This window comes from Dermacentor silvarum, chromosome 1 (assembly GCF_013339745.2).
Source record: "Dermacentor silvarum isolate Dsil-2018 chromosome 1, BIME_Dsil_1.4, whole genome shotgun sequence".
Classification (NCBI taxonomy): Eukaryota; Metazoa; Arthropoda; class Arachnida; order Ixodida; family Ixodidae; genus Dermacentor; species Dermacentor silvarum.
In genome coordinates, this window is record NC_051154.1 from 185,435,426 (window position 1) to 185,507,514 (window position 72,089).

General features: G+C 47.1%; 2 non-coding genes across 2 annotated transcripts; both read left to right on the plus strand.

Moving 5' to 3' along the window:
- The first annotated feature begins 15,920 nt into the window (after positions 1-15,920).
- On the plus strand, positions 15,921-16,082 carry LOC119437899 (U1 spliceosomal RNA). Its single transcript, XR_005189578.1, has one exon. It is a non-coding gene; the product is annotated as a U1 spliceosomal RNA (small nuclear RNA).
- A 14,593-nt stretch (positions 16,083-30,675) lies between these two features.
- Positions 30,676-30,838, plus strand: LOC119437911 (U1 spliceosomal RNA). Its single transcript, XR_005189581.1, has one exon. It is a non-coding gene; the product is annotated as a U1 spliceosomal RNA (small nuclear RNA).
- The last annotated feature ends 41,251 nt before the right edge of the window (positions 30,839-72,089 follow it).

Consider the following 72,089-nt stretch of genomic DNA (forward strand, 5'->3'; position numbering starts at 1 on the left):
ACCGTACTCAGCACAGCGGAGCGTGGCCTCCGCAATTAGCTCTGAAAATGTTTCTGAAGTTGATCGCGGAGGCTGCAATTACGACGCGCTGTACGCGCTGATTTGACTCGGTGACGATTCAGTTACGTGCTTTATCTTGCGCGTTGTATTAGTGTGTCAGTTACGTGCTTCGTCTTTCGCGTTGTGCTAGCGTGTGCAGCGTAGTGCAGCTTCCATATGCACGACGGTTGCTCATGGTCATCGACGTTGGTAGTCGTGATGGAGGAGACGTGCCACCAGGCGTCAGCGTGGGTGCATCAACGCCTAAGGGCGCTTTAGCCACAAAACACCAATAGACATTATATATCAATGTGCAATAAACATTACACTACTTCTGTGAAGACACGTTTCACTTTCGTGTTCTATACCGATTCCTATATAAGAGGGATCAACCACATTTTTTTAGTAGAAAAAGATACGCCAAGGTCTAAGCCATATACGCTGATAACAACCCACACGCTGCATTTCCTTAAATAAAATAAAGTTTAAAGAATGTCAATTTCGTGACTCGTTAAAATCGTTTTTTAAGGGTTTGGCTTACCCTAGTATGTACTATATATGTATATATATATATATATATATATATATATATATATATATATATTGTGAAGACATCTAGTGAATACACAGTTACTGAGTGCCTAGGCAAGCACACCTGGCGCGTGAGAACCTCAATTCTAGGCGCCAGCCACGACAGGCGTAAAAGAAATAACTTCGCCGTGCACGTGCAACGCCTCAAGAAAAGGTTCCGGCGGTTGAACCGAACTGTTCATTCTTTTTTCAGGTCCGCAGCGTAGCCGAGGGTGAAGATAAAGAGGCGCTTTCGGACTTGAGCGCTCCGACAGCGGGCGCGAGAAGAGAAAAAGCAGAAGTAAACCAGGCGTTCGGCGTATACCGCGGCCCTTTGTTTGCTTCTCGCTATTACAATGTAGACGATATGTGCTGCCAATAGATCTTTCAGTTCAGAGTCGGTGCAGTGGGCGTGTGTAATATTTCTGTGGCGTCCTTGCACGTGCTGTTATTATTCGATTATGAATCACCAACTAGACCAAGCCTCGACGTTAGTCGCTGGGCAAGTTAGTGATCGCTGTCTTAGAATATATGAAAAATAAATTCGGCTGAGTTCATCCCACGATGACTGTCGAGAGAAATGCGATTAGCACTCGAGTAATGTAGGGACACGCCGTATTCCTGAATTCACGTTTATTTCAAATGTCTAGGGGTCACTCCGAGACTCGTTTCTTTGGCTGTATATGCGACCTACTCCAGTATACTCCAACTTTGCCTATGCCACTCTCTTGCCAAGGTCGCCCATGAGAATGGCGGCATGACGACGACCGTGTGACGCCAACGCAGTGACCACAATGGAATGATGAAGAAGGGATGATGTCCATGGAACGACAAAGTCTTTATAACGACGATGGCATGACGAGAGTCGGATGCCAAAGTTAAAATGACGACAATGAGAAGGCCAATAAGATCCATAAATCATCATTATCATCACCACAATGGGACGACCATGACGACAGGATCAGGATGGCGGCGTGACAAAATTCACAGGGTCTCTTATGTTATCCCTAAGACGATTTGAATGCGAAAGCCCAAGTGCCGACGCGTTAAAGACGGACACATGACGTACACATGCCCCTTAATTCGCTTAGTCTACTTCAGTTAGTCATCCCTCTTAATTCGTTTGCGCATCCTCTTAATTCGCTTACTCATCCTCTTAATTCGCTTAGTCATCCCCCTTAATGCGTGTACTTCACGTAGCCATCCCTCTTATTTCCAAAGGTCGAGGGACCCGCCGCGGTGGCTCATTCAGCTCAGGCGTTGCGCTGCTGAGCACCAGATCGCGGGATCGAATCCCGGCCGCGGCGGCCGCATTTCGATGAAGGCGAAATGCAAAAAACGCCTGTGTGCTTGCGTCGTAGCGCACGTTAAAGAACCCCAGGTGGTCAAAATTAATCCGGAGTCCCACACTACGGCGTGCCTCATAATCAGATGGTGGTTTAGGCACGTAAAACCACATAATTTAAAATAAATAAATCGAAACCGCGCATCACGATCAGAACCGCGTATATCGAGATTTCGGCGGCGAACACGTCCCGCAACCATCCTTAGCCAAGGCTGTGAAACGCGACACACACACCGCAGCATGTAAACGTTCGGTGCCTTCGGTTGCCACCACGAAAGGTTTATAGTGAACATGGGCTCGCAACCGGAGGGCAGCCACTTTTGTCCCATTGAAATTGTAGAATTTGTGTTCAGCAAATATGGTTGCGAATAAATGACGGTTCAGCTGCATTGACTTCTTCTATCTTTTCTGTTAGCTAGCAGCGCGTGTATTTCCAATTTAGTAACTGTTAACATGTAACGGCACTCACGCGCCAAGCGTCTCAAAGTGCCATAGCTTGCATGAGTGAAGCTGGTAAGGGTGTCTGTCTGTGGATGCATCTGTGGCTTAATGTATTCGCATCAGGCTGAGACACCCGAGTTCGAAACCCACCATCTGATACGTCAACTCTTTTACTGAATGACAGCCGTCGACGATGACGACGCCAAATCGCCAAACCGCGGAAATCATTTTTCCAATTCCCCTCGAGGGTACGAGCCATGTTTTGAGGCCACAACAACAACAACAACATTTGAGATGAGAAGCATCTTATGCTCGGGGCTATGTCACTCCCTCCCTCCCTCCGCCGTGCGGCGTCCACTTCCGGTTTCACTTCCGGTTTCCGGAGAACGCTTCCGGCGTTTTGCCCGAATGATCCCCAGGTGCTTCGCCCACTCATCATCATTCACTTCGTCCTCTCATTCTCCCGCAACGCCGCGATGAGTGCCACGGACAGCGCCAGCGTCAACGCCAGTGTCAGAGCCGTGGACAGCGCCGCGGAGAAGAGGGCTCGAGCCGCTTCCACGAAACGGCAGCGGCGACAGGCCGATCTGAAAACTAATGGGAACTAGAGTCGACCCCATGGCTGCTTCGCACACTACTCAGGGTTCCCCTACGGGAAGATGGTGTAATTTTTTTGTCTCTCTATTGTACCGGAACAATGGAAGGTGGCCAAGGTCATACTCATCCCAAAGCCCGGTAAACCGCCTAGCTTGGACAACCTCCACCCCATCTCACTGACGTCATGTGTGGGGAAGGTGGCCGAACACGCCATCTATAACAGAATTGCCGAGTATATCGAGACCAACGACCTTTTTCCTCACAACATGATAGGTTTCAGGCCAGGCCTCTCCACCCAGGACGCCACGAAGCTTATCAAGGTCCAAATCCTGGAACGCTGCACTCGAGACACGAGAGCCATCCTTGGTTTGGCCTTTGATAACATCCGTCAGGAGTTCGTTCTCAACGCCATCTCCAAACTCGACCGGGGCTCGTCCTTCCATGCCTTCGTCAGGTCTTTCTTGAGCAAACGATGCACCATCCTCAAGGCTGGAGATTTGGAATCAGAGAAAATGGAGCTGATCGGAAAAGGCACCCCCCAGGGGTCAGTCATCTCACCGCTCCTCTTCAACATCGCAATGGTCGACCTCTCGAGATACCTAGGCAAGTTTCAGGGCATCGGTCACACGATCTACGCGGACGACGTCACTGTCTGATGCGCGGGAGGCATTGACGGACAAGTCGAAGCCGCACTCCAGGAAGCTGTCGACACTACAGAGCGCTTTCTAACGGACATGGGACTCCGGTGCTCCCCAAGGAAATCGGAACTCCTTCTCTACAGAACAACTAGAAAGGGCCGCAAGCCACAGAACTGGAAACCCCCCACCGAAATCGACATTAATCTCTACATTAAGTGCGGCGATCCGATTCCCGAAGTTGCGTCCATTACAATCTTGGGAATGACACTCGAAGGGGCGGGCACAAATAGCATCACCATTGACAAACTAGCAAAAAAGACGGATAGCGTCATCGGTTTAATCAAGCGGGTAGCTAACAGAAGGAGAGGCCTGAGTGAAGAGAATCTGATAAGGCTAGTCCACGCTTTCTTGTTATGCCATTTCACGTACGTAGCGGCCATGCACGTCTGGAAGATGGCCGAGCCAGACAAGCTAAATGCCATGATAAGGAGGGGGATCAAGAGCGCGCTAGGACTACCAAACTACACACGCACAGACCGACTTCTGCAGTTGGGTATTCATAATACACTGGAAGAAATTGCAGAAGCACAAGAAAGGGCACAGATTCTCAGACTCTCCGGCACCACGGCGGGCAGACGACTCCTAACAGAGATAGGCATCCCCCCGGCTAAGGTCGAAGACTCCTACCAGGGCCTTCCGAAAGAGCAGAAGGACCACATCATCATATCCCCCGCCCCGCACAATATGCTTCCCCAGTGCAACGTGGAAAGAAGGAAGGCCAGAGCCGTGGCGCTCCTACGCCGGGTGACAGAACTCCCTGGCGGCAGCTGCTTCGTTGACGCGGCCCAATATGGCAACAGCAAAAATTTCACAGTAGTGTCCATCAACCCCAGGGGTTCGACCGTTAACGCAGTTTCGTTACGAAGCACGTCGTCATGTGCGGCCGAGCAAGTGGCCATTGCCTTGGCCCTCCTGGACGAGAAACATGCCAACATCTTCAGCGACTCCAGGGCAGCCATCCGCGCCTTCAGCATTGGCGCCGTGTGTAAGGAAGCCTGTCGCATCCTCGACGGCAAAAGCATCGCCACCCACACTCTCACGTGGTTCCCCGCTCACATGGGATCCATCATGGGAGGCCCCACAAACCTCAACGAGCTGGCCCACTCCAAGGCGCGAGGTCTCGCTTTCCGGGACCATGGAGAACTACCCAGCCGGTCCGCAGTGGTGGAGAACAGAGATCTACCAACAACATATAACGAAATTACGCAGCACTTTTATCTCGGCAGGAGAGACTTTCCCCTTCCTCACAAGAAGTTAAATAGAGCGCAGGCATTGACCCTCAGATTATTGCAAACAGGCTCGTATCCCAGCCCGGCTTTATTACACAAGCTTTATCCCGACACTTATGTCAGTAGTTCTTGCAGACACTGCAATGACTTCGCTAGCCTAGACCATATGCTCTGGCGTTGCCCCTCGTTGCGAGGCACGGAACAAATCAATGAGGACAAGTGGCTCTCCGCTATCAAGAGCCCCGATGCCGGGGCGCAACTATGGGCTGTCAGAGGGCCCACGATGCGGCGGTCGGGCATGGCCTGACTGTCCCAACGGGGGAGCGGCCCGCTGCGCGCTGAGTCGCGTACCTCAGGACTTTCATTAAAGTTTTACATCCATCCATCCATCTAGGACGTTAAGCGCCATCAACAAATCGCCCATTCGTAACCAGCAAGAAGTTCTCATGGATCGTGAACTGTCTCCCTCAGGGTAAATACCGATGCCTAATTATAGGTAGGTAATGCGTGCGCTGTGGGTGGTAAGTAGACATGAGCGTTGGACGACGCAATAAAGACAAATATCCACGATGTTTCAGGTACGGCCGTATTGTCTTTACGAAACGTCTTGCCCGCGATTGCCGAATTAAGTGCGGCTAACTTATGATGGGTTGCTTTTTCAGAAAGAAATATGCCAATTCCAAGTTTTGCAGCATTTGCCCAATATATACTGCCCGCAAGCATCATTGGACCGAATTTACAAAGCCTTTCGTTCGGAATATGGCCGGCCACCTTCGCTAATAACATGTCCATCATCGCGATCGGTTGACATCAGCTGTTAGAATAGTAACTCAAGTGATCTTGTGAATGCAGGCCCATTATTTGTTCGGGCTTCGTTCTTTTGTGTGCTAAAGGCGCACCTGGGACATGAATATTCAACAGCCGCGAGGGAGTAGGCTCTTCGTAAAAAAAATTTTACGACGTTAGCTAGGTGTTCCAACGTGCACCGGAAGTGCAACACATTCGGTTTAAATGCGTTAGCATTCTTAGGCTATTTCCCGCACTTTCCGGGCGCTAACAAATTTATACGTATATGTTTGTCTCTAACCGTTTTACAGCCTACCTGGGTCAGCGGGCAGTCCATGGACTAATGGGTATAGCGCATCGGGTTGATGTGCTGAGGGAACAGGATTCGAAACCAACCCCCAGACAAACATGGTTCAATGAGTATGTGGCAACGTGTACATATGTGCCACTCTTCAAGAACCTCTTTCACGCCGACATGGGTCACTGACTGAGTAGGTACCGCTGTGTAACGAACCTGTTTGATGCGGACTGCATAGAATGCTATATATACGTATATACGAATTAGTCTACATAGCAGTAAAAAGAACACACCATCACAAAGAAACTCTCACAGGAACAATTTGAACACAACGGCGCCACCGCTTAGATATCGAAGCTGGGATTGACAGAAGGAATAAAACACTCATATGAACAGAAGATTTTCCAGAACATGATTATAAAGTCCACTAATGGAATCGTATGATCGCTAACATCCGCGAATAACTCCGACCTCGCACATTCCCAACTGCAAGTGGTCCATGGGTGCGCTCAGAAAAAAAGCAGGGTATATTTATTGTCCCGTATGATTCCGCTGGGAACCAGCATTGAGGGACAGCTCTTGAGGAATACTGCCGCTAGAATTATCTCAGCAATGGCTTCTCCCCGCGGAATAAATTTCCGGCTGCGGCGAAGTTCATTTCAAGGTTCCGTTGAGCCGCCGCAACCGATCGAGAACCTTCGTGTGCCAGTATATATAAGCGGAAATCAGAAGCAGGAGGCCTGCATAATGATGACCCACCGTCCTATGGGAGCATGTGGTCTACCACTTGGGCGATGCGCTTCGTGATCGCCGTCACCCGGATATCGAAGAGATGAAAGTATATTCACGAAAGCCTGCACAGGGACCCAACAGGGAAGAGAAAAGGCGCGAAAAGGAGGCGTATCTCCACTAGTGTGGTGCAAGGGTAATTTGAAGAAAGCGGAGCGAAGCCTCGCACGGCGCTTTTTAAAGGGTCCGGGCGCGATATCGCGTACCGCATGTTATAACGGTCGTTGAGAGGGGAAGGAAATACGTGAGCACCCGACCGCTAATTAATGAGCTGGCGGGCAGCACATGTAATAAGCGTGTGAGCTCGCGTGAGGACGTGTATGTAGATGGCAGGACAGCCCTACATCTCGGGCCGGTTCTGGAAGGGTATGAGAGAAAGAAGGGCCCCTTGCCGATGAAGGAACGTGGCGGGTGCGCTGAGTTCGCACGATTCTTGACCACCACGTAATACCATATGCAGCAGTTGAGCCGGGAAATAAAAGAAACAAAAAGGGAACGTGAGGTTCATGGTGTGATAAGCGGGGTGCGAGGTCACGCGCCGCTCCTGCGGGCCCTTTTGCTAAAAGGGAGTAGGGGTTGCGATGAAGACATCAAGAGGATGCAACTGGCACGCCACGATCACGCACGTATAGAGCGTGCGTGCAGACCCAGACTTGCACGAAGGCGTCTGTTCCTCCTAACTGGGCGCATGAGGTCACGTTCACAGGCAATTCAAAGGATGTCTGATGATGGGCGACAGCGGTTGTGAAAGGGATCACAGTCCCAGAGTCCCGCCATTTCAAGTTTCGTTCAACTTCAGCGCAGCTGTTTTTAGCGCTTGCCACGGAGTTATTGCTCATTGAAGAGTCTGCACTGGTAGTATAGCAGCAGCAGCAACAACAACGAGACATGCTGACTACAGAAGAAAAAGTGACTTCACAGTTGTCTTACAGTATCACCCTATGAACTGTGATATATCGTAATATTTCTGTGTACTGTTCTACAGTGTACTACATTGAACATATGAGATGTGACCACCCCATGACAAGATATCTGGCGCCAAGGCACCCGGCACTACGTGACACGTCCAAGTATCCACTCTATACGAGGTTATATAGTCATGCTCTGAGCGGCATCCATCACTCTGATTGCACCTGTATATTATTCAGAAACTAAGACCAATTGGCTCGTGCATACGAGCTCTATCTACCTAAATTTGCGTGGCTGATTAAGCTGCACACCAATGTTATTTGGTGCTCGCAAAGCGATGAACAATTGTCATTTTGCTCACAGTATTGATGACACAATTTTTTGCTTTATTGTATGGGGACAAATTTTGTTAAAATCAAGAAAAACTCTGTCTTTGAACATAAACACAGGAGATCTTTTGAAATGATATAATTTTTGTTTCTGCCATTAAAATAAATTTTCTGTAGTAAAATAGAAATTTTCCGTCCTTTCATTGTTCTTATTTTTTAATTTCTGTTTTGCAGTGTATTTCACATCTGCATAACCCTGATGTAAACATCTAGCCTCATCCTATTTAAGAAGTTTGGTCAGGTCTGAATAGTGCAAAGGACTGTTAACCTTAGGCATGAGTGCCTCATTCATTTCTTGCATTATGGCAGCGCACACCGGTGAGACATTTTGCTTTGTAAATGTTTCTCAGCACTAAGTGACACAGAGGACGAGACTCGATCTAGTTTTCTCCTTTTAGTGCAGCGAACACCAAGAATTGAAATAAAATATTGCGAAAATGTGATGCGTGTGTCGTGATCAAATTTTTGCACAATGCCACAGAAATAGTCTAACTTTATGCGGTGATAGAACCACGATGTCTTAAGCACTGCTTATTCAATTAGCCGTTAAAAAATAAACATGCCCAAGGCTTTGTATTTTTTTTTCTTCTTTATCACAACGCCTCACACGATCAAAAATTTTATAGCTGGAGCATCGTGAAAGCAAATTTTTCAATAAAGTTAAGGTACGACACCGCGATTACGGATCTGTGACATAACACGTTCAGGACGGCAAATGAGAACTCAGGCCAGTTATAATTAGATTAACACAGTACATTTAAAAGCGAAGCTTTTCTTTGCGAACTTCACTGGGTTTCGTGACCGTGGCTGTGGCCTGGCTGCCGCGAACCAATCACAGCGAAGCATGCGCGCCGCGTGCGCCGCTAGGTTCCTTGTAGCACCACCAGATGTCGCTCGCCTCCGCGCATCCGCGGGAGCGGCGGCACCGGCCATGCGGGGGAACGAAGAACAAAGAACCGGAAAGATCGCCTACGCGCTTCCGCGGCTGCACGCTAATGAGGAAGTAAACGCTTCTTGAGGATAGAATGAATTCGAATTGCGCTACGTACGTATGTGCATGCTGCCTCTAAAACCATGATGCCTTCAAGGCGTTGGTACTCGCTAGTAGTCAGCAACAGCGTTTAACAAACGGCTCGGTATAATTTTTGTGCGCTCGCGCTTGTGTTTGTGTTTGTGTGCGTGCGTGTGTGTGCACGCGTGCGTGTGCGTGCGTGCCTGCGTGCCTGCATGCGTGCGCGGGTGCGTGTACTCGTGTTTCGACTCTTCATGCACTCACACAAAGCTTCGCTGTATATAGATTCTAAGTCGTTGGATCTGCTGCAATTTGTTTACACCCAGTACACATACACCGACCAAACAAGCGCGCGTCCCGGGATCGACTACCCAGGGAGTTCCGAAATCAGCCCCTAGACATAGTCGAATCTGGAGCATTCTGAGAGTCCTAAAGCAACCTTTTCGCTTCTTACACGACAGTCATCGATAGTCGAGAACAAGGGACAAAGTTCCTGGATAAAAGTACAAAAGAAAGTCTCGTAATGTGACCGAAAAGCCGGCTCATTGCAAGCCGTGTGAGCACTACCAATGCGAAGCGGTGTGATGTGATCCAACTTTGCAAAAACGACAGCTGCGCCAGCGCTTCCAGGGGCTGCGCTCGCGCCCCTTATGCGCTAGCGTCTCTGGTACGTGACAGCGGTCGCAATCATGGCTTTCCTCATGCCTGATGTGGCGCGCACAGCGCCTGGTGAATGACCCACCAAGTCATACCCTGCGTACTAACTTGTGTCGCGGCGTCTGAGTTTCGGTGTGACATACGATACCTCATTACGGAGTCGAATTCATTTAGTCGGCTGTGCTGATGGCCTGGCTGACTGAGCCCAGTAAGTGGATGTGACGCTTCGTATCCCATAATGTCGGGCACCTGTAGCGACCACAGCAACGTCATCGTTTATGTCAGTTGCGATTTCACTTATGTTTTACACCCAGTGGCACCTGATGACGAAAATCAGTACGTATGCTTGACCGTAAAATGCAAGAATGTCACACTCACGCTCGTAGATGCCTACATTTCACCTTCGAGCCGATTTAACAACGCAAGACTAAGCAACAACGCAATTTGAAAAGCAACACCTGGACCAGGGATTATTACCGGCGATTACAATGCGCATCATCCGTTACGGGGAAGCTTAAAGATGGATTGCCGAGGACGACGTGTACTAACCTTCGCGTCGAACCATGAACTCTGCTGCCTAAATGATGGCAGTCCCACTTTTCTGTGGGGATTGACATACAGCAGCTGCCTGGACTTAACTTTTGTTTCAAGATCCTTCAGTAACAGTGTAAAATGGTTCCCGGACAACAAAATGCATGGTAGTGACCATGTTCCAACATATGTTAAAGTCGAAGGCATAGGCAAGTCACACTATACCACAGTTCGACGCCTCGACTGGCCAAAATACACGCTCCTCATGGAGCAGATGTGTCAAAAGACTCAGAACTGTCTACCCGGAAACATCGAGGAGCTAATTAATGACGCTGTTCAAAATGCAGCAAGCCTTTTTAGGCCTATTTCGAAATTTTCTGAATTCAAAGCGGAATTGGAGCAGCTGCGAGCAATTCGCCGTCGCGCTGAACGACGGTACCGGCGCACCAAGTCCATCTCCGATTTAAGGGAGGCGAGACGCATGCAGAAGAAGATGCAGCGTCGGATCAACTTACTGCAGTCTTTAAGATGGAAGACTTTCTGTGATTCCCTTGACCCACATAAAGCCGTGTCACATATATGGAGAATGGTGCACGGTCTTCGAACATAGCCGAAACAACGCCGCCCCTTCAAATGCCTGGCTATCTACCAAGGTCGCCGAGAGATCGACGTAGCGGAGGACTTCTGTTCGAAGGTTGCCGGCCAACCGTCCTGGTCCATCGCGCATGATCCCTATGACGTTCCCCTCTCGAGCGATTCTCGTATGGATAATCTATTTTCCATCGAGGAGTTGCAAGCGGCATTGGCAGCGTGCCGACGTTCCTCATCGCCTGGGCCTGACGGGGTCACGTGCACAGTTCTTGCCAACCTCGGCATGCCCGGCATGCTCTTCTGCACGTGTACAACAGTTGGTGGCGTGAAGGAGTGGTTCCTGCTGCATGGAAGTCCAGCCGCCTTGTGCCTTTGCTCAAACCAGGCAAATCACCTCTATAGACAACGCGTCTTATCATCCTATTGCTCTGGCCAGTTGTCTAGGAAAGGTGATGCAGAGGATGGTGCTGACACGTCTAGAGCGGTATCTAGAACATTACGAGATATACCCTGACATTATGGCAGGCTTCCGACGCAGACGTTCTTCTATAGACAACGTCATAGATCTTGTCTCGTCTGTTCAGCACGAAAAAAGCCTAAGGAGACTGTCAGCGGCGATGTTTGTGGATGTTAAAGGCGCTTATGACAACATAACTCATCGATCCATCCTGGACGCTTTGGGCGATGTCGGCCTTGGTGGCCTTGTTTTTCGATGGATATTCAACTACTTGGAGGACAGGTCATTCTTTGCGCATACAGAGGATGGTGTGACATCGCATCACAACACCTACCGTGGCGTACCAAAAGGTGGAGTTTTGAGTCCCACTCTATTTAATTTTGTGCTCATCTACCTGGTTCATTCCCTTCCACATTCCGTCCATGTGTCGATCTATGCGGACGATATATGCACTTGGTCATCAGGAGTTACGCGTCCCCAGGTGCGCGCCAGACTCCAAAAAGCGGCCGCAGTAACATCAGGTTATCTTCGAGCGCGAGGTCTGGAGGTGTCACCAGAGAAGTGCTCTATGGTCGCTTTCACCCGCAAAGCAATGAGACCGTACGCTGTCGAAATTAATGGACAGCCAATCGTGATACGAGAAGACGCACCGCTTTTTAGGAGTGATAATCGATCCAGACCTCTCCTGGAGTCCTCATGTCTCCTACCTAAAAAGGAAGCTGGACATGGTAACCCATATGTCCTCAGATTTCTCGCGGGAAAGTCATGGGGTGCATCTGTGGGGGCGATGCTCGAACTCTATACCGCACTCTTCCTGGGTCTCCTACGATATGGCTTACATGTACTGAGTGGGACCGGTAATATCTACCTCCGTGCCCTCCAGTCTGTGCATGTTCAAGCTCTGCGAATATGTCTTGGCCTTCCCAGGTGTGCATCCAAGGCAGCAACAATAGCCAGCGCACATGCCCATCCTATCAATACGTACATTCAAGTTGACGCTTTAAGGATGCACATCAGACACTTCGCCCGATTCCCATTGCACCATCTCACGTCCTTTCCCGCCACTCGACCTCGTTGAGCGTTTAACAGGAATATTGCCGCCAACCATGTAACTTTACCGTCGAACTTCACGCCTGTATCACGACCATCTCTACCACTGTGGTACCTGCATCCAATCCAAGCCCTCCTTGTAATTCCCGGAATCAATAAGAAAACGGAGATTTCATTAGCCCTTAAACAAACCGTGCTTTCATTCTTGCACGAGGACCGAGAACGCACCCATGTTTGCACGGACGGTTCAGTCTCCTGCAAACATTCAGCAGGAGCAGTGGTAATTCCCGTGAAATCTGTCACCATCCAATTGAAGACGTCTCACATTACATCATCGACGGCTGCAGAACTCGCAGCTATCCATGCTGCTCTGAAACTTATTGGTCCCAAATCATCACAGTCGTGGTCCATCATTTGTGACTCGAAGGCAGCTCTCCTGTGCTTGCTGTCCCCTTTCAACCACGGATCTAACGCACAATTAGTCACAGACATCCGACTACTTTACCATCACGCCACCAACAACGGGCACATCATCATCTACCAGTGGATACCGGGTCACTGCGGAATTTCGGGAAATCACAGTGCGGATGACGCTGCCCGATCGGCCCACGATGATGCCCCTATTATATCGATACTACTGTCGAGAACAGACGCAGCCACAAAGCTTCGCTCCCTCGCACGCGAGCTTACCCAGACTTTGTGGAACACCAGTGAATTCAGCAACGCACGCCTCCACAGATTGGATCCACGACTACAACTCTGTCTTCCACGAGGGTTACCACGAGCGGAAGCAACACTTCTGTGCCGCCTGTGGTTCGGCGTGGCATTCATGAACGCCTATTGGTTCCTCATTGAAATGACCGACAGCCCTGCTTGCGACAACTGTGGCTGCGAGGAGACGATCAAGCACCTCCTCTGTCACTGTCCCCGCTACAATGTGGCAAGAAAAGTGCTCGCGACTGCGCTTGAAAAACTGGACGATCACCCCTTCACGGAGGAAAAAGTTTTAGGACACTGGTCCAGACGGGTTTCGGCACTCAAGAGCTTAAGGGCTTGTGAATTGTACGACCGACTTTGAACGTTGCAGCGCGTAGGGTCGCGTTATTGTAGGAATTTTTCTTCAATTTTTTTCTTCTACCACCTTTCAATCCCTCTACCCATTTCCCCAGCACAGTGTAGCCAGCCGGTTTTTACAATAGCTAACCTCCTTGTCTTTCCTTTTCTCTCTCTCTCTCTCTCTGTCTTTATCCCGTAAGGAAGCAGGTAGTTTGTTTTTGCACCGGAAAACGAGTGCATTGGAACTCGCTTGCCAAGGTCACCCATGAGCATGGAGGCATGACGACGACTGTATGACGCCGACGCTGTGATGATGGAATGACGAAGAAGAAAGGATATCGACGGAACGACAAAGGCTTATAACGACGACTGCATGAAGACAATGAGATGTCGATTGTCAAGTTAGGACGATGGTATAATGACGACAACGTGACGACGACGACGATGACATGAGGAAAATGAGTTGAGGACCAGCGTGTGACAACGATGGCCGGACGACGACAGCATGAAGATAACCGGATGAAGTGGGAATAACGACTATGGCACGACCATGACGGCATGAATACGACGGTATGACAACAGATCCATGATAGCGTCTCTGTGAAGATTACGCAATGACGTCGATGACATGACAATGGCGACGTAACCAAGGTTGACGGATGACAGCATGATTACGATAGAATAACGAAGAAGGAAAGACGTCGATGGATCGACGAAGGGGGTATGACGACGACGGCTTGACGACTATGGGGTACCAAAGTGATAATGATCGTGCAACGACAATGTCATGACGATGGCATGACGACCACTGTATGACGTCGATGGCGGCATGAGGACAGTTGGATGTCGAAGTTACAATGATGGCCATGGAATGACCGCGACGGCATCCCGACGACAGTATGACGACGAATGCATGAGAACGACTGTATGACGACGATGTAGTGACGACGACGGCATCACAACGGCATGAGGGCAATGGGGAATGACGACTTTCTGATGACAATGGCACGACAATGATTGTGCCACAAAATCTGTATGACAGCTGTGCAGTGACGACGACGGCACGACGAAAGTCGGCTGATCGTAGCTGGGGTGACGATAATGGCACGACCACCACGCCATCACGACGATGCTCTGAGAATGGATGCATGCTAGCGACTGACGATGACGGCACGATAGGAGCGGTATACTCCCAATTGAATGACGACAGTATGATTACAATACCATGACGAACAAAGATTCACTTTGATCCAACAATGAAGGCGGTATGACAATGACGGCATGATGATAAAGGGATGACATCACTGAAGTAATGACAATTATAAGACTACAGCGTGACAACGATGGCGTGACGACGACGGCCTAACGAGAGTGGGGTGACAAAGCTGGAATGACGATGATGCAACGACCACGTGTGACGGCATCACGACCCCGAACACATACCTAGTGACTCAAGCTACTAGACAACTTGAACCACCTGGGTCAGAGTAGATAGGCATGACGACAACAGCATGACGAGGGTCAGTTCATCAGGAAGCTGGAATAAAGACGCTTGAATGACCGCGATATCATCACTATGGTGGTGTGGCGTAGGATGCATGACGACTGTATGACGACGACGGCGTGACGACGAAGGCATGACGAGTGTCGGATGACAAAGCTGGGATGACGGTGATACGGCATCATGACCACGAGCCATACCTACTGGCTCAAACTATTAGACAACTTGGTCGACTGGATTGGGGTAGAAGGCGTGATGACGACAGCATGACGGGAGTAAGATGACGAAGCTGGAATTGCTAAAACGGAATGACCCAGACGGCATCACGACCCTGAGCAGATACCTAATGGCCCAAGCCAGTAGACAACTTGGCCCAGTGGGTCGGCGTAAGAGGATAGATAGATAGACTGATAGATAGACAGAGATAGATAAATCGATAAATAGATAGATAGATAGATTCAAACCGGCCAAAGTAGGCAAAGAATGCTTTGGCCGAATAAAATTGCACGCTGTAGAACACGATGTCGTGGTCAAAACACAGTTCCAGTGGTCGTTGCTCTGCCACCATCATTCTCTTGCTGACATGGAGGGAAAGTTCGTGCTTGATGTCCCCGTCGTCGAGCCGCCAAGATGCCGCTCGCGACCTAGAGGTTGCGAAAGTTTCCAGACCAGGTATCACAGTTTTTATATAATGGCACTACCACAAACACCGTGTGTGCATCAGAATTAACACTGATTCACACGTTTCTTGTCAATTTTTGCTTGGCCTAATTTGCCTTCTTTACCTTAATATTACACAAAATTTAGTAACTTGATTTACAGACATGTGAAGCCGATTACTAATCGCCAGACGGTTACCCTTTAAATGCACTGAATTATTTTCGTTACTTCTTAGTTATTCTCCAAATGAGTTGTTTCCTTGTCCCACATGGTGTTGTTCTTTGTATGGCTTGGTTTCGCGATGGGTTTTACGGCATACTTACTTGGTGCTGGACACGCGGTGATCATGAAAACCGTGGTCCCGTGCGGAGACCTACCATTGCACTTAGGTTGGTTGAAGCGCGCCACTTCCCAAAAAAGGGATAGCTGGAGCATTTAATTTTTGGTAGTGGGGCTCGGCGTTCGCGCCAGCCCCTGCCAAAAGGACAATCTAAAGACAGAAGAAACACTGTCATCACTGAAGTCTCGCGTGGTATGGGCCGGTGTCGCAGAAACTGCACGAGTTGCGGTCCCATAGACGTGACAGAACGTGAGGTGACATATAGATGCCGAGAGGTTTCTTGCGTGCCCTGCGGCATATCCCAATGCCGGCTGAAAATCGCCAAACCTTTTGGTATCCGCTGTGGCAACCCACTGCACAGGCTTTCATACAATATTTACTACAGGGCACTCTGTCGCTAGTGTCCACGAGAGCTGCAACGGTTCAGCCAGCATGGGAATCATGGGTATTACATAAACTTGCTTTAAACTTCGTCTTTCTGGCTTCAAACGGCTTTGTAAACTTGTCATTTTCAACCAAGAATTGTGTAATAAATAAGTAAATAAACATACCGACAGCAGTATTCAAACAGAGGACCTCTAGTACAGAAGCACCATATCGAAAGCATTACGCCACGGACGCATGCATTGGCAATCGGCATACAAGGCCCTTATGCATTTCTGGCGCATCTCGATGGGGGCGAAAAGCAAAAATGCCCGTGCGCCGTGCAATGGCGGCGTGTTAAAGATCCCTTGGCGATCAAGTCCCCCCTACGACGTGCCTCATAATCCAATCGTGGTTTTGGCACGTGAAACCACAGAATTCATAAATTAGTTTCTGGCGGGCGAGCCGGCGCGTTGGGACGGTTGGCGCGTTTCACTTTGCCCACCTCGACAGACTGAACCGCTGCAATTACTAGCGATTGTGCGTTTTTGCAGAGTCTTCTCCACTTAGAAATGAAAAGATTGCTCAGACATTTAAGACATTGAAGACAGATAAACCGTAATAAACAAAGCCACAAGAAAGTCTGAATCCATAAGCAAGAAGATCAAACAAATCCATGTAGTACCCATCATTTTCATCGTGCATGAACGATTGTAGCGCCAGAATTCCCTCTAGTAATTATTGTAGGAAACTCTATGGCCCAGTGATTATGACGTGGCGCTGCTCGAGGGTGTGGATGTCATCTCGATTGCGGCGGCCGCATTCCGGTGGGGGCGTAATGCAGAAAGAAAGGCGTGTCGACCATAGTTCACACGAAGTTGATACGTCGACCAAGGTCGATGTATACACTCGACCACAAAGGTTTACGGAGATCTCAGAAAGCACTGAATTTCCGAGGTGCCTGTAGCAGTAGGCAGTAAAGCCGTACATCACAATGTTCTTCGCATATTCAAGTAAAGGTTGGAAATGCGAATATCAGGCTGCCTTCTGAGGCCGAGGAGATATTCAGCTTTTTCTATAGATGCCCGGGTCCGTAAACTTCGGTGGTCAACTGTGGTCGACTGTACATGCTATATGTATTTATAGTATTGATATTGAGGGCACAAAGGTGAGGCCATGTTGCATTAATTGGGTCAGCATGACGCCTGGGATAACTGGAGGGCAAGTTTTATCTCGGCGTTTGATCAAAACCCGGTCGACCGATGGGACAAAACTATATGTTTCAAACAACACTCAAGTTCACTAATTGACTATTCCTACGAGAAGAGACGGCTGTTACTATCATCAGATCCTACTTTGCCTGAGTCATCCATTGTGCCGTTAGTCATCCACGGTATGACAAAGGAATGCCTAAGGCAAGTGCCAATAAGGTCGCCCAAGACTATTGAAGACGTACTCGGTGCCTTAAAGGGGCCCTGAACCACCCCTCGGGCTTGGTGAAATAACATAGTCCGCGGGTAGCATAAGCTGTTGTGAACATCCCAACCAAGTTCAGGTGTCGTGCGTGGTCCGTGGAGCTCGCAAGCGGAACGTGAAGTCACGTTTCTCTCAAACGCTCTCGTTTCAAAAGACCCCATGATCCTCGCTCTTTTCTGTGTGCTTTATTTCATAATAAAGCACGCTCCAATACATGTCAGCTATAGGTCGCTGCGGTCGGCTACACCGCGGGCGCCGCGAGCTGCCGCTACTGAGTCCAGTAGCTAAGCGCACTGCGGCTTACTGAGGACAACCGCGTTTGGTGTACGTTTATCGCTTCGTAGGCACCAAAATCGGAAGTGGAAAATGAAATTTGAACTTAGCGCCACGGTGACGTTTCCAAGGCGGAGCGTTGTGGCCCCGTCCCACTCCGCCGTAGCCTTCTCAGTCCAAGACATTGAAGGAGGAAGGGCAGCACCGCGGAGGCCGTGTTTGATTGCCAATAACTCCACTTCTGCTGAACGCATTGAGCAACTTTTTGCGGCAAAGTGGTTCTGAAATAACATATTTTCACTCCCAATGTATTTCTCCACTTCGATAAAAAATGTCGCAGTTTCGCCCGAAAGGCGAAGCATCAATTGCGATAGCAAATTATTATAGAGCTCTTGGGAGTAGGGATAGTAGTTTTATCGTATACATAAACTTGGACACATTCGCTTACTAACTGAATTAACAAACGTGGTGTCAGCGCGCAGAAGCAAACATGAATAGATCGCACTGAGTGACCGCAGACAACGACTGTCAAAACGCTGGCAGCACACGCAGCCGCCGCAGCGGGCGAAGGTTCGTGCGGTCTATCGCTTCAACGGAAACTGAGCGGCGAATGCAAAGCGCATAGAAAGATCAGAGCCGTGCGGAGATAAGAGACCATGCGGGCGACCGCCACAACCGGGCAAAGTACAAATGTAGTTGTTGGCAGAGTAGAAGCTGCACCCCCTACCTCCCGCGCTGCCTTTCCGCTTTCTTGCTTTCGCGTAGGAGATTGAGTGGCCTGTTTCCCTTGCGCCCGGTTGCAAGATACGCATTTCGTGCGGCAGCACAGCGTCGCACCGTCTCCCTCTCTCCCATACAGCGACGGCCTTTCGCGCGCCGGTCTGGTTTGCTTTCCGCCGTGCGTTCGCTCTCCGTGATAGCGCGCGGCGACGATTTTAATCGCTCTTGGAGTTTATAAGGAACCTCACGACGACGGCGACGGCGACGCTGACGGCAGAAATACGGTTGAAGTGTCCATATAATTGCTGTCACAATAAAAGTGGTTCATACAGGGCCCCTTTAAGGACGTTTGCCATGAAGCACCTGGGCCCGTTGCACAGCATAATTGGATTCATTCAGCCAGAGTTCATCCGGATAATACAGTGACAGCGATGACTGCCTCCACCAGAAGCGCAGCTTTTGACTCTTTCCCTAGCAACCGAGACGTCAAGGAGACAAAAAAAAAAAGGGAATAAAGGCGGGTGCACAGCCCCACCCGTGTAACCAAAACGACTTGATTCGGTGTACTTGATTCTACTTGTCTGTCTACTTGATTCGATAGTATCAAGTAGAAATGCCCGGCTTATTAACGGAAAAGAAGTAAGTGCTCTAGTCGACACAGGAGTTTCCGTGAGTGTGATTAATAAAACATGGTAAAGGCAAATGACATGTGACAAGGTAAAGTGGTCACCGTTAAAAGCTATGATGGATCATCTCGAACACTGCACACCTGGACAAGAGTCAATATACTTTAATATACATTTGGCTGGGGAGGACTTCACGGTAGAAGCGCTGGTTATGCGTGATGTCGAATTCTTGTTTATACTGTCAAGACCGGACATGAGAAAACTACGAATGAACATTTCTTAGAAAGATGAAGTGACTCTAGACTCCCTCGTTTCAAATGTCCAAGCACCGCCACAGATGAGAACTTCCAAATGCGCTAATGATATATGGGCAATTTTTCCCGAACTAATATGCCTCGATACATATCCACTTCAGCTTCTGCACCCGAAGTACTTTTTAAACTTCGTGACACGACTAATGTACGGACGAGAGTCTACAGGATTTCTCATGAAAAGAAAACATGGCTGAAACAAGAGCTGCAACAAATTCTGGACGCTGGAATAATAAGGCCCTCAAAGTGACCTTTTGCGTCTCCTATAACTATTGCCCCTAAAGAAGATGGTTCACTGGGACTCTGTACTGATTATCGGCAAATCAACACCCAAACAGAGCTGTATCCATTCCTATGCCTTTGATTGACGACATCAGTAATGATACTGGAGGATGGCAATGGTTCTCACGAATCGATTTGTGCAAAGGCTACTGGCAGGTACCCTTCAGGAAAAATCAAAGAACTACACGGCATGTATAACGCCATTTGATATACGTATATGAATACAACCGTCTGCCATTGTAAGAACTTGGGCGCTTCGTTTCAGCGCATGATGAACGGGGTACTTAAAGATTTCATAGGAGACTTCTGCAATGTTCATGTCGATGACATCATCATTTACTCTCGTACCGAGGAAGAGCACTGTTCCCACGTCTCTCAGGTTCTAGAAGTGTTGAGCAAATCACAATTAATGATAAGCAAGAAGAAAATTCTTTCAGAGAAAGGTGGTGTACCTTGGCAGAGTCCTGGAGGGCTTCAGGAAGATGACAGAGGAACAGTGCGTCCAGCGAATCAAAGAAATGCATAAACCCTACGATGTTCACTCACTGCGTGTGTTCTTAGGACTGGAAGGACATTTTAGCGCGTTCACTAAAGACTTTACGGCAATATCCAGGTGTCTTACAAGGCTCCCTCAAAAGGAGGTTCCTATGCATATGAAGAACTGGTGCACGCACTATCTTCAGATCCAATCATGATATTACTCGATTTCGGCAAACCCGTTGAGCTCTGCAATAACGCGTCATATTATGGCACAAGAGCAGTGTTATACCAACAAGTTTCAAGCCAAGACCAAAGCCACCAGTTAAAGGTCATTGGCTATTACTCCTACAGATTTTCAAAAGCGGAAGTAAATTACATGACCGCGTAAAAGCAGGCCTTAGTAGTAATGCTGGGGTTACGATACTTCAGGAGTTATTTGGAGGGCCGTCTGTTCAGGCTTTTCACAGACAATCTGGCTTTGACATAGCTTCTGAGCCTTACACAGCCAAAGAGATCAGTGGCAAGGTGGATTAGCGAAATTCAGCAGTTCACTTTTGATGTTAGCCACAGACCTGGCGCTACCTGACGCGGACGCATTATCAAGATTGCACATACCGCCTATAAACAACGATCAAGGGGCACACGTCGCAAGTGTGTGGCAAGACACTGAAGAGCTAAAATTATTCGACGGAAAGTTTGTTGTCCCTCAAAGGTGCATATCCAAAATATTGCGGCTCTATCACGAAAGTCCACACTCAAGAGGGCATGATGGCTTCTGGCAGACCTACTGGTTTGTTCAGAAACGTTTTACGTGGAATAATATGAAAGCTGATATAGAGAATTACATCAAGACCTGTCATCAATGTCAGACTATCGAAGCCAAGGTTCACCAAAAAGGAAACCAGATGGCCATTCCTCTGTATTGAGATGTCGCCTTCGAAGTCGCTGTTCTCGATTTCGCTGAAATCAAAAAAAAAAAAAGGGAAGGGGAAGGGTTTGCTGCCGACTCACTCTCTTATAGTGGCTGTTGACCGGTGCCCATGTATGGCGCCTGCCAACCGCGGAAGAGAAGATGCAAACAGTGTGATTGCACTGATGAAAAGAGAGGCATTCAGACACACCAAGGTGATCGTTTCTGATAATAGACCTGCATTCCGCAGCGAGAGGCTCCCTCGGTGGGCAGCTGGAAAGGGTATCCCTTGGAGATTTTGAGCACCATACCACCCGGGAGGAAATACCCTAGTGGAACGCCTCATACGTGACTTGAAGACGTTCATTTGTATATACGCAGAATTTCGTGGGGGATGGAAGTGTGCTCTTGAGGCAGCGGTTAGGCATCACAGTCAATCTCACACAGCTGGACTTGGCTGTAGCCCTCAGTTTGCTGCCTTTCATAAAACGACGTGGTTACGAACTTGGCATAGTAGGGAAGATCCATATTCCAGAACGCAGGAAGAATTCAGAGGAATACAATAGGTATAAACTTACAAAGAAGAAATACTACGACTCGCGCCATGCAACTCCCGTGCTCAACATACAACCTGGAGACATGGTGCTAGTACTAAAAGTGCTTCATCGTTCGATGAATGCTTTCACGGGCCCTTAAGTTGTCCTCAGAACGGTGAAGCAGCAAGGTGTACTGAAGTCGGTGCACTTTGATGGACCAGCAGGCAAGAGAGAAGTTAAAACTGTAGGTAACCTAGTGCCTTACCATCCGTGGAAAGATGGCAATAAGAGACCCGGAGAATTCAATGTCCCGGTCAAAAGAAATAGAGGAAGGGAATAGAGAGAAGAAGAAGGTCGAATGTAAACAATAAACGAATTCCCTCGTTTTTATGCACCGAATATAACCACCCGATTCATGGCCAATCCCCCATTGTGGGTATGCGCCACAACCACTCAGGTCAACAACAACAACAGTAGTAAACAGACGTGATAGGCAACAGCAACAGTTGATCAATCTCGGATCCTTTAGTTTACAAATGTAAGAAGCGTGACAGAGACGAAAGGTGACGCGAGAAGCTCATTTGTACTTTTCCATCGTGTCGCACGTGCACATTGCCCTCTGGAGCTTCCTGAGCGACGTCACATTAGACTCTTGACACCTGTAATTATGCGTGACCCACCGGAAAAGCAACGCAGAAACTGCAGCACTTACTCTTCTATTGACGTGCAAATCCTGAGGAGAGGTAGATAAAATGGTAGAGAGGGGGCTGGGAGAAGAGGCAGAGAATGGGTAGAACCGGCGCAGTCGCGAAACGATTGAATAACAGCCTTGCCACTCTTCGCACGCAGCTCCCATACAGGGGGGAAGGCCGGGACAGGGAAAAGGCGACGTGAAAAGCTAGAAAACCCTACTGCTGTAGACACGAAAGTGGTTGTGGGCAAACTGAAGGTATGGTACCATACGTTTCTCCTATTTCTGAAAAATAAACACCGTGCAAATTTGTCAAGGGGACAACTGACGAAGGACGTGCAGAGGCAAAGCCGCATTAATTCACACTAGGATCTAGGTGACACTACGGAAGCGATCACACGTCGAATCAACCCTCCTCTGCCTGCCGCGGTAGCTATGCGGCTATAGCATTGCTCGACGTCTATGGTTCGATCCCGACCACTGCAGCCGGATTTCGACGAGAGCGAAAAAAAAAAAAAAACGCTCGTGCACTTTCCTTAAAATTTAGGTGCACATTCAAGGACACCAGGGTGTGAAAATCAATGCGCACTCCGCCACTACGGCGTGCCTCATAATTCAATTGTGTTTCTGGCACGTACAGCCCTATAATTCTGCCAACTCTTCTGCCGCAATGCGTCTGTGCCATGTCAGCCAGTGAAAATGCTCAGCCCCCTCATAGGTTATAAGCAATGGCGCACAACAACGCCTCACGCAAACACGTCTCCTTGTGTGTTCTGCGTACTACGCAGACAAACAGCAGGGGTGTGCGCAAAGTGTAACGTTTAACATCAATTCACCACCCTCGTATTGGACTAAACATTCAAGAAATTATATGTTCGCTGTCAACATCACCGCTAATGATCGTCAATGAAAGAAAACAGCGGAGAAAGCATGGCTTACATCGATTTCGACAGTGCGTGGGGTCCCCATAATTTTCTCTATGTTTTTATATTTTTCTTCTTTTTTACGCGCATGAACGTGGACGTTGCCTTGTTTCGCGTTAACTTTGGTTGACACGTCTCTCTTTATTTTTTGCATGAATTCAGGTGGGCCCATCCCAGAGATAGTACAGTCTATGGTGCAATATGGTTAATTTTTACTATATTGGCACTAATTAGGCCCGTGACGTTAATTTTACAAATTCTGCGACTAAGTCTCGCTTGGCTTGTTGAGGCACACATTTTGACACATTTGGCGACTTGCTACGGCGCTCTGGAGGCGCTAAAGGACCGTTCTTGACCACGAGGACAAATAGATACCTAGATGCCACGTACTCCAAGCCCGTGTGAAGTCGCCAACTTAGAACTTGCCTTAAAAACGCCCGCGGTCATCGTGCATTGGGTACATGTTAAAGACCCACACGTTGTGAAAATTAATCCGGAGCCTCCCCCCCCCTAGGGTACTTCACACACATTTCAGGGGCTGTCTATGTATGTATGTATGTATGTATGTATGTATGTATGTATGTATGTATGTATGTATGTATGTATGTATGTATGTATGTATGTATGTATGTATGTGTGTGTGTATGTGTGTGTGTATGTATGTGTGTGTGTATGTATATTTGTATGTATGTACGTGTGTATGTATATTTGTATGTATGTATGTATGTATATATGCATGCATGTATGTATGTATATATGCATGCATGTATGTATGTATATATGCATGCATGTATGTATGTATATATGCATGCATGTATGTATGTATGTATGCATGTATGTATGTATGTATGTATGCATGCATGTATGTATGTATGCATGTATGTATGTGTGTATGTGTATGTATGTATGTATGTATGTGTGTGTGTGTATGTATGTATGTATATTTGTATGTATGCATCTATATATGCATGTATGTATGTGTGTATGTGTATGTATTTATGTGTGTATGTGTATGTATGTATGTGTGTATGTGTATGTATGTATGTATATATGTATGTATGTATGTATGTATGTATGTATGTATGTATGTATGTATGTATGTATGTAACCATTTTTCCCGCAAACCCAAGTCACTGGGTAGTCCATGGTCGAATGGGTAGCGTGTCGGGCTGCTGTGATGAGGTACCAGTGTTCGAAACCAACCATCGAACCAACTTGGCTCACTTGGTATATGGCACCTATAAGCCGCTCTTCAACAAACCTCTTTGACGGCGACATGGGTCACTGGTTATGCGGGACTGGGTATGTGGCATGGGTATGCACTTCAACAAATTTCTTTCACGTTGACTTGGAGCACTGTGTATGTGCCACTCGGTCTATGCTTCTCTTTAATGAACATCTTTGAAATGAATTCTGAGATTTTACGGGCCCAAATCCCGATTTGATTATGAGGCACGCCGTAGTGGGGGACTCCGGATTAACTTTGACTACCGGCCGTGCCTCCAATGCACGGGACACGGGCGTTATTGCATTTCGCCCCCATCGAAATGCAGCCGCCGCTGCCGGGATTTGATCGCGCGACCTCGTGCTTATAGCAACGCAACACCATAGCCGCTAAGCCACCAGGGCAGGTATAATGAATCTCTGATAACAATTGGGTCACTGGGATATGTGTCAGTAGGTGGGTGCCGATCTTCAAAGGATGTCTTTGACGCCAACTTCGGTAACTATAGCTAACTTCCGCAGGAAATGTGCCATTCTATAACGCCAAAAAATATTCTTTTATTTTCTCCGATGCACGGTGGATTGGAACCCGCGACTAGCGCGGACTTTACGGCGGCGCCGATTGACGACGCAGCGAATGAATTAATAGAAAACTTTTCAAACTTCTCCCGTTCTGGGCAGAATTGAATCTGCTTCACATGGTTTCCTCAAAGACAGCAGCCCGGCGCTTTAGCAAGCTGCACCACAAATGTACTGGGTATGTGCCGCATTTCAATGAACGTCTTTCACACCAACGTTTGAGCGACCTGAGCGAGAAGGGGCCGCTGGGTGGGCGGCCAGAAAGGGAGCAATTCTCAGCGTTCACACGCGCCAGCGCGCCACGCATCTCGCAGTCCACGCATCATACATAACTCGCTTCGACGGTGACAATACGCTGCGCCGTTATATGGCTTCAATGCTAAGCGCATTACCATCTACAATTATCATGAGATGGGTTCTGCCGATTTTTTTTTATGTGTGCCACTGTTTAGTGTGTGAGATCGTCCAACCATCCAAACGTGTCTGAAGTTAGCTAAAGAGAGCTATTGCTTTTAATGAACAAGCAATCCAGCTCTCCATTGAGCGAGCTCGCACCCCGAAAAAAAAAGAAAAAAAGAAAGAAACAAAAGAAAGAAACGCCTAAATGACGATAGCCGGGAGCACGGTCTGGTGATGGCCGAATTGCGTCACCACATATTGCAGAGTAATTCCTCGCGCTCGCGTGCATTTCAGATTGCGGATCATTCGCATCGTGCGTGCCCCTACCCACGATCTGATCACACGTGCTTCTCGCTCGCAATTGAATTCGCGAACACGTCCGCGCGATTTAGGATGCATCAAATGCGTATTTCGCCTAGATTCGCATCCTTAGGCAAAACAGACGCTAACAAATTAAGTATTGGACTGAAACATCTTGGAAAAGGCGGGTGAGGGCGTTTGCAAGTCCCTTTCAAGAGGGCAAGTTATTCCCGGGTGCGCAAATGTCTACATATCCTCCGGTAGTGTTGTCAGTGTCAATGCATCCCAAAAGGCACACCTTTGCCGCACCGAAAGATTTAGCGCTGCTTTCATGTAGGCAAACAATGTCGACGTCGTATACTTTCGCAGGCCCGGCTATAGCTGCTTTTGTCAAGACTTAAAAAGGGCTCATCTAGTGCTCATCGACATGGTTCATTTCCTTCCACAATCCGTCCATGTGTCTATCTATGCGGACGATATATGCATTTGGTCATCAGGAGTTACGCGTCCCCAGGTGCACGCCAGACTCCAAAAAGCGGTCACACTAACATCAGGTTATCTTCGAACACGAAGTCTGGAGGTGTCATCAGAGAAGTGCTCTATGGTCGCTTTCATGCGCAAAACAATGAGACCGAATGTTGTCAAAATTATTGGACAGCTAATCATCTACGAGAAGACGCACCGTTTTCTAGGAGTGATAATCGATCTAGACCTCTCCTGCAGTCCTCATATCTCCAACCTTAAAAAGAAGCTGGCCATGGTAACCCATGTTCTCAGATTTCTCGCGGGAAAGTCATGGGGTGCATCTGTGAGGGCGATGCTCCAACTCTATAACGCACTCTTCCTGGGTCTCCTACGCTATAGCTTACCTGTACTGAGTGGGACCGGTAAGACCAACTTCCGTGCCCTCCAGTCTGTACAAGCTCAAGCTATGCGAATATGTCTTTGCCTTCCCAGGTGTGCATCCACGGCAGCAACAATAGCCGTCGCGCACGACCACCCCATCAATACGTACATTCAAGTCGACGCCTTAAGGATGCACATCAGGCACTTCGCCCGACTTCCATAGCATCATCTCGCCTCTCTTCCTGCCGCTCGACCTCGTTCAGTGTTTAGCAGGATTATTTCCGCCAACCATGGAACTTTACCGTCGAACTACACGCCTGCAGCATGACCATCTCTACCACTGTGGTGCCTGCATCCAATCCAAGCTCTTCTTGTAATTCCCGGTATCAAAAAGAAAACGGAGATGTCGTCATTTATCCTCAAACAAACCGCGCTTTCATTCATGCATGAAAAGCACAGAAAACGCACCCACGTTTACACGGGCAGTTCTGTCTCCTCCAAAAGTTCAGCTGGAGCAGTGGCAATTCCTGTGAAATCTGTCACCATCCAATTGAAGACGTCTCGCATTACATCATCGACGGCTGCAGAACTCGCAGCTCTCCGTGCTGCTCTGGAATTTATTGGTCCCAAATCATCACAGTCATGGTCCATCTTTTGTGACTCGAAGACAGCTCTCCTGTCCTTGCTGTCCCCTTTCAACCACGGACCTGACGCACAATTAGTCGCAGACATCCGACTACTTCACCATCACGCAACCGACAAGGGGCACAACATGATCTACCAGTGGATACCGGGTCACTGCGGAATTTCGGGAAATCACAGTGCGGATGACGCTGCCGGATCGGCCCACGATGATGCCCCTATTATATCGATACTACTTTCGAGAACAGACGCAGCCACAAAACTTTGCTCCCTCACACGCGAGCATACTCAGACTCTGTGGAACACCAGTGAATTCAGCAACGCGCGCCTCCACAGATTCGCCCCACAACTCCGTCTTCCACCAGGGTTACCACGAGCGGAAGCAACACTTCTGTGCCGCCTGTGGCTCGGCGTGGCATTCATGAACGCCTATTCCTTCCGCATTGGAATGGCCGACAGCCCTGCTTGCGACAACTGTGGCTGCGAGGAGACGATCAAGCACCTCCTCTGTCACTGTCCCCGCTACAATGTGGCAAGAAAAGTGCTCGCGACTGTGCTTGAAAAACTGGACGATCGCCCCTTCACAGAGGAAAAAGTTTTAGGACACTGGTCCAGACGGGTTTCGGCACTCAAAGCCTTGAAGGCTCAGCTGAAGTTCTTAAGGGCTTGTGAATTGTGCGACCGACATTGAACGCTGCAGCGCGTAGGGTTGCGTTAGTGTGCGAACTTTTCTTACTTCATTTTTTTTCTTCGATCACCTTTCATTCCCTTTACCCTATTCTACAGCACAGGGTAGCCAGCCGGTTTTTACATTAGCTAACCTCCTTGTCTTCCCTTTTCTCTCTCTCTCTCTCTCTCTCTCTGTATCCCGTAAGGAAGCAGGTAGTCAGTTATTGAACCGGAAAACGAGTGCATTGGCACTCGCTTGCCAAGGTCACCCCTGAGCATGGAGGCATGACGACGACTGTATGACGCCGACGCTGTGATGATGGAATGAAGAAGACGAAAGGATATCGACGGAACGACAAAGGCTTATAACGACGACTGCATGAAGACAATGAGATGTCGATTGTCAAGTTACGACGATGGTATAATGACGAGAACGTGACGACGACGACGACGACGACGACGACGACATGAGGAAAATGAGATGAGGACCAGCGTATGACGACGATGGCCGGACGACGACAGCATGAAGATAACCGGATGAAACGGGAATAACGACGATGGCACGACCACGACGCCATGAATAAGACGGTATGACAACAGGTCCATGATAGCGTCTGTGTGAAGATTGCGCAATGACGTCGATGATATGACAAGGGCGGCGTAATCAAGGTTGAAGGATGACAGCATGATTACGATAGAACAACGAACAAGGAAAGACGTCGATGGATCGACGAAGGGGGTATGACGACGACGGCGTGACGACTATGGGGTACTAAAGCGATAATGATCGTGCAACGGCAATGTCACGACGATGGCATGACGACCACTGTATGACGTCGATGGCGGCATGAGGACAGTCGCATGTCGAAGTTACAATGATGACCATGGAATGACCGCGACGGCATGCCGACGGCAGTACGACGATGAATGCATGAGAACGACTGTATGACGACGACGGCATGACAACGGCATGAGGTCAATGGGGGATGACGACTTTCTGATGACAATGGCGTGACAATGATTGTGCCACCAAATCTGTATGACGGCGGTGCAGTGACGACGACGGCACGACGAAAGTCGGCTGATCGTAGCTGGAGTGACGATAATGGCACGACCACCACGCCATCACGACGATGCTCTGAGAATGGATGCATGATAGCGACTGCCGATGACAGCACGATAGGAGCGTTATACTCACGATTGAATGACGACAGTATGATTACAATACCATGACGAACAAAGATTCACTTTGATGTAACAATGAAGGCGGTATGACAATGACGGCATGAAGATAAAGGGATGACATCACTGAAGTAATGACAATTATAAGACTACAGCGTGACAACGATGGCGTGACGACGACGGCATAACGAGAGTGGGGTGACAAAGCTGGAATGACGATGATGCAACGACCACGTGTGACGGCATCACGACCCCGAACACATACCTAGTGACTCAAGCTACTAGACAACTTGAACCACCTGGGTCGGAGTAGATAGGCATGACGACAACAGCATGACGAGGGTCAGTTCATCAGGAAGCTGGAATAAAGACGCTTGAATGACCGCGATGGCATCACTATGGTGGTGTGGCGTAGGATGCATGACGACTGTATGACGACGACGGCGTGACGACGAAGGCATGACGAGTGTCGGATGACAAAGCTGGAATGACGGTGATAAGGCATCATGACCACGAGCCATACCTACTGGCTCAAACTATTAGACAACTTGGTCGACTGGATTGGGGTAGAAGGCGTGATGACGACAGCATGACGGGAGTAAGATGACGAAGCTGGAATTGCTAAAACGGAATGACCCAGACGGCATCACGACCCTGAGCAGATACCTAATGGCCCAAGCCAGTAGACAACTTGGCCCAGTGGGTCGGCGTAAGAGGATAGATAGATAGACTGATAGATAGACAGAGATAGATAAATCGATAAATAGATAGATAGATAGATTCAAACCGGCCAAAGTAGGCAAAGAATGCTTTGGCCGAATAAAATTGCACGCTGTAGAACACGATGTCGTGGTCAAAACACAGTTCCAGTGGTCGTTGCTCTGCCACCATCATTCTCTTGCTGACATGGAGGGAAAGTTCGTGCTTGATGTCCCCGTCGTCGAGCCGCCAAGATGCCGCTCGCGACCTAGAGGTTGCGAAAGTTTCCAGACCAGGTATCACAGTTTTTATATAATGGCACTACCACTATCACCGTGTGTGCATCGGAACTAACACCGATACACACGTTTCTTGTCAATTTTTGCTTGGCCTAATTTGCCTTCTGTACCTTAATCTTACATAAAATTTAGTAACTTGATTTACAGACATGTGAAGCCGATTACTTATCGCCAGACGGTTACCCTTTAAATGCACTGAATTATTTTTGTTACTTCTTAGTTATTCTCCAAATGAGTTGTTTCCTTGTCCCACATGGTGTTGTTCTTTGTATGGCTTGGTTTCGCGATGGGTTTTACGGCATACTTACTTGGTGCTGGACACGCGGTGATCATGAAAACCGTGGTCCCGTGCGGAGACCTACCATTGCACTTAGGTTGGTTGAAGCGCGCCACTTCCCAAAAAAAGGGATAGCTGGAGCATTTAATTTTTGGTAGTGGGGCTCGGCGTTCGCGCCAGCCCCTGCCAAAAGGACAATCTAAAGACAGAAGAAACACTGTCATCACTGAAGTCTCACGTGGTATGGGCCGGTGTCGCAGAAACTGCACGAGTTGCGGTCCCATAGACGTGACAGAACGTGAGGTGACATATAGATGCCGAGAGGTTTCTTGCGTGATCTGCGGTATATCCCAATGCCGGCTGAGAATCGCCAAACATTTTGGTATCCGCTGTGGCAACCCACTGCACAGGCTTTCATACAATATTTACTACAGGGCACTCTGGCGCTATTGTCCACGGGAGCTGCAACGGTTCAGCCAGCATGGGAGTCATGGGTATTGCACAAATTTGCTTTAAACTTCGTCTTTCTGGCTTCAAACGGCTTAGTAAACTTGTCATTTTCAACGAAGAACTGTGTAATAAATAAGTGAATAAACATACCGACAGCAGGATTCGAACAGAAGACCTCTAGTACAGAAGCCCCATATTGAAAGCATTACGCCACGGACGCATGCATTGACAAGCGGCATACAAGGCCCTTATGCATTTCTGGCGCATCTCGATGGGGGCGAAAAGCAAAAATGCCCGTGCGCCGTGCAATGGCGGCGTGTTAAAGATCCCTTGGCGATCAAGTCCCCCCTGCAACGTGCCTCATAATCAAATCGTGGTTTTGGCACGTAAAACGCCAGAATTCATCCAGTAGTTTCTGGCGGGCGAGCCAGCGCGTTGAGGCGTTTGGCGCGTTTTGCTATGCCCACCTCGACAGACTGAACCGCTGCAGTTAGTAGCGATTGTGCGTGTTTGCAGAGTCTTCTGCACTTAGAAATTAAAAGATTGCTCAGACATTTAGGACATTGAAGACAGATAAAGCGTAATAAACAAAGCCACATGAACGTCTGAATCCTCAAGCACGAAGATCAGATAAATCCGTGTACTACCCTTCATTTTCATCGCGCATGAACGATTGCAGCGCCAGAATTCCCTCTAGTAATTATTGTAGGAAACTCTATGGCCCAGTGATTATGACGTGGCGCTGCTCGAGGGTGTGGATGTCATCTCGATTGTGGTGGCCGCATTTTGGTTGGGTGCGCAATGCAGAAAGAAAGGCATGTCGACCAAAGTTCACGCGAAGTTGATACGTCGATCAAGGTCGACGTATACACTCGACCACAAAGGTTTACGGATATCTCCCAAAGCATTGAATTTCCGAGCTGCCTGTAGCAGTAGGCAGTAAAGCCGTACATCACAATGTTCTTCGCATATTGAAGTAAAGGTTGGAAATGCGAATATCAGGCTGCCTTCTGAGGCCGAGGACATATTCAGCTTTTTGTACAGATGCCGGGGTCCGTAAAATTCGGTGGTCGACTGTACATGCGTATTTATAGTATTGATAGTGAGGGTACAAAGTTGAGGCCATGCTGCATTAATTGCATCAGGATGCATGACGCCTGGGATAACTGGAGGGCAAGTTTTATCTCAGCTTTTGATCAAAACCCGGTTGACCGATGGGACAAAGCTATATGTTTCAAACAAAGCTCAAGTTCACTAATTGACTATTCCTACGAGAAGAGACGGCTGTTACTATCAGCAGATCCTACTTTGCCAGAGTCGTCCATTGTGCCGTTAGTCATCCACGGTATGGCAAAGGAATGCCAAAGGCAAGTGCCAATAAGCTCGCCTAAGACAATTGAAGACGCACTGCGGTGCCCTAAAGCAGCTCTGAACCACCCCTCGGGCTTGGTGAAATAACATAGTCCGCGGGTAGCATACGCTGTTGTGGACATCCCAACCAAGCTCAGGTGCCGTACGCGGTCCGTGGAGCTCGCAAGCGGAACGTGAAGTCACCTTTCTCTCAAACGCTTTCGTTTCAAAACACCCCATGATCCTCGCTCTTTTCTGTGTGCTTTATTTCATAATAAAGCACGCTCCAATACACGTCAGCTATAGGTCGCTGCGGTCGGCTACACCGCTGGCGCCGCGAGCTGCCGCGACGAGTCCAGTAGCTAAGCGCACTGCGGCTTGCTGCGGACAACTGCGTTTGGTTTACGTTTAGCGCTTCGTAGGCACCAAAATCGCAAGTCCGAAATGAAATTTGAACTGAGCGCCACGGTGACGTTTCCGAGGCGGAGCGTTGTGGCCCCGCCCCACGCCGCCGTTGCCTTCGCAGTGCAAGGCTTTGCAGGAGGAAGGGGAGCACAGTAGAGGCCGTGTTTGATTTCCAATATCCTCACTTCTGCTGAAAGCATTGAAGTAATTTTTACGGCATAGTGATTCTGAAAACAGCTATTTTCACTCCAAATGTATTTCTCTACTTTTATAAAAAATATCGCAGTTTCGCCCGAAAGGCGAAGCATCAATTGCGATAGCAAATTATTAGAGATCGATTAGGAGTAGGGATTGTAGTTTTATCGACTCCATAAACTTGGACACATTCGCTTACTAACTGAATTAGCAAGCGTGGTGTCAGCGCGCACAAGCAAACATGAATAGATCACACTGAATGACCGCAGACAACGACTGTCAAAACACTGGCAGCAACCGCGCCCGCCGCAGCGGGTGAAGGTTCGTGCGGTCTATCGCTTCAACGAAAACTGAACGGCGAATGCATAGCGCATACAAAGGTCAGAACCATGTGGTTGCAAGAGACGGTGCGGGCGACCGCCACAGCCAGGCAAAGTACAAATGCAGTTGTTGGCAGAGTATAAGCTGCGCCCCCTCTCTCCCGCGCTGCCTTCCCGCTTTCTTGCTTTCGCGTGGGAGATTGAGTGGCCAGTTCCCCTTGCGACCGGTTGCAAGATACGCGTTTAGTGCCGCAGCCCAGCGCCACCCCGCCTCCCTCCCTCCCATACCCCTAGGGCCTTTCGCGCGAGGGTCGCGTTTGCTTTCCGCCGTGCGTTCGCTCTCCGTGATAGCGCGCGGGGGAATACAGCGCGCGGCGACGATTTTATCGCCATTGGACTTTATACAGAATCTCACGACGACGGCAGAAATCCGGTTGAAGTGTCCATATAATTGCTATCGCAATAAAAGTGGTTCATGCAGGGCCCCTTAAGGACGTTTGCCATGAAGCACCTGGGCCCATTGCACAGCATAATTGGTTTCATTCAGCCAGAGTTCATCCGGATAATACAGCGACAGCGATGACAGCATCCACCTGACTATTTCCCTAGCAACCGAGATATCAAGGAGACAAAAAAACAAATAAACGTGAGTACACAGCCCCACCCGTGTAACCGAAACGACTTGATTCTGTCTACTTGATTCTACTTGTCTGTCTACATGATTCGATCAAACACTTTGCCAACTGCCTGGCTTATTAACGGAAAAGAAGTAAGTGCTGTAGTCGTCACAGGAGCTTCCGTGAGTCTGATTAATGAAACATGGTAAAGAAAAATGACATGCGACAAGGTAAAGTGTTAACGGTTAAAAGCTATGATGGATCATCTCGAACACTGCACCCCTGGACAAGAGTCAATATACATTTGGCTGGGGAGGACTTCACAGTAGAAGCGCTGGTTATGTGTGATGACGAATTCTTGTTTATACTGTGAAGACCCGACATGAGAAAACTACAAATGAACATTTCTTAGAAAGATGAAGTGACTCTAGACTCCCTCGTTTCAAGTGTCCAGACACCGCTGCAGATGAGGACAGCCAAATGCGCTACTGATATATGGACAGTTTTTCCCGAAATTATATGCCTCGATACAAATCCACTTCAGCTTCTCTACCTGAAGTACTTTTTGAACTTCGTGACACGACTAATGTACGGACGAGAGCCTACAGGATTTCTCATTTAAAGAAAACATGGCTGAAAGAAGAGCTGCAACAAATTCTGAACGCTGGAATAATAAGGCCCTGAAAGTGACCTTTTGCGTCTCCTATAACCATTGTCCCTAAAGAAGATGGTTCACTGGGACTCTGTACTGATTATCCGCAAATCAACACCCAAACAGAGCTGTATCCATTCCTATGTCTTTGATTGACGACATCAGTAATGATACTGGAGGATGGCAATGGTTCTCACGAATCGATTTGTGCAAAGGCTACTGGCAGGTACCCTTCAGGAAAAATCAAAGAACTACAAGGCATTTATAACGCCATTTGATATACGTATATGAATACAACCGTCTGCTATTCGGTTGGAAGAACTCGGGCGCTTCGTTTAAGTGCATGATGAACGGGGTACTTAAAGATTTCATAGGAGATTTCTGCAATGTTTATGTTGATGACACCATCATTTACTCTCGTACCGAGGAAGAGCACTGTTCCCATGTATCTCAGGTATAGAAGCGTTGAGCAAATCACAACTAAAGGTAAGCAAGAAGAAAATTCTTTCAGAGAAAGGTGGTGGCTCTTGGCAGAGTCCTGGACGGCTTCATGAAGACGACAGAGGAACAGTGCGTCCAGCGAATCAAATAAATGCATACACCCTACGATGTTCACTCACTGCGTGTGTTCTTAGGACTGGCAGGACATTTTAGGGCGTTCACTGAAGACTTTACGGCAATATCCAAGTGTCTTACAAGGCTCCCTCAAAAGGAGGTTCCTATGCATATGAAGAACTGGTGCACGCAATATCTTCAGATCCAATCATGATATTAGTCGATTTCGCCAAACCTTTTGAGCTCTGCAATCACGCGTCATATTATGGCACAAGAGCGGTGTTATACCAAAAAGATTTAAGCCAAGACCAAAGCCACCAGGTAAAGGTCATTGGCTCTTGCTCCTACGCATTTTCAAAAGCGGAAGTAAATTGCATGACCACGGAAAAGCAGGCCTTAGCAGTAATGCTGGCGTTTCGATACTTCAGGAGTTATTTGGAGGGCTGTCGGTTCAAGCTTTTCACAGACAATCGGGCTTTGCCTTACCTTCTGAGCCTTACACAGCCAAAGGGAAGAGTGGCAAGATGGATTAGCGAAATTCAGCAGTTCACTTTTGATGTTAGCCACAGACCTGGTGCTAGCTGAAGCGGACGCATTATCAAGATTGCACATACCGCCAATAAACAACGATTAAGGGGCACACTTCGCAAGTGTATTATGTGAAGACACTGAAGAGCTAAAATTATTCGACGGAAAGTTTGTTGTCCCTCAAAGGTGCATATCACGAAAGTCCACACTCAAGAGGGCATGATGGCTTCTGGCAGACGTACTGGAAGGTTCAGAGACGTTTTACGTGGAATAACATGAAAGCCGATGTAGGGAATTACATCAAGAGCTGTCATCAATGTCAGACTATCGAAGCCAAGGTTCGCCCAAAAGGAAACCAGACGGTCATTCCTCTATATCGAGATGTCCCCTTCGAAGTCGCTCTTCTCGATTTCGCTGAAATCAAAAAAGAAAGGGGAGGGTGTGCTGCCGACTCAGTCTTTTATAGTGGCTGTTGACCAGTGCACATGTATGGCGCCGGCCAAACGCGGAAGAGAAGATGCAAAGAGTGTGTTTGCACTGATGAAAAGAGAGGCATTCAGACACACCAAGGTAATTGTTTCTGATAATAGACCTGCATTCCGCAGCGAGCGGCTCCCTCGGTGGGCAGCAGAAATAGGTATCCCTTGGAGATTTCGAGCACCATACCACCCGGGAGGAAATACCCTAGTGGAACGCCTCATACGTGACTTGAAGACGTTCATTTGTATATACGCAGAATTTCGTGGGGGATGGAAGTGTGCTCTTGAGTCAGCGGTTAGGCATCACAATCAATCTCACACAGCTGGACTTGGCTGTAGCCCTCAATTTGCTGCCTTTCATAAGACGACGTGGTTACGAACTTGGCATAGTAGGGAAGATCCGTATTCCAGAACGCAGGAAGAATTCAGAGGAATACAATATGTATAAACTTACAATGAAGAAATACTACGACTCGCGCCATGCAACTCACGTGCTCAACATACAACCTGGAGACATGGTGCTAGTACTAAAAGGGCTTCATCGTTTGATGAATGCTTTCATGGGCTATTACGTTGTCCTCAAAACGGTGAAGCAGCAAGGTGTACTGAAGTCGGTGCACTTTGAAGGACCAGCAGGCAAGAGAGAAGTTAAAACTGTAGGTAACCTAGTGCCTTACCATCCGTGGAAAGATGGCAATAAGAGACACGGATGATTCAATGTCCCGGTCAAAAGAAGAAGAGGAAGTGAATAGAGAGAAGAAGAAGGTCGAATGCAAACAATAAACAGACGTGATAGGGAACAGCAACAACAGTTGATCAATCTCGGATCCTTTAGTTTACAAATGTAACAAGCGGGACAGAGACGAAAGGTGACACGAGAAGCTCATTTGTACATTTCGATCGTGTCGAACGTGCACATTGCCCTCTGGAGCTTCCTGGGCGACGTCACATTAGACTCTTGACGCCTGTAATTATGCGTGACCCACCGGAAATGCAATGCAGAAACTGCAGCACTTACTCTTTTATTAACGTGCACGTCCTGAGAGAGGTAGATAAAATGGTAGAGAGGGGGCTGGGAGAAGAGGCAGAAAATGGGTAGAACCGGCGTAGTCGCGAAACGATTGAATAACAGCCTTGCCACTCTTCGCACGCAGTTCCCATACAGGGGGGAAGGCCGGGACAGGGAAAAGGCGAAGTGAAAGGCAAGTAAACCCTACTGCTGTAGACACGAAAGTGGTTGTGGGCAAACTGAAGGTATGGTACCATACGTTTCTGCTATTTTTGAAAAATAAACACCATGCAAATTTGTCAAGTGGACAACTGACGAAGGACGTACAGAGGCAAAACCGCATTAAATCACAGTAGGATGTAGGTGACACTACGGAAGCGATCACACGTCGAATCAACCCTCCTCTGCCTGCCGCGGTATCTATGCGGCTATAGCATTGCTCGATGTCTCTGGTTCGATCCCGACGACGGCAGCCGGATTTCGACGAGAGCGAAAAAAAAAAAAAAAACGCTCGTGCACTTACCTTTAAATTTACGTGCACATTCAAGGACACCAGGATGTGAAAATGAATCCGCACTCTGCCACTATGGCGTGCCTCATAATTCAATTGTGGTTCTGGCACGTACAGCCCCATCATTCTGCCAACTCTTCTGCCGCAATGCGTCGTGCCATGTCAGCCAGTGACAATGCTCAACCCCCTCATAGGTTATGAGCAATGGCGCACAACAACGCCTCACGCAAACACGTCTCCTTGTGTGTTTTGCGCACTACGCAGACAAACAGCAGGGGTGCGCGCAAAGTGTAACGTTTAACATCAATTCACCACCCTCGTATTGGACTAAACATTCAAGAAATTAAATGTTCGCTGTCAACATCACCGCTAATGATCGTCAATGAAATAAAACAGCGGAGAAAGTTTCGCTTACATTGATTTCGACAGTGCGTGGGGTCCCCATAATTTTCTCTCTTTTCTTCTGTTTTTCTTCTTTTTTACGCGCATGAACGTGGAAGTTGCCTTGTTTCGCGTTAACTTTGGTTCACACGTCTCTCTTTATGTTTTGCATGTGTTCAGGTGGGCCCATCCCAGAGATAGTACAATTTATTGTGCAATATGGTTAATTTTTACTATATTGGCGCTAATTAGGCCCGTGACGTTAATTTTACAAATTCTGCTACTAATTCTTGCGTGGCTTGTTGAGGCACACATTTTGAATTTATTGGTCGCAAATCATCACAGTCATGGTCCATCTTTTGTGACTCGAAGGCAGGTCTCCAGTGCTTGCTGTCCCCTTTCAACCACGGGCCTAACGCACAATTTTTCGCAGACATCCGACTACTTCACCATCACGCAACCGGCAAGGTGCACAACGTGATCTACCAGTGGATACCGGGTCACTGCGGAATTTCGGGAAATCACAGGGCGGATGACGCTGCCCGATCGGCCCACGATGATGCCCCTATTATATCGATACTACTGTTGAGAACAGAGGCAGCCACAAAGCTTCGCTCCCTCGCACGCGAGCGTATGCAGACTCTGTGGAACACCAGGGAATTCAGCAACGCACGCATCCACAGATTAGATCCACGTCTACAGCTACGTCTTCCTCCAGGGTTACCACGAGCGGAAGTATTTTCTGTGCCGCCTGTAGCTCGGCGTGGCATTCACGAGCGCTTATTTATTCTGCATTGGAATGGCTGAGAGCCCTGCCTGCGACAATTGTGGCTGCGAGGAGACAATCAAGCACCTCCTCTGTGACTGTCTCCGCTACAATGTGGCAAGAAAAGTGCTCGCGACTGCGCTTGAAAAACTGGACAATCGCTCCCTCACAGAGGAAAAAGTTTCGGGACACTGGTCTATAGACGGGCTTCGGCACTTAAGGCCTTAAGGGCTCTGCTGAAGTTCTTAAGGTCTTGTGAATTGTGCGACCTGCTTTGAACGTTGTAGCGCGTAGGGTCGCGTTATTGCGCAAATTTTCTTACTTCATTTTTTTTATTTGTTTCTTCTATCACCTTTTATTCCGTTTACCCCTTTCCCTAGTACAGGGTAGCAAGCCGGTGTTTACACTGGCTTACCTCATTGTCTTTCTTTCCATTTCTTTCTCTCTCTTAAAAACGGCAGAGCATCTAGCCATTCAGCCACTTCCCGCTATTCCGCTTTCTGCCACGAGTGCAATAGTGGTGCAAATAAATCCGATGAAGTCCGCACTGCGAGTCTGTTATCACGTAAAAAAATTAAATTATGGGGTTTTACGTGCCAAAACCATGATTTGATTATGAGGCAAGTCGTAGCGGGGGACTCCGGAATAATTTGGACCACCTGAGGTTCTTTAACGTGCACCTAAATTTATGTACACGGCTGTCTTCTGCATTTCGCCCCCATCGAAATGCGGCCGCCGTGGCCGGGATTCTATCCCGCGAGCTCGTGCTTAGCAGCCCAACACCATAGCCACTAAGCAACCACGGCGGGTTGTTATGACGTGTGTCGCTTGCAACGCGGAAGCACTTTGAAGCGGGACTCCTCCTTTTAGTTCCAAAAATATGATTATGGGACAGTCCACGGTGATTAAAGATGTATACGCTGAAAAAGAAAATCATCACCTCATTTCTCTACACTCAGTATTGATTACTAAAGGTGAAATACATATGCGCTATCGCTTGGAATTATACAGACCGTCATAGGCGGAACAATTTTGCACTGTCAATTGATGGCGCTCCGTATTATCGCGTCGTTCATTAATTGATTACATCGTTTTAGCGAGTAATGTCAGCCTCGTCTCTCCTGAATAAAATCAAGAATGAATTAATTATCCCGCGCCACACCTCATGCATTTATTCATGCAATTGTCCAACTTTGCGGAGAAACGCATTGGCGTTCCAGTTACTTTCTTAACATGTCATTTTATACACTGATGCACAAAAGTTAGTGGAACGCCAATGCATTTCTCCGTTTAGTTCGGCACTTAATATCACGAAACTGGCGTCATCCTGTGAATTCGTTCCAAGTGGATCCGCCTTGAGAACTCTACGGCTATAATTTTTAAATTGCCATATGTGTCACAAGATAATTACCTAAAAACTTCATTAGTGACTTCTTAATTAGTGGATTATGCAGTTCAATTTTATGCGCGAGTAATGTCCGCCTCTTCGAGTAGCCCAGCTCATGAACGAGAATTGTGCTATCTGCCACAGGCAACATTTAAAAAGTTTTGAAAGTGTTCGCTGAAATACTCGGTTATATATATATATATATATATATATATATATATATATATATATATATATATATAATACAACTGACGGTGGTCTGCTCCGGACCACCACCAGTTGCACTTCGCTCCTCGAAGATGCATGACGTGTGCCGAGCGAGTTCCTGCACAGCACTTTGCAATGTGGTGACCACGGTTTACATGATGGATCCGGGACCTCAAGGAGGAGTGACGTAATGATGACGCATTTCTTTCGCATTTCCCGCTAAATCACCGCTGATCTTCTTGCAAGTTTGATCGCTTGCAAAAATATATGTTTGATGTTTAACTGCATCTAAACAAACTTCTATTGAAAGCCACAAAAAGTTAATAGAAGCACGAAAAGTTTACACAATGACTTTTCTAAGGAATATCTCGGATCTGTTGCAGCTGGCACTAGTCTCACAGTTCTAATTAAATGGTGGTGCCTTACGCTCTGGCTTAAATTATCCGAATACAATACGGACTCAAGAATTACGCTTTCTGAACTCAATTAGCAAAAACTCTTAATTAGTCTGTCAATTTGCCCATCTTAATTAGGCTTATGTTCACACTAGTCACCGCTACAGCAATGAGCTAGCGAAATAAATAACAATTTTCATATCTTCTGCAGTCTCTCGTATATTTTCTTTCACTGAGATCAGACACGTGCGTATGATAGTAATTTCGCGATGAGGATATATCTGCCGGAAACTAGCATTAGGCCCGGAATACACCTGCAGGTATTATCACAAACAATACATGCAAGAAAAGCGTGCAGTAGAAAGTGAAGAACCACGCATTCAAGCAACAATATACCACTATGTGCGTGTGGCGAGCACCCCAAAGTATTTCCTGTCTGCAAGCCTGATGACCTCCGACGTCTGCGCATGACGGAGCGGAAAATGCCGAAGGAAAGCAAAATACAAAAATCGACGAGCGCCACAATCTCATGCATATAGAGCAAAGCGGCTACATCACGGAGATAACCACTGACCCGTCGGGACGAGAGTAATTGACCTCACTTCCTCTTTCCTTATCTCAATGAAGCTGAAGCAACAACCGCAAATTCTGGCAGCCCTCGCGCTCTCTCCATCTGAGCGGCCACTGGGCTTGCACCCAGTAAAGTGACACGGCCCGCAGCTCCCTGTGCTTTTCACGGTCGGATGCTCGCATGAGGCGCACAGTCAAGGCCAGCATCGTGCCCATGGAGAGAGCGAAGAAACCCGATTATGAAGCGGAGGCAAAGAGAAAACCTCGCACCAATGCCCTAAAACGGGATGATCGGTTTAGGTCGGGGATCAGAAATGGGAGGCGAGCCTCCAGTGTTGCTGGCGGAGCTTGCAAGCATGCTTTCGATGAGGGTACACCAGGTACTCCCTGTAAAATTCAGCTTTAGCCGCCGTTGATTACTGCTAGATCGTCTCACAAAGTCTATGCGGTCCGGCATTCAACAGTCTCTATAAAATCACTATAGTTCCCTTACCCCTTGCTGGGGTAAAGAAATAAATGTCTTAAACGATGTTAGAAAAAACTTGCTTTTTTAAATGACCTGCCACATGCGCCAGCGCGAATATGCGTGGTACCGATCATAACCTGTTGCGCAGTTTTGGTCCTTCGAAAAAGCACGGCAGGGCCTCTAAAGGCACCCTAGCAGTTGTCGGTCGGGTGAAGTGTTTATAAATTCTGGCTTCCAATAGGGTGCAAACAATAGTTACCAACTTTGTTCACCTGGCTCCGAGCGTTTTCTTTGCACGCAGAAGCACCGGCAGCGCTAAGTTTTTGAGAGCGTCACACCCTATGTGAACACAAAAGAGAGAAAAGGAATGTGAAAAAGTCCACTCAGGTTCTACCTGGCTTACTTACTCGCAGAGGATGATAACGCAACATTCTTTTCATAAAGAACAGTGAATCAGCGCTGTCCCTCCTAAGACTCCACTTGGCCAAGTCTCGGTTAAAAAAAAACTAAGAGATCACGATCGATGTACCACACAGAGTAAGTGTATTTAATATCTAACTATTGTCCATTATTTGGCGACAAAGAAAGCTCTTGCTGTCGACATATTTGACAAAACTCGATCATGACGCTGGCAACCGTAAGGAGAAAGAAAAGGCGGATGGGAATAACAATAATATTTATGGCACAATAATTTGTTTTTCTGATTGCTTTGCTTCCTCAGTAGTTCACACAACTTTCGGGTCGATAAAGTTGTAAAACTCACAGCGAATGCGTGGTATACTTGCTACCAGCCTCGTAATCTTCAGTGCGCCCTATATTTTGTCGCCTGTCGCCACCATTTCCGGCGAGGATCTACATTTCTTTCGGTTTCCCTTTCGCAGCGAGCTGATTACGATCATCGGCAGAGCAGCGGAACATTTTAGTTCTACGTTTAAGCAGCCATTGCGTCTTGTTTATGCATTATACTCACCTCAGCCTATATACTCTCGATCGCTATTACCTATGTCAAAAAAAAAAAAAATGAAACAAGCCGACAGAGACAGATGGAGGGTGCGCTTCGCAGGGAGCAGCCAGTCACGAGGCTGGTCCCACTTCCGTCCGAGAGCACGGGCGTATACGCGCCGCTCATCGCGCCCAGCACAGCCGGAGGGCCGTCACCTCCAGAGACGTCCCCGCTGCGCGTAGTAGCACACGTGAGACGCGATGGCCGCAGGCAGAGTTCTCAGGACCTTTCTGACCGGCCGCGCTCTCTCACCCCTGGTACTCGCGGCAGTGGCCGGCGGCACGAGGGCAGGAAGCGGCGGCGCCGGCGGCACCTTTCGCCATGCACTGGGCCCTCGTTAAGCTGCGCTCAACACTGCCAGCTACCTGTGCGCCGGTAGGCAGGCAATGGCCGGTCAAAGGAATGTGTACTACGTCGCACGAAACGCGCCCACGTCCTGCCGGCCTAGGTATAGTAGTGCGTAGAACGTGCGTACTGCGATGTGGGCTATTATTTATCGTGCAAGCGCAACAAAAATTGGGCTTTTCTTAATGGAGCGTGCTCATGTGAGCGCTACCGTGGCGTTCATCACGGCGCGGCGTAGCATGTACGGTGGCTTTATAAAGCTGGCCCTTGTATGATTGCGCACCATTTCCGGTCAACCCTTCTGCCTTGCTTTTAGTTATTTCTTGCCCCTCTAGATTGAGCCCCATTTTCTTCGATGTCGTGCATTCATTGAACCAGGGGGAGCCTATAAATGTGTAGGCATGCTCTTCTTAGCGCGTAGCTTTATATTGGAGGTTGAGCAAGTGGGGGTTCGTATCAAAGGGTTGCAAGTGGACCACTTCCGGCTAATCCGCTTATCTATTGGGCTAGAGTAGAAAAAGACCTTATAACGACCTGCTTTCACACGGAAAAGAGATGATGTCAATATGAATGTGCTAATAATGACACAAACTAAATAGAAGAAATCTAAGACTCGCCGTCACACCTAAGATACGTTCTAAGGAAACGGAGGGCAGAAGAAGGTAATGTGTGATTATCCAGCATGTACTTTTAAGCTGTATCCGAGATGACATAACAGCCATAGCAACATGCCATTTTCGGTGCCCTAACGGGGCCACAGAGCAACAAAGGTTCACACAGGACGACGCATGGAGAGTGCAGTAAAGTTTCCGTGTAGCCATGGCCTCTGGCTAAATGAAGCAGTTCCCCTGCCCATGAGAAGTTTTTGGACCCGGTTAAACGCGGACAGGCATGCTATAGTTGAATACGTAAAGTAGTTCGTCTATGCTACGTCCAGTCTAAGACTGCAATCGAGTACGTACACTGCACAGTGAATTCCCGTAGAACCTTAGAGAAAGTGGACTGTTCTGTTCGCGTCTTCAAATAAATGCAATGCTGATAATTCTTATCCAAAAATGCTACCGCTAAACGTTATTTGCATCATTTCTAAACACCATAATGCGGCTGCCCATGTATTAACGGTGCCCGTTTTTCCAGTTGATATGCCTCGTATGTTTAAATAGGCTGGTGTCGATGGGCTTTGCACAGCAACCTATTTTCGTTACCCCAAATTGTTGTGCATGCCTCATTGGCATGCATTTCTGCACTAAGCCTATCATACAAGCGTTTGTGTGGGAACGTCCCCCCCTCCCCTCCTTCTTATACTTTAGAGGTGGATCGCCTCTGGGCTACCACCGTCACATCATTTTGTACAGTCGCCTTGCATTCTAAGAAGCACGTTCAAAGCCACGCTAGTCTTTCATTTTGATCAACGAAAACATTCCTTGGTAGTCGTGTAGCCCCACAACATTTCGTCTTCACATTTGGTGTGCTTGCCGACGTTTGTTGATGAGTGACAACCTTGATAAGAACTGCGCAATGGTTGGATTGTACTAATTAGTGATTGATCAAAGGATTGAGGATACTTCGGTTGCTAACTTACAGAGCGATACGCGTATATACATGACCGAGAGAGAGAGGGATATAAGGTAAACAGGGATGTTAACCAGTCAACAGTCCGGTTGGCTACCCTACGCTGGGGGAAGGGAGAAAGGGAAGAGAAAGAAGGCAGAGAGAGGGGGGGGGGCGTATGGAGACGTGCAGGGACCGTGCTACAGAGTCAAAGGCGCTCGTTCAAACCAGATGCTCTCAGAAAGCACAAAAGTGCCTTCACTGTCTTCTGAGCCGATGATCGGTGGGGACGGTGTTCTAGTATAGTCTGAACACTCAGAGGACGATCATCTAGTTTCCTGAATGCGTTGATCATAACTTGTCTTTCTGCTTCAAATTAAGGACAGTGGCACAATAAGTGATCAATGTTCTCCTCGCATCCGCAGACATCACATGCAGGACTGTCAGCCATTCCAATTAGTGCTGTATAAGCTTTCGTAAAGGCAACTCCCAACAACAACCGAAACAGGAGAGACGCCTCGCGTCGGCGTAGTCCCGCCGGAGGTCTGATTTGCAGCGGAGGGTTTAGTCTGTGCAGTCGGGTGCGCCTATAGTTTGTACAGTGTTCCACTCAACTAACGAGTGTGCGTGCTAGAATACGAATCTCTCTCGCAGCGTTGGCCCTTGAGAGAGAAATGGGGACTCGGTGGTCTCCTTGGTTTGACGTCCGAGCTGCCTTATCTGCGTCATCATTTCCAATGATACCGCAATGGTCTGATATCCAATGAAAAGAGATATCATGACCTTTCTCCCTCAAGTGCTGGATAAGTTCTACGATTTCGCACGTCAGCTGATCGTGTGTTCCATGTTGGAGAGACGACTATACGCATTCTAAAGCAGGCCTTGAATGACATAAGACTGCCCATTTTCCAGGACTCTCTGTATTTATCACATGAAGCGCACCGCGGAGAGCCGCGAGCTCTGCATCTGTAGACGTAGTGATATGGGAACTCTTGAACCGTTGAGTTATTCTCATTGTTGGGATAACTACAGCGCCACCGGAAGTGGTTGGTGTAGTTGAGCCGTCAGTATAGACGTGTGTGCAGTCGCTGTATTTCTCATACAAGAGGAGTAAAGAAAGTTGCTTCAGTGCAGTTGACAGTAAGTCCGACTTTTTCTGAATTCCTGGGATTGTGAGGTGTACTTGAGTGCGGCTGACACACCATGGAGGAATCGAAGGTCTTGCCACAGGTGCGTACCCTGACGTAAGAGAGGTACGGTGCGCGAAGACCGTTGCACTGAATGTCGTGTGGGGCCTAGCTTACTACAGGGAGGCTTGCGAGGTGGTGGGTAGGTGCCCGGGCCAAGTGTCGTAGGTGCTCACGCATTATTTCAATGGCAATGTGCGTTCTAATAGTGTAGTCTTGAGCGACTACAATAACTTCTGTTGTTGACACGCTCCGTGGTAGACCATGACATATCTTGATGGCTTAGGCTTGGATGCCTTGGATTGTATTCCGGTTAGTTCTGCAAAAGTTGGAGATGACCGTTAGACTGTACCGCATAAATCCAATAACGAGGACCCTGTACAGTTGCAGCATAGATTGTACTGACACTCCCCAGGTCTTTCCTGCTAGGAATTTGGACATATGGCAAATTCCCGTCAGACGTTTCCTCACATTGTTGACATGAGGGGTCCAGGAGAGATTTCTGTCAGATCAGCTGTCCGCCTACGGCTATCACGTGTGGAGACATTGGTTCCCTGGTAAATGCCACCGCTGCACACTTTTCACATGATATTTGAAGTCCTTGTTCTCGAAGGTACGATGATATGTTAAAGTGACTGCCTTCTGAAGCTGCGCGCGAAGCTGGAGTCGTGTCACACCCGACGTCCAAATACAAATGTCGTCGGCATAAATGGAGAGCCTAACGGTGCATGGAAGGATGTCGGCGAGTCCAATGAGCTTTAGATTGAATAGCGTTGGGCTCAGTACTCATGAACAAAGAATAAGGTTAAACGCAGCAGACCAAGACGAGCAGAAGGATCCTGCAGTAGAGAGGCGCTTGCAAAAGCATGGGAGAAAATATGGGAGTAGATAAGGGTTATGTATGCTTGAAGGTTGCGTACAAAACATGGAAGAGCCGAAAAACTAAGGAATCCTTCGATTACACGGAACGACGCATTGCATTCCGGATTGGCCACTGTTCCGTTTATGAGGTCAGTTTTTTTCCTGCGGAGCTCCACCGACTACTTGCCACAGGCATATGAAATGACCCCGAACTGTGCGCGTTACGACGTCCTTTTGCATGCGTTGCTTGCTCTGTGACACGTTCCGCAACTGACATCCGCAACAAGCTCAATATATCACAGCACAGCCTTAATGCACACAGGGAAAACAGAATAAACAATAACCAATAACAATGACCTGGCTTTGTAGTCGGCAAATTTTTGGTCAACCGACCCACCGATGCAAGAGCTGTGCGCCAGAATATGAGCTGACTTCCCTACTGCCATTAGAGGATGACGTAGAGATCCAGCAAAGATAATCACGCCGCTTTCTCTCCAGTCCGTTCATGCTGTGTCCTGTCGTCTTTCATTAGGCCTGGGAAAGCTGTATCCGGACGCGAAGGCTTGCTGGTTCTTGGGCAAAGCCACGCTCGCTCGCGATGTCTCTCTTACATCCATGTGCCTCGTAATAGATACAGAACGAGAAAGGCGAACGCGGACAGAGCGAAGCCCTATTAATAGGCGTGATCAACCATGCTGCTACAGTGTGCGAAGCTTCGGGCTGGCCTACAGCCAGAACAACAACGACAACAACAACAAAAAAAGCAAGAAAACACGGGAAAAGCATGAGCTTGCCATGAGACATAAAAGAAAAAAAGAAAGCAAAAGGGAAAGAAAAAAGAAACGAGAGATACACAAACTTACAGATGCTAACGACCAGAAGACGCTGAAAGGGCCCCCAAGAGCGCCTGAATATTCATCTAAGCCAGAGAGCGTGGTAGTAACAATAAGTGAAGTCAAACTGTGCGACTGCTTTTAGGAGTAAGGATTACGACATTACGCTAGTACGGCATTATTACAATGGACAGTGCGGACAATGCGGTATAAGTAATAAAACACGGCCTAACAAGACTAAAACTATACAAGTAAAGCAGTCACAGTGAAACAGCAACAACAACGAAAGAACAATAAATTGAAATTTATCTAGAGGACAAAGTGCCAACAGATGAGGGGCAATCGAAAAGAAGACAGACAGCCGCGCTACTCGTGACTAACTAACAATTATTAGAAGAAAACACCACATATATTGGCATGGAGATACAGCCGGACATGCGCTTACACTACACTTGCTTAAAAGGATAAATCAAGCCCCACGAAAATAAAAGATAAAAGAGACAAAAAAAGAACTATTGAATAGCAACTTGGCCAGGTTTTGGAGCCATTGGAGCCTGAAATCGTGATGCCAATCACGCTGTGGTCAGACCCCAGGTCCACATCACATCTCCAGGAGATGCGCGGATCACGGATTGGCACAAGACGAGAAAGTTTACCCAAGAACAAGAAGAGGCGTCCGAGGAAAAATCGGGACAAGCTGAAAGAAAACAGACCTACACCGAATGGGCCAGGGTCCATAAGAAGGCCCTCCAAAAATTTACCCAAGAAATCGCAACGACGTCGCAGACGCCGTACGTGGACGCCAGACTGACCCACATGTGGGCGACCCGGCACTCGTTAACGCGGCCGTGGAAACGTCAGAGACACAATAGAAAGCTGGCCAAGCGCATAGCAGTCTAGAACAAACAGATCGCCGATCACGCTGCCAAACTATGCAGGGAAAATTGGCTGAAGACCTGCGGCGGCCTGCAGGGCAAGCTCTCGACGTGGAAGACGTGGTGTCTCTTAAGGCATCTGATCAACCCGCTGAGTAGCAAAACTGCGACCAATCGCAGCCTTACCAAAGTATTGAACACGTACAAGGGAGACGGCCAAAGGCTCCTGGAAGACCTGAAGGCGAAGTACCTAAAGACAGAGAAGGGCCAGTACCCGGTGCCCGAGAGGTACGAAGGACCCGACAACGAAGAGCTGGACCGGCTGTTTACCTTGACGGAACTGTGGACAGCGATACATGAAAGTAACAAGAGAAGTGCACCCGGCAGGGACGCCATAACTTAATACTTCTTGGTAACATGAGCGGTGCAGTGTCCCGCGGCCTCCTAGAGCACATCAACGAAGCTTGGGAGAACTCGCGGTTGCCGAAGGAATGGAAGGACGCCGAGGTCCGCTTCATTCCAAAGCCCGGCAAGGCCCTGATGATAGACAACATGCGGCCCATCTTCCTCACGTCCTGAGTGGGGAAGGTGATGGAGCGCATGGTCCTTCGCCGGCTGCAGAAGCACCTCGAAGCAACCGATCAGATGCCGGAGACGATGTACGGCTTCAGGCAACATCTCAGCACCCAAGGCATAAGACATTTTTTGTCGTGTAAGGCATATGACATTTTTTTCAGAGAAAGTACTTCACCACTATAACAGTGCTTTTCCACTCGTGTCTATAAAAAAACACCGGAGGATAAGAAAAGAGTGGACTACTCCGGTATGATACAGACGTATAAACAGGAAAAACTGGCTGTTTACTCGTTTCATGAAAACCAAAGATCCGGTTCATTTCACGGAGTTTAAAAAATTCCGTAACCACTTAACTTCAGATCTTAAGAAAGCAAAATCAGCTTACTACGACAACAAATTTTCCACAGTCATGAACAGTCCTAAATTATTATGGCAAACAGCTAACAGCATCATAAAAGGTGGCAAAGTACGCATTCCGACGAATTTCTACATCGACGGTAAAAGATTTTGAGGTGTACCATTTGCAAACAAGTTTAACGAACATTTTCTTAATGCAGGCTCTCCAAATTACTCACGAATGACCCAAGCGTTAACGCCTGTCGATTCATATGTTACTTCCACTAATAGTAATTCACTGTTTCTTATACCTACATCGGAGGAAGAAGTTGTAAGTGTTGTAAAGGCAATGAAGGACGGGTGCTCGCCAGGAAATTACGATATTAGTTCGCGTCCTATAAAGGCCGTACTACCATTTGTCGTAGGTTCTCTGGTTCATATTTGTAATCTCATATTAGAAACCGGTGTATTCCCTGATAAAATGAAAGTTGCACGCGTAACCTTAATATTCAAAGGAGGAGGAAAAAATGATCTGAATAATTAGAGACCTATTTCTGTTTTGCTGCTCTTTTCTAAAATCCCCGAACGCATAATATACACGAGGTTAAACAAATATTTAAATGCTCAAGATATAATATGCAAACAACAATATAGATTTCAGGCTGGAAAATCAACGGAGACAGCACTGCTATTCATTAAGGACCGTATTTTGGAAAACTTTGAACAGAAACTGTATACACTAGGCATTTTTCTTGACTTTCCAAAAGCCTTTGATTCTAATAAACATGAAATTGATGAAAAAATTGGTAAAGCATGGTATCAGAGGAATAGCACATGAGCTGGTAGACACTTATCTGACAGGAAGAAAACAATACACTAGTATGAATCAATTTCTGTCCGATATAGGAACAATTAGGTACGGAGTGCCACAAGGATCTATTCTTGGGCCCTTGTTATTTATTTTATACATGAATGATCTCATTAACACCACCCGGTTACCTGATATTATCCTTTACGCGGATGACACTAATGTCTTCTTTTCTGGTCCAAATCTAGCCTCACTTGAACAACATGCAATTCAGTGGCTGAGTCAGCTACAGATCTGGTTAAATAGCAACGAACTTTACTTAAATATAAAGAAAACACAATATATTATTTTCCGTCCCAAAAACAAGCCCTTGAATCATCATGTCCAACTACAGATCTATAATACCAATCTATTGCCAACAAATTCTTGCCGCTTCCTGGGCGTGTGTTTCAAGTATGACTTAACATAGACGGATCACGTGGATCAGGTTCGTCTGAGAGCATCTAGATCTATTGGTTTGTTGCAGCGAGTAAAATATCTTTTACCTCTGCGTTTGAGAACGCAGATTTATTTTTCCGTAGTTCACTCCTATTTTATGTTCTGTCAGCTAGTTTGGGGCACATGTAACAAATCAGATTCAGACCGCCTTTTCTCGCTGCTGTTCAGGGCGTTGAAGACGGTATTCCGTTCCGCACCTATTGCCAAATAATTCCTATATGACACAGTTGAGGTAGTGCCGTACTATCAACTTTACAATTTTTCATTGGCTGTACTTATTTTTCATATCATTAAGCATGATTTTACATCCTACTCCACTACGTACTTAAACAGGAACCTTACCCATAACTTGCGCACTGTATCTATCGTTTGGTCGAAGTCACGCACAAATTATGGTACTCAGATCATAGACAATCAAATAGTTAAACTCTGTAACACATATCCTTTAATGATCAACTGCAAACAGGATTGCAAAACCCTTTCTCAATTTAAGAAAAGAATGAAATTGATGCTATCTTCTCCTGCCTATTTTGTTTAGAATTGTACCCTTCTTTTGTCTTGAGCAAGTGCAATTTGAATTATTTTCTACACCATTGTTTCTGTGAATTAGAATGATTTAATCAATGTATAATGTCAAATCATAGGATAATTTGTCATATGTAAAACAGTATGTATTGTTGAATTTTCACTGATTACCTTGATTTTTCAATGTAGGGCAGTATTTTGTCACGCCAATCTGCTGTCACGATTTGTGTTCCCGAGGTGAAGGCCCTGTCAGGAGGCATTGTTGCCTCCTTTTGCCGCGCCTCGTGGACATACTGTACCATCTATGTATGTTCAAATAAACTGAACTGAATGAATAGAATGAATGAAAGACGGGATGATCCAACTACACGAACTGGTCGTCAGGCAGGCAACGAGGCACGCGCCGCGCGGGATATTCGTCCTCGACCTGAAGGGAGCGTTTGACAACGTGTCCCACGCGAGTGTGTTGCAAAGTCTGAACAAGACCAGGTGTGGCCAAAAGACATTCGGCTACATAAAAGTTTTTCTGTCAAACCGAACGGCGACCATCAGGATAGGGGAGGAGAAGTCGGACTCTGTCGAGCTCGGTGATAGGGGCACCCCTCAGGGATCGGTCTTGTCGCCCCTGCTCTTCAATCTGGCCCTCCTGCCCCTGCCCGATCTACTCAAGCAAATCGATAGCGTGGACCACGCGTTCTACGCCGACGACATTACGGTGTTGACGGCCCGAAAAAAAATTAAATTATGGGGTTTTACGTGCCAAAACCAGTTCTGATTATGAGGCACGCCGTAGTGGGGGACTCCGGAAATTTGGACCACCTGGGGTTCTTTAACGTGCACCTAAATCTAAGTACACGGGTGTTTTCGCATTGCCCGAGCCGGGTCCGATGCCTGGGTGGAGGAAGTCTTGCAGCGGGCGGCAACAGCGGTGCACGAGTACGCCAAGTCGTGCAGACTGAGCTGCGCTCCCCAGAAATCGGAGCTGCTCATGATCCAACCGGAAAAACCAAAGAAGGAGCTGCCGCTGAACGTGATCATCACTATCGACGGAACGGCCATCAAGCCAATACAGCAGATTAGAATTCTCGGCCTACTGCTTCAGAGCGACGGGAAGGCACACGCCGCGGTCACAAAGATCAAGACTACAACCGAACAGATACTTAGTAGGCTTTGGAGGGTATCTAACAAAAACCGAGGCCTTAAAGAGGACGATGCCATGCGCTTGGTACGCACGTTCGTCGTGTCGCGGGTTACCTACTCCACCCCGTATCTCCAGCTGACGAAGGCGAATAGGGACACCCTAAACACGATGCTTCGTAAGGGAACGAAGCAAGCACTGGGCATGCCGATATACTCGTCCAAGCAAAGACTGCTAGACATGGGCGCCCACAACACGGTCGAGGAGCTCATCGAAGCCCAACTCTCTAATCAGTGAATCCGGCTCAGTAGCACGGAACACGGACGAGCCGTCCTACGCAAGATAGGATGGCAGATCGAGCCAGTACCCATCAAGGCAACCCTTCCGGAAGTCTGGAAGACGACCATTCAGACCAAACTTCTTCCTCAGAGCATGACGCCGGGCAAGGACGACGAGAGGCGCACCGCGCGGGCCAAAGCCATGGCCCGGAAGCTGGAAGAGAACCCCAGGGTCCTCTACGCGGACGCCTCGCTCGGAAAACAGTGACCGTGCAGCGGTGGTGGTTACCTCAAAAGACAGGCTGATCGTCAGCGCGTCCCTGAAGACAACAGACCCCGCAGTTTCCGAAGAAGCGCCGTGGCCCTCGCACTCGCACCGCCGAGCGTGGACACCGTACGGTGGTCACCGACCCGAAGACAGCCTATGGAAACTTCCGCAGTGGGGTAATCTCCTCCGCGGCCCGAGCCATCCTATCCAAGTGCAAGCATCCGGGAGGAGCCATAGAGCTCGTGTGGGTCCCGGCTCCCTCGCAGGTAGCAGGTGACACCATCGCCGACTACCATGCCTGAGAAATGTCAATCCGGGCCGAGCACGAGCCGGAAGAGCTACCGCAACCGGTTACCAGCTTTCGGGACATTACCCGGATGTACCAAGAGGAAAGATGCAGACTGCCAGAACCGCACCCCAAACTCACCAGGCAACAACAGACCATCCTGCGTCGAGCGCAGGCGGGATCGCTTGCGCATGCCGTACTGATGAACCGCATGTACCCTGCGGGACACGATATGCTCTGTCCTTTTTGCAAAAGGGAAAAGGGCACCCTGCCGCACATCTTGGCAGAGTGCACAGAACTCAAGACCCCCCCCCCCCCTCCTCCCCTTCCCACCAATACCCCCAATCCCCAACCCCTTGAGCGATGGGAGACCTTGTTATCCAGCCCTGCCCTACCAATTCAGCTCGCACTGACGGACAGGGGCAGGAGCTGCTGGGAACATATGGGTCCGGTAACTAGGGAACCAAACCGTCTGGTGCCTGCGCGCACCACCAATTTATTTTGGGCCCAATCAAAATTTATTCATAATCATCGTGCCATTGGACTAAAACGAAGGACGATGACAAATCGGAACGGGGACTTCGTAGAAATATGACTTATTTTGCTTTGAATAGAGGACATTGAAGTCATATAGGCTATCCTCGTTTCGTCCCTTCTGGCTAAACGCTGTTCACGGTCTTCTAAAATGATTCCCAACCAACTATACTGAATTGTCATCGTCGTACAAAATCATATTCCACTTGATAATTGTGCAATGGAAGAAGGAATGAATGATGATGAGTGCGTTGCGCAAAAACAGAAGGTGGAAAAGCACTTGTGTGTATCCTATTATTTTAATGCGAAGTATTCTTTGGCTCGGCCCAGGCACATTCCGGTAGGTAGGTATGTTCCTGCCTCGCATTGTTTCGGGCTTCTTCAGTAACAAATAATCAAAGTGTTCGATATGGTCGGTTCGAACCTCAGAACCCCCCGGCACAACAGCCCGATACTGTATTAGGCCAGGATCTTTTTGTTTCCGTTATTGCCGATTAAGCCATGATCGCACGAATACCTCTCTCCGGCAAACGCGAGCTAGCTCTTTAAAGCGTCTGCCGCGTGCTACCCATCACATAGCACGGGCAAAATTTGGCGACAGGCCTGCATGGGAATTAAACGAACGAGTGATTACCACATGTACTTCACTTGCGTCACGTTGTATATCATCAAGTTGCAACGAGTGCGGGCCAGTTCCTCCCGTTCTTACTTCGTGACTGCTAGCGCTTTAAGACGCCGTGCAACAGCACAGCCTTCGGGATGGGCCTAAGTCGTGATGTATGCCATCACCGTCATAATTACGCCGTCACCGTCTTCTTGCTGCTGTCGTGACGCAGAAGCTTGTGTTAGACACACACTATCACTTGTCTTACACAAAAACCATCTGGTAACGCTTTGCAGAACCCAAACGGGTGCCGGAAAGCTAGCTGCCTGTAAAATGTTTCGCATAACCCAAATTCTCCAAGTGCGCGGGATCTGCGAGACACTTTCTGGTCGTATTTTCGTGTTGTGTAGGACGTGATGAATGCGTATATAAATTCGCCACATTTTTATTTTGGAGGAGAATGAATGCTTGAGTACATTGGCACAGCACAGGAATTGACGGATTTTTAAAGCTGGGTCGGGCCTCCATGCCACGAAATGAGGTGGAGAACTACGTTTGCTTATAACGCATGCGTTAAAATAACTATAAAAAAGCGTTCGTGTTTTGTACAGAAAACGCCCCTTACTTAAGTACAGCTGCGTTAGTCGGAACTCAACAGCAGAAGCACTACTGGCGCTGCCATAATTATAGGAAAGAAGTCGAACTGCTTTGTATATTAATAACAACCACATGATAGGCAACCATATGATAACCAACAGAAAATGAAGCCAAGGGAAGCATAGGAGAAATTAGCTGATTTCTTCAGCAAAATGGTAGAATTAATCATGAACCAATTTGCGCGCTTCACATTCTTAAATTACTACTGGTCGAAAAAATTTTGCGTAGCGCCTTTTTATTTTGATTTCTATTTTGGGTATAGCTGACGACTCCATAGTTGAAGTACAATGCCTCAGATAATTAAGTAAAGCGCCACAGATAATTATTTACATCTTTTTTCATGTTACCAGATTAACAAGCGCGCCAAATGCAGCGTGGCTTTAAACTTGAAAAAAGACCAAGTCACTGAATGCGCAAGTGGTGGTCACGGGTAATTGCAAACAACTAAAGAGCGCACCAGTAAGCCCGGTGCGGTTTTTGAAGGTCATACGTTCAGCGTGTCGCCGAAAGGCTACCAAATTGGGCCTTTCAATTGTGGGCTTCTCTTCGAAACGCAGGGGAATCCGCTGTTAGTCCAATCTTGTCCCATCGAGTGCTGAATGGACTCGGCTTTCAGCTTTTGGCAGCATGGTCATAGTGTTCACGTGTGTGTACGCGTCAGTCCAGCGAGCTGTAACGTTACTGGTGTCTGGTACCACGAGACCACCCCATCAGGTTTTGGTGACATTAATAGTCTTATTTCCCGCGTCCGCAGCAGCACTATAGACGTGGGCGCATTTTTGAACTGGTCGCATTTAATGAAAGCGTAGTGAAACATTTGTTGCGCCCTCGAAGAATTGAGACGCCATATCGTCTAAATGCTCCAAAACGACGTGTCGAAAGCTATCTAATTAAAGATAAATAAGCTAAAATAATTTGTCCTAAGCTATCTACGAAAATAAAACAAAAAAGACGAAGACATTTTCGGTCAGTACTCAATTTAATGAACAAAATAATATGGAAGAAAGGAGAACTCTCCAGTGGTGGGAGCCACGCATTCTCAACATCCGCATGGCGCGTTCAGATGCTTGCATTTCTATTTCTTTATAGAACATAAATGTTGTTTCAAAATTCACCCAATTCATAAGAATTTATAGATTTCAAGAAACAAAAGTTTTAATGCCCCCTACGCATTCCTTGGCTTTATTGTCGGGTGTCTTCATATACTTGCTAATAAACTTCAAGTCTCTCGGTTTTATTCATTCTTCTTGAACATATTCACAAAAAGCGCTTGTTCGTAACAGCTAATTTCAGCGAATCCTGATGCTAGACACATTATAAACGAGGGCGGCCAGCTAATAAATGCCAAAGAACACCGACGAACGAAAAGCTTTGTGAATTCAGCCCCTGAACGACGGTGGGCTTAAAGTCCAAGCGCAACACAGTATAGACATACAAGATTATGAACAGTGACGGAATGAAGATTCATTAAAACCACATGGGGATTATTTAACCATCGAGTAGTTAAAGCTCGGCCCACAATCCTTTTTTTGCAATATGTCGCCATCAGTATGCGGCTGCCGCGGCCGGAAATCGAATTCGCGACATCCTACAGTAAGGCAGAACGCTACACCGCTTCCTTTTTTTTTGAACTTTATTGAAGTTTTGAATGATAAAATTCAGTGGTGACTTACTATTGTCTGGGGGCAATATAGTCATGTAAGGATCGAGACAGCGATTTCGCTACTTCGTTACTCATTACTTTTGTATCAGGACGACGACCAAGTGTCTCTTGGCGGAGTGTTGTTTTTATACCTCTGGCTATTTTTGTGAAATCTCCAGTATATCGATCAGGCGTCCCGCCTTGTTCGGCGGCGATGGACGTGGACCGCCCAGGGCGTCTGCCGGATCCGGCGGCGTCAGCGACGGCCACCTCCAGGAAGCGGATCGGGCTCCACACTGACAGCGACAGCGAAGGCACCCATATCTACTCGCTCAGCAGCGAGGACCCTTCCGACGACGAAGGCTTCGAACTTGTGCGGAGCCGCAAGGCGAAGAGAAGGAACACCAGGTCCTCTTCGTCCTCCAGTACGCAAACTGTTGAGCCCATGCGCAACTCCGACGCCAACACCATTCTGTTTATGCCTGTGATACCCAACGGTAACATGAAGCGGCTTAACAGGCAATCTGTCTCGATGCTGCTGGAGACCGTGGTGCCAAATGAAATCACGGACATTAGAGTGAACACCCGCAAAAATGTACTGGCGGTTGATGTTCTGCATGCGGGTGCTCTTAGCACCCTACGCAAGGTAACAGATCTTGATGGCATGCAGGTGCGCCCTCACATACCACTGGGCTCTGATGTCATCACTGGTGTAATATATGATGTAGACTTGGCCATCGTCAACAATGACTTGCCGATTCTGGTTAAAGCAGCGAGTGATCGTGACGTCATTGTTGATGTCTACCGCCTGGGCAACTCACGTTGCGTGAAGATTGTTTTCAAGGGCAACTGCCTCCCGTCTCGCGTTAAGGTAGGCCACTTTCGGCATCCTGTCCGGCCTTTTATTCCGAAGCCTCTACAGTGCCGCAAATGCATGAAGATCGGACACGTGAGCAGCGTCTGTGAGAACGAGACAGTGTGCCCCCGCTGCGCTGAACCACACGCCGCGGATAAATGTGCCGTCACTGTCATGAAATGTCCAAGCTGCCACGGATCTCATGAGGCCTCATCGAAAGACTGCCCCAAGATTAAGAAGGAAATGACTATATTAAAAGAGATGGCAAGAGATTATTTCTTTCATCGAGAAGCCGCCGCTAAATACAGGAAGCGACGCTCTCGTCGCCGACGTTCTTCAAGAAAAGCTTCTGCGTCGGTGATGCGTATGCCATGCCCACAGTCTCCTCCCCCACTGCCACCCAGGCCGTTGACATCAGAAAGGCCTACAAAGGACAAGAGCACCGGGAAGAATACGGACACCGAACCCTGGCCTGCGTTGCCAAAGCGGCAACCACCAGCAGAATCGCTGCACGCCGATGGAAGTCGACCATCCCGGGCATCTCCTGCCGGTGAATTGACTGAACAGGATCGGCAAGTGGTTATAATGGTGCGATCACAAATGAATACGATTCGCATGCTACTGAAAAGCTGCAGGCACCAACAGCTGAAAGCGCATTGCAAATACTGGATGCACTGAATCCAGTACTTGCAAGCCTCCTATAAGCACCATGGCTCACCCAGTACTTTCTTTTCGCACTGAAGTTAGAAGTGCGATGATTTTTCAATGGAATGCCAAAGGCTTGAAGTCCCGCATCTCGGACTTGCGCCAATTTGTCTTGAAGAATCGGTTCCCTAATCGGCTTTGATACGTTCGGTTGTGAACCGAACGTATCAATGCCCTACAGACTATCTGGTTACGAAGCGTTTGCTTCTTCCACGTGCGAGGAGCGGAGCAACGTTCTCATTTACATCCGCACGGACTTGAACTATGTTTCGCATGTCGTTCAGCCTCATGACTGCAACCAATACGTATGCCTCCGCGTCAAAAAGAACAAAATGGCCTTTACTCTTATTGGTTGTTACATCACCCCATCAAGGCGGTTTGACCCTGAAAGACTGAAATACATGTTAAAGGAAACAGATGGCCCTGGGTCATCCCTGGGGACTTCAATGCGCACCACTTGCTTTGGGGAAGCACCAAGATACACTCCATGGGAAGGAATGTTACGTCGTTTGCCTCTGATTATGACCTCTGCATCATGAACGATGGTAGCCCGACGTATCTGCGCGGTCCTACGTATAGCAGCTGCCTGGACTTGACTTTGGTGTCACGGAACTTCACATCACATGTTAAATGGTTTTGCGACATCGAGACTTATGGGAGTGATCACATTCCCACCTACCTAACGATTAATGGACTCACTCGGTCTTTCTCTCGGGGTATCTTGAAGAGCACTGACTGGACTATGTTTACGTTGCTTATGGAAGAAGCATGTGGGGGAGATTTCGCCGGCGACATCGCCGACACCATCGCAGAAGCACTTAACGTTTCCAAGTGTCCATCATTATTGTCATCAAGCCGAACGGCACCTGCAACAATCGTCCTCGCCAAAGATCATCCGATCCAAACATACGTTGCAGTGGATTGCCTCAGGGCGCATATACGTCATCTTTCCCGCGTCCCCGATCACTTGGCGTTTTTGCCTTCGCAGAGACCTCGTTCCACGTTTTCTGAAGTTATCGTCACCAATCAAGATTGCCTTCCATCAGGATACATCCCAGCAACAAGGCCTTCATTCCCCTTTTGGTGCCTGCAACAGCCTCAGGTGCGCCTAAGTATTCCGGGCGTAAAGAAGAAGGCCAATCACCCAAGAATAGCTCTGCAACAGATGACGCTGCTATTAATGAATGAGACCTACTGGGACCGAATACACATCTATACCGATGGTTCCGTCTCATCTACCAGTTCTTCAGGTGCCGTTGTCATTACGGCAACAAAAACCACACTCAAGTTCAAACTGTCACATGTCACAACATCAACGGTGGCAGAGCTTGCTGCCCTGCGTGCTGCTGTACAATACCTCCTGCAAGAGACACCTCAGAAATGGGTCATATTTTGTGATTCTAAGGCAGCACTTCAGAGTCTGCATTTTGCGTTTTAACACATTACTCATGAGCAGCTGGTATATGAGATAAGAAAAGACCACCATCAAGCTATCGCTAATTTCAGTTGCTATCGGCTCATACCAGCATTCCTGGTAATGACCTCGCCGACGAAGCTGCCCGGTCTGCTCATCTGGAAGGCCGGCCAGTCCCAATCACCTTATGCAGGACCGACGCTGCAGGAAAACTTCATATCGTGGCTAAAGCTATGACACACAAATATTGGTCTTCTCTTAACCTCCCGAAGTGTCATCTCCACAAAATTGACCCATCCTTGAAGCTGCAAGTGCCATCAAACATTTCCCGCTCTGAGGCGACAGTCTTGTGCCACCTCTGGCTCGGGGTGGCATTTACAAAGGCCTACTCGTTCCGCATTGGAATTGGGGATACGCCCATGTGTGACTCTTGTGGAACCAGAGAAACAATTGAACATGTCTTATGTCTCTGTCCGCAGTTCTACGTCGAGCGTGAAGCTCTCCGGACAGCATTGAACCAGCTGGACTCTCGGCCATTTTCGGAAATGAAGATCCTTGGACCATGGCCGTATGCGTCGATGGCACAGAAAGCCACGAAAGCCTTGTTGCACTACCTCAACTCGACAGGTCTTGGCGACTGTCTGTAGACTTCGTGCGAAGTTTCAAATGTGCGCGAAACTGTGCTCTCTCTATTTCCTTTCTCTTTTCATCCCTATACCCCCTTTCCCCAGTGCAGGGTAGCAAACCGGACGTGCGTCTTGTTAACCTCCCTGCCTTTCCTCTCTTCTATTTCTCTCTCTCTCTCTCTTGTAACAATCTTCCTCGAACGTACACCACAAAAACAAGAGACGTTTCATCAATATTCTGCGCGCTTACTGTACTGTACAAAGGTCAATTACAACCCCAAAAGTCTGTTTCAGATACGTCAAGATTATATCTTGCTGCATGATGGTATATACTGTTCAATCACCCGGTGTCATCGCTTATGTGTCTTGTTGACCTTATTATGCTTTCCAGTGTAGTATTTTGTAATTCGGCTATAGTATGAAGATTATAGTATAAAGGTAGTATGAACAAATTTAATGATTATTTCCTAATGACAGTTTTTTGCACCTCTCGCCGACCAATAGTATTAGCTGCACATCTTACATTAATAGTTCAGACTCATCAATTTTTATGCTGCCTACTACAACACAAGAGATACATAGCCTGTTAAAAAAATAAAAAATAGTAGTGCTTGTGGTGCAGACGAAATAAAGGCAGCGCCTCTTAAAGTAGTCGCCCATGCTATCTGTTTACCTCTGTCACACATATGCAATCTTATTTTAAGCTCTGTAACTTTCCCTAACCAACTTAAGATATCGAGGGTAGCAGTGATTTTCAAAGGCGGAGATAAAAACCATCTTGGCAATTACAGGCCAATCTCTGTTTTACCTATGTTTTCTAAGATTGTAGAAGAAACAATAAACTCACGACTTGCTCATTTCTTACAACAAAATAACATTATCGCAAAAAAATTACTACGGTTTTCAAAAGAAAAAATCCAAAGCATGGCTTTACTCGAGTTTAAAAATAATATAATTGACAACGTAGAAAATAAGTTGCTTACCATAGGTTTCTTTCTAAACTTTAAAAAAGCCTTCGATTCTGTTAAACATGACATTCTACTGCTCAAACTATCCAGATATGGTGTTACAGGAATAGCTTTAGACACAGTAAAAAGTTACCTAGAAAATCGTTTACAATGCATTAACATTGGCAATGCGAAATCTCACTTAGGTAAAATTACATGCAGAGTGCAGCAAGGGTCAATCGTTGGCGTTCTACTATATATATATATATATATATATATATATATATATATATATATATTAATGACTTAGTTAACATACCCCGAACACCTGACATTATTTTGTACGCTGACGACACCAATTTATTTTTCTCTGGGCCAGATATTGACGTCCTTAAGTCGCAGGCCAACCTGTGGTTAGAAAATCTATCTACATGACTAAGTGCAAATAGGTTAAATTTAAACACTAAAAAACTAAATATATTGTATTTAGACGGCGTAATAAGATATATACAAGCGAAAAGATTATTAGCTTTCAGGGACAGCCGATTGATCGCGTTACGTCACACAAATTCCTCGGTGTCTTCTTTCACGAAAATTTAGACTGGTTTGTTCCCGTCAACTACTTACGAAAAAACATATCCTTAGCAGTTAGCATACAATGCACGTTACGTCACATATTACCAGTCTTGCTAAAAAGACAAATTTACCACACAACAATACATTCACACCTTTACTACTGCCTTCTTATATGGGGGACAACGACAAAAACGAACCTCAGCTATTTATATTTGTTACGGAAAAGAGCTCTGCGTTTAATTGAACTGCTGCCGTTTCGTTCACATACAGCGCCACTTTTTAAAAAGCATGGACTGCTAATAATTATAATATTCGATATAACAAATAGCTATGGTTGTATTTCAACAAGTTCAATCTAATCCTACTGAATTTTTAAACAAAATTCTCGAGAAAGATCACAGCTACCACTTATGGCATATGATTTACAATATTATAAGAAGTCAACAAACAATGACACCAAGGACAAAATAGGGGAAATTACTTGTACTTACTAATTGAATTAAAGAAATGATAAATTAATGGAAATGAAAACGGATGCAAAAACAACTGTCGATCTGCAGGTGGGGAACGAACATATATCACGAGTCAACATATATCAGAAGTCAACGCGTAATGCGAAGACGTGGGTTCGTTCCCCACCTGCGGACAGTTGTTTTTTCATCCGTTTTCATTTCCATTATTTAATTCAATTACCAAGTACAAGTAATTTCCCCTATGTTATCCTTGGTGTCATTGTTTGTTGACTTCTTATGATATGATTAATAAAAATCGGGCCCCTCGGTTCCCTTTCTTCTCGTTCATTACATAACGAGGGCTCGAATCCGGCAACATTGATGCCTTCAGGTAGCATATGTGGGTTTATTGACCAGTTTCCCTCACTCAGAAAGATCACGTGCTCGTGACGCCTGCGGCAGAAAGGATGTTCCACATCCGCCGCTGTGGTTTGTGAGTGGTGGCGCTGGCTAACATTCCCAGGGTTAGTTCTAGTTGTAAAAACATAAACACCCCAGAAAGTGGATGGGAAAACGGCTTCGCGGTAGCTCAATGGTGAGAGCATCGCACGCGTAATGCGAAGACGTGGGTTCGTTCCCCACCTGCGGACAGTTGTTTTTTCAACCGTTTTCATTTTTATTAATTTATCACTTCTTTAATTCAATTAGTAAGTACAAATAATTTCCCCTATGTTGTCCTTGGTGTCATTGTTTGTTGACTTCTTATGATATGATTAATACATTGGGCCCTCGGTTCCCTTTCTTCTCGTTCATATGATTTACAGGAAAGATACGCTTCGTACTAACGACGGTAGACAAAAATTAACATACCAATTTCTGATTTCCTTAACGAGCACCCCACCGTAATGACATTACTTGAAGAAAGCTCTTCCATTCATGTCTTCAAAAAGAAGATGCATGCCTACTTTCTGAAAATCCTAAGCTAACTTCACCCCACTTTAACTTCCTTCTCTTATGTTATGCAAATTACATATGCTACACCTGTCTGTTTCTTTTTTTCTTCCCTGTCTATAGCTGTGTATAAGGTATTTTTTATGTTTGCGTATGTAAAAATCACGATGTGCTTTCTTTTTCAACTTATATGTTCATATTTTATGTATGACTGGTTATTCATGTGTGCGTAAGCGGGTGATCGGCGCTCCGTCAGAATTTATGTGCCTTTACGCCGATCCCCTGGCAACCATGTATATTGATTGTCTGAAATAAAGTGTTACCTGAGATATGCAAGCAGGGAATGACGAACAAAATAAACGGCGATTGCGAACATCTTATGAATAGCGCTCGCATATAGAGGAGTATTTCTCTCTCTCCCTTTTCGACGTTGTAGGCGTACAGGGCGTTTTCATCTGCGTGAGCTATGTGCAACACGACTCGAGGTTACTCGTGCAACGTGAAAGGTCATACATGATCTCACCCTGTTCGTATATATTTGAAGACCAGACCAGCGAGCAGGTGGTGTAACCGATGTCTTTACCGGGACTGCAACGTACTCTATAGGCCCACAACGATATAGGAACAAACATATTTGCCTGACCGGGATTGACGGCGAAGTCAACCCTGGCTTGTATTAGGCATCACTACAGCACACTGCAGTCGTGCTAGGGGATATGGGAGAGGTTATAATAGGGTAAAGTGTCATAATTTCCTAAAACATCTTCTGTATCAGAGATGGGATGAAAATACAATAGCGGCGCTACTGAAGTAGTCAATGTCTGTCGCTGTCAACACCATTTGTCGATTTAAAGCAAGCATTCAAGGTTAGATTCAAAAAGCGCTTTACAAGCGAAGCTTGTCTATGTCTAGGCTGAACGTCCATGTCTATTCGCAGAAAGTATCATTATCAGCAATGGCTCGAGCGTCGTCTTCTTCCACAGCTAGCACGTTGGCGCCCCTCGGCGCAACCGCGCGAACGCGCTTGTGGCACTGCTGCCGCATTCGTCTTCTTCCACAGCTGGCTCCGTTGCCGCTCATCATTCCAGCGTAGAATTTCACTTCTCTTCTGTCGTCGTAATGGGGAGGCCACGTTTACGAGGGTATAAGCCATTGCTTAAGGGGTTATGATGCATTTATTGTCTTACGTGACGGACAGATTTAATTTTGAAACAACTTAATTTTGACTGGTTATTCTGCAGTCTACTTCAGCTGATTTTGGAAATAACCGGATGTTTGTTCCCGCACACCCGTAGAGAGTACCGCGCCTTAGAAACGGGCTGCGCGATCGCTTTTAGTAATGGTATACTCTACAGATTTATTTTCTCTTCGACGTAATATGTAAGGGTATGTCTAAGGCTTTGCGTGTCTCGCACGTGTATTTTGAAGACGGCAGCATTTGAGTTTCATTTAGTGCGTGGGAGTACTTATAAATAAGCACGAATCTTCTTGTAGTCTTGAACGCGTAATTTGCGCATTAATTTGTGCGTTAATAACGGATGTAGAGCACGAACAGACAGTTCATGGCGTTTGCGCCACATATGATATTTCAATGACCATTTATTTAGGGTCATCCTGCCTTTAAATTGGAGGATTATGGTGTTGTATACCTAGACGTGTAATGTTCTGTTCGTTTTTTTTTTAGTATAGTAAGCTGGAGGTTGTAAGTCCGAATCCTCTTCCAGTCCACTACATTTTCAGGCATGGAGTAGCGCCTGACACCGGCATAAAAACAATCGCCGAGAGCTAGTGGGGCTATACTAGTCAAGGTGCAACCAAATTAGGAAGGCCCACAAAGCTTCAACAAGTCACTCCCTCACCAGAACAGGAATTGGCCTCCCTGGAGAAGTATTCGGCCGCTACCTCCTTAATTACTCTAACAATTTACCCATGGCCCTCAGTCCTTGCGGCTGCGGAGCACCTCACCAAGGCAGTGGTCAGAGCTGCTACGCGGCAGAGGGTGCTAAGAATCTCTGGGTCCGGACAGGCCGCCACTGGAAACTGAACCTGGCAACGTTGAACACGGGCACCCTATCGAGTGAGGCTAGCTTAGCAGGGCTATTTAAAGAATTATCAGGTATTGCCTGGGATATTATTGGCCTTAGTGAGGTGAGAAGAAAGGGTGAGGCTTATACAGTGCTGACTAACGGCCACGTCCTCTGCTATACAGAGGTCTTCCGGATAGGAGAGAATTCGGAGTAGGATTTCTAGTCCATAATAGCGGGCAACATTGATGAATTCTACAGCATTAATGAGAGGGTAGCAGTAGTCGTAATAAAGATGAATAGGAGGTATAGAATGAAGGTAGTACAAGCCTACGCCCCAACCTCCAGTCACGATGATGAAGAAATAGAACAGTTTTATGAAGATGTTGAATTAGCAAAGAGGAAAGGTGCAAACTCAGTATACTATATTCATGGGCGACTTCAATGCAAAAGTGGGGAAAAAGCAGGCTGGCGAGCAAGCAATTGGCAACTACGGCATCGATTCTAGGAACACTAGAGGAGAGATGTTGGTAGAATTCGCGGAAAGGAATAGGCTTCGAATAATGAATACCTTCTTCAGGAAGCGCAGCAACAGGAAGTGAACCTGGAAAAGCCCAAATGGAAAAACAACGAATGAAATAGATGTCATACTCTCTGCCGATCCCAGCATAGTGCAGGATGTAGAAGTGTTAGGTAGGGTAAAGTTCAGTGACCATAGGTTAGTGAGGTCTAGGATTTCTCTCAATTTGAAGAGAGAAAGAATAAAGTTAGCCATGAAGAAGCAGGCCAACCTAGACACAGTAAGGGTAAAAGCAGAGCAATTCAGGCTGGTGCTCGCAAACAAATATGCAGCTTTAGAACAGGAAGATAAAGACAACATACAGGTAATGAATGAAAGCTAACTAGGTTGATCTCAGAAGTAGCAATTGAAGTGGGAGGTAAGGCGCCAAGGCAACCAGTAGGTATAAGCTCTCCCAAGGATCACAGAACCTAATAAAGAAACGGCAAAACATGAAAGTGTCAAACTCGAGAGGTCAGAGAGAATTCGCTGAATTGTCGAAACTGATCAACAAGAAGAAAGTAAGGGTTATCCGAAATTATAACGTAGAAAAGATCTAGAAAGCAGTAAAATATGAACGCAGCATGAAATCACTGAGAAGAAAACTTGGCATATGACAAGGCAAAATGTATGCACTGAAAGATAAGCAGGGTAATATCATCAGCAATTTCGATGACATAGTAAAAGCAGCGGAAGAATTCTATACTGACCTGTACAGTTCCCAGAGCAGCCAAGCTAGTTTCATTCGAAGTAGTGATGAACAGGATACAGAGGCCCCTTCTATACTAGCGATGAAGTTAGAAGGGCCTTGAAAGACATGACCAGGGGAAAAGCTGCTGGAGAAGATGGAATAACCGTCGATTTAATCAAGGATGGAGGAGATATCATACTTGAAAAGCTTGCGGCCCTTTATAAGCAATGCCTCACGACTTCAAGTATACAAGAAAGCTGGAAGAACGCCAACATTATACTCACCCATAAGACGGGAGACGTTAAAGAATTAAAGAATTATAAACCCATTAGATTTGTCTCAGTAATGTATAATATATTCACCAAGGTAATTTCAAATAGAATTAGGTTTCAGGGCAAGACTTGACTTCAGCCAACCAAGAGAATAGGCTAGCTTCAGGAAGGGATATTCTACCATGGATCATATCCATGTTATCAACCATGTAATAGAGAAATCTGCAGAGTACAATCAACCTCTCTATATGACTTTCATAGATTATTAAAAAGCATTTGATTCAGTAGAGATACCAGCTGTCATAGAGGCATTACGTAACCAAGAAGTACAGGATGCATAGTTGAATATATTGGCATATATCTACGAGGATTGCACAGAAACCTTGGTTCTCCACAAGAAAAGTACGAAGTTACCTATCAAGAAAAGGGTCAGGAAAGGAGACACAATCTCTCCAATGCTATTCACTGCATGCTTAGAAGTACTCAAGCTCTAAGACTGGGAAGGCTTAGGAGTGAGAATCAACGGCGCATATATCAGCAACCTTCGGTTTGCAGATGAGATTGTCCTGTTCAGCACCACTGGGGGCGAAGTACAACAAAGGACTGAGGACCTTAACCGAGAAAGTGTAAGAGTGGGATTGAAGATTAATATGCAGAAGACAAAGATAATCTTGAATAGCCTGGCAAGGGAACAAGAATTCAGGATCGCCAGTCAGCCTCTAGAGTCTGTAAAGGAGTACGTTTATCTCGGTCAATTACTCACAGTTCATGAGAAACTTGATCATGAGGTCCCGGATCATCAGAAAGAAATTTATAGACGAATAAAGTTCGGCTGGAGTGCATACGGTAGGCATCACCAAATCCTGACTGGGAGATTACCACTGTCGTTGAAAAGAAAAGTGTACAATAATTGCATTCTACTGGTGCTAACATATGGGGCACAAACTTGGAGGTTAACAAAGAAGCTCGAGAACAAGTTAAGGACCGCACAAAGAACGATGGAACGAAAAATGTTAGGCCTAACATTAAGAGACAGGACGAGAGTGGTGTGGATGAGAGAACAAACAGGGATAGCCGATATTCTAGTTGACATTAAGCGGAAAAAGTGGAGCTGGGCAGGCCATGTAATGCGTAGGATGGATAACTGGTGGACCATTAGAGTTACAGAATTGATACCAAGAGAAGGAAAGCGCAGTCGAGGACGGCAGAAAACTAGGTGGAGTGATGAAGTTAGGAAATTTGCAGGCGCAAGTTGGAATCAGCTAGCGCAAGAATTGGAGATCACAGGGAGAGGCCTTGGATCTCCTGCAGTGGACATAAATATAGGCTGATGATGATGATGATGATGATGATGATGATGATGATGATGATGATGATGATGATGATAGATTTTGAAGAATCGCAAGCGGCAATGGCGGACGGATGCGGCTAACCACGCCGCCGAACTAACTCGAGACATAGAACGCAAGCGTTTGTGGTTCGACAACTTGTCCCTCATCAGCGTGATCCGCTCCGACGAACAGCGACACAATTCCTTGGAAGTGTTGAATGAACTATACGCTACTAGTGGAGAAGACCTTGATGAATTTATAGTTTGCTGTATGTGTAAGGAATCTTTAATCAAGGAAAAACTGCCTGCGTTCAGCACTGTGAACGGGTAAGTATACCCTCCATTTGTTGTGATGGTGATAAGCTTCGCTTAACATCCATCTTCACGGAGTGGAAGGGCCACCGATTTTTTTTTCATTTTCATTGTATTTTTAATGTTTGGCAGAATTGTGTGAACGACACCTGTTTTGTATATAGGAACAGCACTGGCAAACGGCTTTGCGAAGGCCGACTGGCATTTGGAAACTTGTGTTGTCGTACTGCACTGAAATGCTCATTTCATACAACAACTGTAAAACTGAAACAAAAACTGTTTTGCTCGTGAGCTAAGTTGATGGGATGCAGGTAAAAAATACTCGTTTAGCTTCTAGCTATGCATCGACGTCACATCATGGGGTCGAAGAACGAGACTTCAAGTATATAGTATCGCGTTTCATTCCGACTCGGTATATACACTTGATGGCTGAGCTTTTGCCGCAGAGCTGTGTATATTCAGCATTAAAGAAGGAAATAACTTAGTGGAAACATTTCGCAACACATTGAAGCCAAGAGATTCAGATCAGCTCGTGATCAAGTCGCGGTAAGTCTTAGTATCTTTCCACAGCCCCGCTATAGCTGCGCTCAGCGCACACTCTTCTGAAATGACAACGTGTGCGAAACCAACGTGCGGCTGCCGTATTCACGTGTTGCTATGAAAACAATTATTGTATACTTTGCAATAAACGACCAAAGTTGAGCAAGCATATCGGGAGAAAATGTGCCCAGAGTGGTTGAAAGAGACCACTCCCCCCAACCTCCGATTAAGTGCGTGTCAATTCAAACCTACCGGGAGCCATGCACAGTGGGCCAAGTCCGCTGAGCAGGGTCACGTGTTGGGCCGACTTTTCGAGAGAGAAAAGGCGCAGAGTATGACTTCACGTAGGGTTGGCGTGCGAAGGCTGGCTGCGTGAAGTAATGCTGCGTCCTATAGTATATTTACTTTCTTCCGAAACTGAAAGTTTTATTTGAAGAAAAAGATTATATATCCAGTAATCATGAAAGTCACCGGATTACATGTAAAAAGTCATCATACACTCTCGAGCGATCAATGAAGGAGATCTCTTTGTTTGCCAGGGAAAGTGACGGCTGACTTATACAAATGTGTGTAAATATCAGGTTACGTGAACACACCAATTCCTTAAGGGAGCGGTGTCGTCGCATCTTGCTAGCCATTGTGGTGACTGCGGCTGCGCGCCTTTGTACCTCAATCATTATGAAACAACACGATCAGCGCACACGTGAGAGTGCTGAGTCAAGGCACACGTGAGGGCATGGTCAAGAACAAGAACATTTCTATAAGTCAGCCATCAGTTTCCCTGGCAAACGAAGAGATCTCGTTCATTCATTGCTCGTGAGTATATGATGACTTTTTACATGTAATCACGTGACTTTAATGATTACTGGGAGTTCAATCCTTTTCTTCAAATAAAAACTTTCATTTGGTAGACCGGCGTTTGTCCTGTCTTCTTTCTCGTGTTTTGTTTGTGGGTGCACTGTCCAAGAATGGATAAGTCAGAGTATCGTGATGGTAAGTGTACTTTTGTCAACAAACCGGACCTTTCTAATACGGCGCCTTGTTTACGTTGTTTCAGTTGGGAGCACTAATGCCCACTACATCGGCGACAATCACGGCGCCAACGACGGCCCCAGTTTATGGCGGCTCCTATTACCTGTTGGAAGTCAACGCCCGGTATAGGCTGTCTAGTGGCATAATTATGGCAGAAATGAGGCCCACTTGCTTTGCTTGCATGCGTATTTCTTCCAGCTCTCAGAAATTAACAGCTACGTGCAAAGTAGTATTACCTCGCACTTGTTCATTCTATTACGTATATGGACACCGAAAAACATGTATCCACTATAGCCGACATAGTTGGGCGGATTACAGTAATTATTGACGAACTAAAGAGATCCAAAACGAAGAGGGAAATGGCCGGACCTGCTGCGAAACCTGGTAGGCTGATTCCTTCGCCCTGGCATTACAATGAACTCATTAACATAAGTCCATTCGGCTACCTTGCTCTGCTACGTACGCAGTTCTTGTATGAAAAAAGAATAAATAAAGGAAGAGAAAAGAACTAATAGAAGGTGTTGTTTACAGAAATAAAAGCAAAATGTCAAACACGTTGGCTGGCGGCACCTGTCGCACAGCGCCAGCTCGGTGGCGCAGCAAGGCTGTCTTGAATGGCAGCCGCGTAGCGACACCTGTCATTTACGGTTCCCGCTGACCGCCGTTCTACCACAACGGACTCTACTGCGGAATAGACGCTGTGGCCTACTTTTGGAGCATTAACATATACGCCTCCTTCCAATCGCTATCGTTCATTTCATCCTTTCGCCCTGACTATGTTGTTTAACCTTTGTCATGTGAACTCTTTCAATTATATAGAAACTGCTATAGTAGCAGGGGAAGGAAAGTTTAAACATCCTATTGATGACAGATAGACGATGAAGCATTACCATCGCCTCCTAATTTCGGAGGCCAGTATTTTACTTTGGAAGTTTATTTCAACGTTTATTCATTTTTTCCCGTAGCGGCAAAAGGCCAGCCTTAAAGAAATTAGAATTCCATTGGGTTAGTAGGTGCATTTATTTTAATTGTTATAAGCGCACGAAACTTATCCAGCATATTGCTCAGTAATCTTGCTTCAAATTTTCAGCAGTAATGAAGCGTATCATCAATGTGGTAGAAAGGGGTGGGGTTTCTATGCTGTCAGTGTTGTAGCATTGAATAGTACCATGCCACTTGACGGTCCTCGAATACTCATGTCCACAAAGCAACTTGAAGAGTGCTTTTATATATAGGTATATAGCCAAAAACACGAAATAAATACTAACGTGCATCCAAATAGAACTCGCAATACAACATGTATTTTTGGTCTGGCGCTCATCGCACTCCGTCATCGAATATTAAAAATGAACTCGCGTTTAAAGCCGAAGAACAAGCAGGAACAAACACTTTCAAGGAAAAAGTAGCCATGCAAAATAAAATGACATCTTCTTCAAATCTGCGCGCTATTCTGTTACGACCAAAACACGTCGCACATTTGCGAACCATTTGAAAGAAGTACCGATAGACAAAACCCGTCCTATGCCGGAAAGAAAGCTTTCCTTTGATAACTGAGGTTGATGAGCAAAAAACAAGCCTCGGCAACCGCTTGACAGGCCTCAGGAACCTTGCAAAACTTAAACATTCGTTCGGGGCTTCTCGGCAACTCTCAGCGCTCCTTCGTTTATACACACACCTTCAATGTGTAACCCAGGCTTTGGTGGCATTTTCGTTGCTCACAACGGCGTCAGCTTGGCTACAACAAGCGCTCGCGCTGCCGACATATCTGCTCAGACGAGGCCCCACCCACTGCCCCCTATCAGCAGCCACCAGCGTGTGCCTTTGTCTCCACGTGTCGTGCCGCATCCGGCGAGGGAAGAAGGCACACTATAGTCCGCGTGTATACGGTGGCAGGTGGAATGTACAGCGACTGTGGGCGGCAGTGGTCTCTATCGTGTTGGCGCCCCTGTCAGTCCCCGCTGACGCCAACAGTCTGCAGAATATTTCAGCGGAAGTTTAGACAATTCATCGTTATACATCGCAAACGACGCGACGAAGTTATCACCGCGCCGACGCGGCGTCACTGTAACATGTTACAGCTGATTTCGATAAGTGTGACTCGC